This window comes from Notolepis coatsorum (assembly GCF_963971535.1).
Source record: "Notolepis coatsorum genome assembly, chromosome: 20".
NCBI classification, from domain to species: domain Eukaryota; kingdom Metazoa; phylum Chordata; class Actinopteri; order Aulopiformes; family Paralepididae; genus Notolepis; species Notolepis coatsorum.
In genome coordinates, this window is record NC_140184.1 from 40,494,648 (window position 1) to 40,566,736 (window position 72,089).

Sequence of the window (72,089 nt, forward strand, 5' to 3'; positions counted from 1 at the left end):
CGGGAGCGGAAGGAACTCCGGATATTCTTAGGCACGAAAGCAGGATTAGGTCGCAGAGTGGCACCGCAATCGGTCCGAAAAGACAGGCACTCTGGACGTACCGAGAGAGCACAGAGCTCACCCACGCGTTTAGCGGAAGTGACAGCCAGCAGGAACGCGGTCTTGAAAGACAGCCGTCCCAACGGCGCCTGCTCGAGCGGCTCAAACGGGGCCAAGGACAACCGACCGAGGACCAATTGAAGATCCCAAGTCGGAGCCAAGGAGCGTTGCACCGGCTTAACGCGTCGAGCGCCAAGCAGGAAACGCTTCACAAGAGGGTGGCTGAACAAGACATTCCCCTCAAATCCCTCATGATAGGAGGATATAGCTGCTGCATATACCCTCACTGTCGAAGCCGACAGACTATCAAGGAGAGACTGGAGATAACCCAGAACAGCATCCAGGGGGCAGGAGACTGGGTCCCAGCCCCCCCCCTTACACCATTCCTGGAACGCACGCCACCTGCCCGCGTAAACCGCGACAGTGGAGGGAGCATGCGCACACCGGATGGTATCAACCACTGCGGGATCCATCCTCTCCAGACTCACCCTCCCACCAGCCACACCACCAGGCGTTGACCCAACACCGGAGGCTGGACAAGCACTCCGTTGTGCTGCGAGAGGGCCGTCGCTGACCACGGAATGACCCAAGGAGGAGCGACCAGAAGCTGGATTAAGACCGGGAACCACACTGACGTGCCCCGGTCCGGCGCGACCAGGATCACCGTCCTGCGCTCCCTCCGTATCCGCTCCAACAGCTGACTCAACAGCTGTACAGGAGGGAAGGCGTACAGAAGACCGGGCGGCCACGGAAAGGTCGAGAAGGCATCCACCCCCAAGGGGGGATGATCCGCTCGACTGAGCGAGAACCACAAGGGGCACTTGTGAGAACGTCGGCACGCAAACAGATCTACCGAGGCCTCCCCGAACCGATCCCAGATCTGTCTGACTATGTCGGGGCGGAGTTCCCACTCGTCGTGACGAGGACCGCCCCGAGACATTATATCCGCCGCCACATTTTCCGTACCAGGAACGTGGAGCGCCCGCAGACTGCGCAGCCTGCGGGATGCCCATAGCAACAGTTCGCGCGCCACCCGGAGCAGGCGGGCGGAACGAGTCCCACCCTGCCTGTTGATATACGCCGCCGCCGTCACATTGTCCGTCCTGATCAAAACATGCTGGCCTACCACCAGGTGGCCGAGCCGTTTGAGGACCAGGAGGACCGCCTTCAACTCCAACACATTGATATGCAGGACAGCTGGGTCGGCATGACCCGTCCAGCTGCCCCCCACTGCGTGGGTCCGAAACGCCCCTCCCCAACCTGTGAGAGAGGCGTCGGTGAAAACCGTGACGTGGGAGCCTCTGCTGCCCATGGGGACCCCAGCGGAGAGGATACCCAGCCTCCCCCAGTGGGCGAGATCCCCCCATATCGACAAAGGAACCGTCAACCGTCTCCCTTTGCCCCACACCGGATCTATTCTCAAAGAGAGAAACCACCTCTGTATCCGCCTCATAAAGAGGAGGCCAAGAGGAACCACCGTGTGGGCCGCCGACATAAGGCCCAGCAGACGCATCACCTGCAGCGCCGTAACCGTCCCTCCCAGACGGAAACCCCCGAGCGTGTGACGGAGATCCCCCCGACGCTGCTCCGAGAGGGTCGCAAGCATGGGCTTCGACCTCAATGTCAAGCCCAAGTACTCCACCTGTTGACTGGGAAGAGGGGTACTCTTCTTCCAATTCACAGCAAAACCCAGGCTGGTGAGGAATTCCACCACCAGTCGAGTATGAGACCTGGCAACCTCCTCTGAACGGCTGAGGAGCAGAATGTCGTCGAGATAGAACAAAACTCGTATCCCCCGACGACGTAAAGGCCCCAGAGCAGCCGCCACGCACTTGGTGAATGTGCGGGGAGCCAGAGAATAACCGAACGGCATTCTGTGGTACTCGTACGCTACGCCCTGAAACAGGAACCGTAGGAACTTCCTGTGAGGAGGGAAAATGGGTATGTGAAAATACGCATCCTTCAGGTCTATGGAGGTGAACCAGTCCCCCCTCCTGACAGCAAGCAGAAGGAGTCGGACGGTCAACATCCTGAATGGTCTCACTACAATCAACCGATTGAACATGGACAGATTCAGTATAGGTCTGACCCCCCCTGTCTTCTTGGGCACCAGAAAATAACGGGAGTAGACGCCTGACATTGCGTCCGGGGCTCTCGGGACCACAACGACGGCCTGCTTCGCCAACAGAGACCGAATCTCGTCGGCCAGGGCTGTCACCGCGCCCGACCCTGACAACAGGGTCGGCACCAAACCTGAGAACGGAGGATGGGGCCGCGCAAACTGCAAAACCAGCCCCGCCTCTAACGTTCTCCTCATCCACCGATTCAAGGGACATTCCCGTCGCCATATGTGAATATAATCCCACAGCGCCCCCGCCGTCAACTGACGCTGGGCCGCAAGGAACAGCAGATAATTGGCCCGGTCCCCCCCGTCGTGCAAAGCACCCAAGGGGGGACCCCGACAGAAAGGGCCGGTTTGATACGGGAGGAGCGGTCATCAAACTTGTGGACACACACTCACCCCCTGAACACCCCTCCAGCACACGCTGAGGAGCCGTTCCGCAGCCAGACACGCAAGGCCTGAGGACCCCATGGGCTCCTACACGCCGAAGCCCTGCAGTGATATTACTACCACTCAAATCACGCCAGCCTCTCCTTTGCAGACCACTGCCGGTTTGACGGGAGTGGGAGGCAACAGCGCGATACCCCGCCTGGCGAGGGCGAAGCCGGGGTAACCCCTGCTGAGCATTCAACAGAAGAGGCACCGAGTCCCCCTGCTGACCACTGAAGCTAGTGGCAGCTGCAACACCAGGTTCCACCCACCCACAACCTGCGGTGTAGGAACCACGCGACGACGGAACATTCTCACGGACAGACCCAGGCTCAGCCATCAACTGGGTGTCAGCCCCTGTCTCCATGAGAAGTGAAGAATGGGGCCGCATACGCTTCAAAGAAGGTTCGCGGCCCGCAGCCAAAGGAGAACGCTCAAAGCCCCGCTTCTGGGGATACCAGAGAGAGGACCGAACGGGGAGCGGGCTGCTCGCGGCAAAATGACGACGGGGTGGTTTACCAACCCCGAAATCATCAAAAATGGCCGATCCCTCGGCCGCCAAGACTGTCGGCCTTGCGAAACCCTGTCGATTCTCCAACCAGGGCACCACTGGCGGGGGAAACATGGCCGCCTGTCGAGGATCTCGCCACAGTCGTTGACGAGACCGTGCTCCCACCCCTGGCTGCACAGCGTGAGGCGGTGTAGGACCCGAATCAAAAACCGCCTGCGCCTCCACAGAACGCCCAAAAAGACTATCTGTGGAAAAAGGAGTCGAGAGGAGAGAAAACCTATCCTCTTCCCCAAGAGGAGACTGCTCCAACCAAAGATGCCTAACAACCAAAGTCGATAGCATCCGAATCCTCCCCGCAGTTATAGCTTGCGACTGAGTCAAGATCTCTATAACACCACAAACATGAATCACGTTCATAGTGTCGGTTGGACTCAAAGACCTACAACCCGACGCCATCTTGGATAGGAAAGTAGCCAGCTGAGCCACAACACTGGCCGCCGCTAAATGCCATCCTGCAGCAGTATACCACTCATCCGTCCATACTGCCACCCTCCGAGCCGACATGCTATCAAGCAACGGCCGGGCGGAACGTCGTTCATCCCCGCCTGGGCACAACAAAGAAGCTACCTGGCTACTTAGCCAAGGTACCCCCGGGCTGCACCCCGTCGTCAGCCCCTTCACCCGTAAAAAAGGTAAATAGAGCTCAGCGAACCCCCCCACACCCACCACCGACTGACCTTCATCAATGAAGGTGGCAAGAGGAGGGAAAAGCGGAATCCCGCGGCGGGGATTATTAGACATTCCAGCGTCAACATCAGCGTTAGCAGAAGAAGCAGCAGTAGCATTAGCATCAGTAGCATTAGCGTCAACAGCATGTTCCAGGATCGCCAAGACATCGCCCACTACAGTGGAACGATCGCCAAGCCGCCCCGGCCCTGGTGCCGAAACATACTCCACAGCACGACCAACACCGACATCGACGCCTACTGACACAGACCTCACCTTTGTACAAGCCGACCCGATAGCCAAACCTTGTACGCTGCTCCTCGGTCCGTCGCCGTCAGCCGAGGAACCACCAGCACAGGTCTGCGTCGTCGAAACAAGCTCCGGAGAATCCAGGGAAACACAATCCTCCGGTAAGCCCTCAACATTATTAATCTTCCTTAATCTTTTCAATCCGCTAGCTCGCATGGTGCATAGCATCCAGTACGCTGGGACGAAAATAGAGGAAGGGTGTGTCATGACCAGAGTCATGATTATATGGGTGGTACCACCATAAGGGGCGGGGCCCCATACAGGTGGGGTGCATGTGTTTTTGTTCGTGGGAGATACATTAGGTATCACAGGCGATATAGAGTATCTCGTAAGGCTCAGAGCGGGAGCGATGCCATACGAAATATAACTGATATTAATTGTATCTGTTAAAAAAGCAGAAGAAAGCTGAGCTGGTGTTTATTTTATCTGTTAAAAGAACAGAAGGAAGCTGATAGAAGCTGGTGTTTATTTTATCTGTTAAAAGAACAGAAGAGAATGAGGCTGTGTTGTTCAGCCTGACTCTGCTGAATACAACAGAACAGCTGTTTATAGGCTATAGCCTGACTGCACTATATCATTTGAGTCCTGTATTACACTGTTTAATGCACACTTTATTCATTGTTTTATATTAAGTTATTTTGTGCATCACTCTGTTTTGACGTGTAAAGTTCAACATTTTTGTGTTAGTAATCATTACTATGTAATGTTAGTTAGTAAATTGGTATGCCCATCTGTTATTTTTTTGTTGGGCTTTTTATTTATTCTTTTAGTTTATGATCTTAGCATTTGGTTTTACAATGCAGTTTGCACATCATAAGTTACTTGAAGATTCTGGACAGTATTTCTATTGTGGCAATAAATAAACAATGCATTTTTTGCATAAACCAAGCATTTGTCGACTCATGTTGATAAGAGTATTAAAACTTGAAAAATATCAGTTTAAAAAACGATTAAATTGCGATTAATCGCGAGTTAACTATGGATATTTATCATGCGATTAATCGAGTTAAATATTTTAATCGTTTGACAGCACTAAAAAAGGTTTTTTTTATAATTTTTATTATTATTCTTTAATTAAAAAATATATATAAGAAAAAAAAATGTATACAAAAAATAAATGTATATATATATATATGTTAAGTCCGATGACGTCAAGGTTTCGTTTATCGCTAAACAAAACCGCACGAACGGCATGTGCGCTTTTGTGCACAATACATGTTTACCTATGATTTAACTATGGCCAGGGCCGGATTAACGACCGGGTCGTTTGAGATGCTTCCAGCCGCGGCCCGTGGGCCTCTAGTGACGATGCAGATGTTACACTCTTGCTCAGAAGACGGCGTTTCCCGGCCAGAGAGTTGATGAGGGCCACAGGGCAGTGACGGAGTTCATCATTAAAGGGATGTTGCCCTTCTAATTGGTGGATACCCCGTGGTTTAGGTAAAATATCACACACACCAGTAAATGAGTGATTATGTTTGTGATCTGATCATGATGAAATAGAGTAAGCTAAATTACTAATGATAGTTACTAATGCATATTTAATTTAGTTTATTTTATTTAGTTTTATTCAACCTCTTTATTTACAGTTACAGGCAGCCCTGGCCTATATTTTATTTCATAATTATATTATATTGTGCTTAACTTAATTCATATTTAATTAGATCTTACTCCACCTTATTGTATTATTTATCTGTCTGTTAATGTCTGTCCGCTAATGTTGCACCGAAAACGACCAAATTCGATAACGACCAATTCCTTGTTGTATGTGAAAACTACTTGGCAATAAAGACTATTCTGATTGTAGTTATTTATAGTATTTTGCCTTGCATAATTCTATTTAGGGAGATGACAAGATGACCTTCTCTCCAACACGTTGATACCAGCCTGGTATACTATTGAGAAGGAGAATGTGAAGGAGGAACTGAGGGCAGTTGACCATGTTGCCATGACAGCTGATGGTTGGAGCAGGGTTATTGCAGTTCAAAGTGCTTTACAGTAAGATGTAAATAATAATAAAGTAATAAAAATACATTATTTATTTATTAATTTGGAATTTCTTGAGGTAGGTAGATACAATTTTTAGAGACTAAAACACAGAAAAAGGGTACCGTTGGGTACCGGTATCGATTCACAGGTACCGTTACCGGTTCAAATGTGAAGGTACCCATCCCTATGTGACATAATATGTAACATTCCAGATATTTGCCATTAGGGGGCGCTATTTTGAAAATAAATTCAGAAATGTGTTCTTTGTAGTCTATTTAGTCAGTCTTATGCCCCTCATAATTTTCCTTGGAGGAGAAATGGGTGTGTGGGTGCTAATGGGTTAACTTCTCATATGGAATTGGTCTCACTCTCTACTGTAACTACGGTGACCAGGTGTCCCCCTTTTGGTTGTACTGTCCCACCATTTGACCAAACGTCCCACATATTGAGAGGATGTCCGTCTTTTTGAAGCAAAAAAAAAGAACATTGGTCTCGGTGAAGACCATGTTATTCTAATAAAAAATATTACATTATCTATCTGTCCCACTTTGTCCCACCAAAATCTTACTGTTGTCCTGCTTTTGGACTTTTTGCATCTGGTAACCCTAACTGTAACTCCATTTGCATTTCCCAGTTAATGTTGCCCAACTTTACCTTCATAGGAAACTCCCTTCTTGAGATGGGACTCCAAGTGGATCTTCAATTTAGACAACCTTGTCGGTTTGTATAAAGAAGCATCACAGAAAGGGCAGTGAAAGTCCTGGCAGCACGTGGTACATTTCTGCAGCTCCGGCAAAGATGCCCCATTTTGAATTGTGATATGCATCTAGAAAAATAAAGGGCCTTAATTGGTCAAATTGAACGTTCTGATTCCACAGTACTGTATATTTACATATCTTGTATGTCACAAATGTAACAGTATATATGTATGTCATAAATGTCATTAGTTTAGACGATTAGATTTGTACATCTATATACCCATTCTGCAATCTGTTAATTAAAGTTTTCAATCAATCCTATATTTATATTCATTTGTAGTTATTCAAGTGTTAGTTATACATAACGTTACTTACGTTCGATCAAGGATTCAGAGTGGTATCACTTTGGTGTAGACTGTCGTCGATACAAAGGGATAAAACAGCCTCGTGGTTCCCAGCTTTTATATGAAAATAAAGGGCCTTAATTGGTCAAATTGAACGTTCTGATTCCACAGTACTGTATATTTACATATCTTGTATGTCACAAATGTAACAGTATATATGTATGTCATAAATGTCATTAGTTTAGACGAAATGTCATTAGTTTAGACGATTAGATTTGTACATCTATATACCCATTCTGCAATCTGTTAATTAAAGTTTTCAATCAATCCTATATTTATATTCATTTGTAGTTATTCAAGTGTTAGTTATACATAACGTTACTTACGTTCGATCAAGGATTCAGAGTGGTATCACTTTGGTGTAGACTGTCGTCGATACAAAGGGATAAAACAGCCTCGTGGTTCCCAGCTTTTATATCATCCGTTTGCCCAAGATGGCGGGGGTCTCGTGATTGGCCACTGACCTACACTGGTACGCCCCCTCACTATGAGCGATTGATTGATTGATTGATTGAAAAGTTTATTAACAGATTGCAGAATGGGTACAGTACAGTACAGCTCAATACATACAATTGTTAAGAGACCTGAGAAAGACTTTAGTCTTGTTTCCATCAGGGTCCCCCATTTTCAATCCATCATATGACACACACGACATACAGATAGACAGTACTGCTACATCTATACATTTATGACATACCAGATTTGCAAATACAGTACTGTTTGTGATACAAAAAGTGTCCAGAAAAAGAGTGTATATACATTTTACGTAGAAACTGTACATTGGAGGAGGCGGGGGGGGGACACTGTACATTGGAGGTGGGGGGGGGGGGGTTGGGTAGGGGAACACACTGTACATTGGAATACTGACATACATTTGACATAGAAACTGTACATTGGAGGAGGTGGGGTTGGGTGGGGCTGTACATTGGAGGTGGGGGGGGGGCACTGTACATTGGAATACTGACAAAGCCATGCTTGGTCTTTATTGTACAACTGGGTTAGGACATTTGTAGGGGCCAGTTTCGAATTGCAGTCTCCCGTAGGTGTTCTTTGAGAGTGTTTTTGAAGGTGGGTAGTGATTCACATTCCTTTACAGCTTTAGGCAGGGCGTTCCACATTGATGTGGCATAATTGCGAAACGTGTTTAGTCCCTTGTTTGAGCCGAATCTGGGTTTTACATGATTTGTGGAGCTCCCTCTGGTGTTGTGATCGTGGTATTCACTGACCTTTGGGAAGTATTTTGACATGTACATGGGCACCCCGGTCGTATAGTGTATCTTGTAGACCAGGCCCATTGCAAGTTGCTGTACTCTGTCGTCTACTCTAAGCCATCCTAGGTTGTCAAAGTGGGCAGGGGTGAGGTGGGTTCTGGGGTTCAGGTCAAGAAGTAGTCTGACCAGTTTGTTTTGTGATGTTTGTAATTTTGTTTTAAGCGCCTTTGAGGTGCTTTGGTACCATGAGGTGCACGCATAGTCATAGTACCCTTGAATGAGTGCTCCTGCCAGAGTCTTCAGGGTATTCTTGTTTACCAGAGAGGAGATCCCAATCTAGTTCGTTGGTTGACTTTTTTTATTACATTGGATGCCATTTTGTCACAGGAAAGATTTGCCTCTCGTCTACTCTAAGCCATCCTAGGTTGGCAAAGTGTGCAGGGGTGAGGTGGGTTCTAGGAGTCAGGTCAAGCAGTAGTCTGACTAGTTTGTTTTGAGATGTTTGTAATTAGGTTTTTGGTGCCTTTTATGTCTCCAGCTGTGCAACATATCTGAAACTAGGGCTGGGCGACATGGAAATGATATCGCGATAACGATATCGAATATCACTCATCAGTACAGAATACTTTTATACAAAATGCTTCTTACTGTTACGCTCCAGAGACTGTGCTAGACAAGATACGTATCAAATAACATAGTATAGCATGTAAATTAGAACTAGAAAATGAGGTCACAGTGTTCAGTATAGACATATGTACAATGTTCGATGCAGAATCGACATAACTGAGTTACCATATAATATACAATATACTATACAATATTATACAGTTATTTGGCAGAGTGTGTCTGAAAGAGATCACAGATGGCCAGGTTTATCGTGCAGGGCCTCCACTTTCCCCCTCTCGCCGCCCAGGCACCAGGAGTGTGGGTTGAAGCCCAGACCACAGCTGTCCTTCTGGCCCTTCCTCCCGATCTCGTCCTCACACAGACCTCCACCTCCCAGTACCATCGGCCGCTCCACAGGGCACGGGAGGCCAGCACCTGGGGGGAGGCGCTGAATGGAGCCCCGTGCTCCAGGTAGGCTTGCTGGACCTCCCTGTAGACCGCTCTCCTGTTGCCCTCAGACAGCACCAGCTTGGGGTGGGCCGTGTCTGCGTCCAAAAAATAAATAAAAGAAATAATAAAAAGAAATACATAAACAGAGATCCAATTACATTAGTTTGTGGGAAAACAGATGCCTAGAGAGAATGCTTTTAGTTCCAACTAGAAATGACCAAACAGCAAGTATATAGTTATTTGATATAACATTAATCCATAAAGGAATATCTCAATAAAGGAATATCTCATCTTATATATAAATGATTCGCTGATATAGTTTTTTTTCTCTTTCCCGGATCACTGTCTGTAAATAAAAATAAAATCACCGATATCAGCCAATACTGATATGGTCACCGATATATCATGCATCCTTAATTCATACCTAATTCATCTCAGTACTCTGTGATTTATTCAGTTTGGCCCTTTAAAAAAAACAACACTGTCCTAATACATTTCTTTGTCCACTTTTTCTCCCCATTTTCTATTTTTCTCCCATCCCAATTTCGTGTTTCCAATTCTTCCCTCCCCTGTCTTGAACGTTGCTAGACTATGCTTCCCACTGGTCGGCTGTAGTGAGGATAGAAGCCTTGCATCACGTGTCCCCTCCGGTACACGAGGAGGCAGCCGGTCACATCTTTTCACCGCAGCAGCTCAAACTCTCAGTGGCGGGGAGTAACGCGTGGGAGGCTCACGCTGCCCCCGATACCTCCTGTTTCCGCCGCACCCAACCGACCAGTAGGAGTCGCTGTCCACAACGTCCGATCCCCACCCACCGGCTTTCCCACCCTCTAACACTGCCAATTGTGTTAGTATGACGGCCGGCCAAGCCGGTAGCAACGCAGAGAGCTGGGCTCGATACCAGCATCTCCTGCGTTAGTGGCGAACGCCTTGCCGACTGCGCCACTCAGCCGCCTCCTAATACATTTTTAATAGAGAGTTCACTCGCCAAGTGATACAAATGTGAGCGTTTTTAAATATAATACTGTTGTACCACGGTGCAGTATGCCCTCATCAGGCGTTCATTTGAAAACCAGGCCACTCACACAGCAGTTTGTAGGGTAGAGAGCCGCTTCTCAGTCCACTCCTTCAGGCAGGTCAGTCGGGCACGGTCCACGTCCTCGGGAGCCTCCGCCAGCTCCTTAACAGAGCTGCCCATGATGGCACCAACCATAGGAGGAGGGAATTTGAATAAATCAAATTTATTTGTAAGGCCCGACAACACACGTTAATGTCCCCATGGGCCGGGCCAACCTTTAGGTTGACTGCAATTACCATTTTAGTAACTGTGGTTCACAAAGCTAATATTGTGGCGAAAGAATGTCCGTTGATCACCAAAGATATGTGCAATACTGGAGGATTAGGGGCCTGTGTGGTTTCAAAAAGCAGCAGAATGCAAGAGCTTAGATGAAGTGAGTATTCGTAAAGGCCGTCTCCTGAAGCTAGACTAGAAGGCACTTAGAAGGCACCACTTTCAACCATTTAAATGTTTCATATTATAAATCGATTTCTATTTTAAATTAGTACAATTTAAAATGAGTTATGATTTTTAGAACCCTATTTGCTACTAACCAATAATGTTCAGTAAGAGTCCTTTCTCAGCGCAATCCATGCTGTTCCTCATACTAGCTCTGGCTAGTTGGCCACAATCCAATGCAGAATTGACAGAGGTTGCTGATATTTACGTCACAGAGTGCACACAAAGTAAATTTCAACAAGCCTCAGTCGGTTTGCACAGGCAGGAGCGTGACCACATCGACTTTGTATTGGTTCGTAGCCAACTATCTATCTGGAGCTAGCTAGCACGAGGACAAGCATGGTGTACTAAGAAAGGATTCTACCGATCAACATCATCCATTGGTTAGTAAGAAACGGGGCTAGCGTTCCAAAACTCACAACCATCCCTTTAAGCTCTTAAGCCCTAGCCATATTTTCAGAAAATGTGCCTAAAAGTTTTGTTCTAACCGTGAGATATAATCACAAATATATAAAATATTTATATTTTTCGCAAATAATATTTTCAGCAGCTGACGTGAGCTAGGTAGGACTACAATGCTTTCATGACGCGTTATTTCCTTGCATCTAAATCATCCGGTTTCCCCCGGGATGCGCAAAGATATTTATGAACTCATATTTCGCTAATAATACTTAAAATCATTGGTAAACAAACTAAACTAGTGCTGAAAATATACACTTTGACTGCTGCTGTTTTTTTTTTTTTTTTTTTTATCTTTCTTCCCCTCCTTTTTCCCGATTTTTCTCCCATCCCACCCTTCCTGGTTGTTGCGTACTTTACCCTACTGTTGGTCCGGGAGACCAGAGACTGTCACATGCTTTCCTCCGACGCATGTGCAGCCTGGGGCAGGCCAACCTGGCCGCGCAGGTTCTCACCGGGGAGAGTGTAGCGTGTGGGAGGCCACACTATCTCTCCTCAGTTCCAACCCTCGTAGGGTTGGACTGTAGGGGTCGCTGTCCACAACGCCCAGGACCCACCCTTCAGCTTTCCCACCCCCTGATACAGCCAATTGTATCAGTGTGAGAGGCCAGCCAAGCTGATAGCAACGCCGGGAGCTGGATTCGAACAGGCGAATCCTAGTGTCTCCCGGTGTTGGTGACGAACGTAATCTCCGTGCGCCACCTGCCCCCCCTTGACTGCTGTTTTTGATAGGGTTAGGGTCTTTACTCTTGGCTACATTTGAAAAAGAAAAAACGCAACATTATTAATATGGACTGTATTGATCTATTTATGGCATGAAATTAATCTTGTACCGGTACCGGACCACTGGAGCTTAAGGGGTTACGTTGAAACCAGGGGACATTAAGCTTAAGGGCCCGCGTCCACCTAGCGCATATTTAGGACCGCACGCGTCTGTTTTCAATGTATTACAATGGGGAGGGAGCGCATGCGGCCCCATGCGGCCGCCTCTAGGAAGTGCGCTGCCGTCGGCTTCTTTTTTCAGCGCCTTTATGCGGCCGCACAAGCCAGAGAGTTGAAACTGGCTGAACTTTTCTAGAGCGGTGCGCCGAGCGCATATTCAAACAACCAATCACAGCCAGTCATCTACCACTCTGCTTGTAACCTGACACCGGAGCTGCCTGCCTGTCTGGCTGTCTCCACACAGACCATTGAGATTCGCGACAAAACTAATAATAATAACTACACGAATACACTACTAAAAAGCTAATAAAAAGCAAAGGGCGAACTGTGGTGTCAGGCAATAACTATATATATAATTAATATACAATAAAGTTATTCAAATATGCTATAATATGTGCAAAACCGCGGCATGGCTGTAGATTTCTTTCTGTCATCTACAAGATGCGCGTCAAGCCAGCTCTGCCGGCGCACTCCCAGCATGTTTCACGGAGAAATATGCGCTAGGTGGACGCGGGCCCTAAGGCAGTATTATAATATGTATTAAAATAAATAAAGAACACTTACATTTGGGTAACCTTGCTGTATTCCTGTTATGAGAGAGGTTTGAAGAAAAACAACGTTATCAGATATGATGAGTCCATCTTATGTCCTGTTAACAAACAGTCAATGCTGTTTCTAGTCACTCTGATTCTTACCATGAGGAAGGCCTGCTCTTGGACCCGCTTGTGTCCCTTGGCGTCAGCGAGGCCCTCCAGAGTGTGGAGGCCATGCTGGATGGAGTTGAGGGAGTCCCGGAGCTGGCAGAGATGGTCCTCCAGACCTCCCACGGCCTTGGCTTCCTCCTGGGTCACACACTGTAGAGTAGTCTGCTCCTCCTGCTCCAGGGCCTCCCGCATGGCTGCGTACTGCTGCCGCACTCCTGCCTGCGCCTCCTTCAGCACCTCCTGGAGAGGGAGGGAGGGAGGGACGGACACACACCCCAAACCAACACAGCAAATTGTTTTAAAGGGGACATGTACTGCTATTCCTAGCACTATTTGGGCAACTTTACACAATTCCTGTTAGTCTATTGAAGACATCTGTAAGGTCTTTTTAAAAAAAAATGCATTGTTTTATATTTCTAATCAAGTTTCAAGTTTCTTTAATAGTTGTCATACAGAAGTACAGAATACTTTTATACAAAATGCTTCTTACTGTTACGCTCCAGAGACTGTGCAAGACAAGATAAGTATGAAATAAAATAACATAGTAAAATTAGAAGTAAAAGAAAATGAGGTCAGTGTTCAGTTTAGACATATGTACAATGTTCGATGCAGAATAGACGTAGTTACCATACAATATACAATACTGTGCAGTGTACTAATATACAATACTATATAGTGCAAGGCAGAAATGGGACGAGGTGCAATTTAGGTACAATTCACAGTAGGTGTACGAGTTGTAGTGCAAATCCTTTATCAATAAATATAAAGTGTAAAGTGTGTTTGTGTGATCTAAAGTGTGGAGAGTGGGTGCTGCAGTGTGTTGTTTGTTTGAGTGAGTGTGTGCGTGTGGGTGTGTGTGCTGTGTGCATTTGATGGTTGTTGCATAGTGTTTATTGTTCGTTTAGCAGCCTGATGGCCTGGGGATAGAAGCTTCTTCTGAGTCTTTCTGTGCTCGCCTTAAGACTCCGGTATCGCTTGCCTGACCGCAGCAGTTCAAAGAGGCAGTTGTTCGGGTGGCTCGAGTCCTTAATAATTCTCTTAGCCTTCCCCTTGCACCGCTTGTTGTAAATGTTCTGGAGGGTGGGAAGCCCCCTCCAATTGTGCGTTCGGCTGAACGTGTCAAGTACTCAAAACCATCATTTTCCAGCTTCAATATTTCAGGCTGTTATGGCCTGGCTCCGCCCATAAGCACTTTGAGTGACAGTGAGCCCACACAGCGACTGGTAGACAGAGAGAGATAGAGAGAGGGGGGGGGTGGGAGAGAGAGAGAGAGAGAGAGAGAGAGAGAGAGAGAGAGAGAGAGAGAGGGGGGGGGGTGGGAGAGAGAGAGAGAGAGAGAGAGAGAGAGAGAGAGAGAGAGAGAGAGCGAAACCCGACACCTCTGCACACACTCCGAAGGGAGAGAGAGGGGGTGGGAGAGAGAGAGAGAGAGCTTCTTAACCCGACACCTCTGCATGCACCGGAGGGAGAGAGAGACAGAGAGAGGAGGGAGGGAGGGAGGGAGGGGGGGGGGGGGGGGGGGGACCCGCCGCACGGCAGCTTGTGGGCCTCCCTTCCTCCCCGGCCTCTCCCGTGTGCCGCACAGCAGGTCGCCTCTCTTACCTGGATAGCCTGTTTCCTTTGGGTGAGGTCTGCCACTCTGTGAATCAGTGCTTGTTCAGTTCCTTGCAGCTGTTGTATCTCTTCTTTCAGGCTCGCCTGGAGACAACGTGCAGAGAACTGAATTAAAAACAAACCCAATCACACGTTTGCTTTATCTTTCTTCTCTGCTCCACTTATAGGGCTATATTCACACCTATGTCAACTTTGACCCACAGTAGGGATACACAATTAAAAATGTGCAAATCGCAGGAGGCGATTTGATCACATTTGATAGATAAAGGTGAAATGTGTCAAAAATACCATTCTAAATGACGACTATGTCTAGTATTGTGGTGCTGCAAACATGATCTGGCCACAGAACAAATCATGATCTACAGATGTAAAGATTTTTTTGTTTGGTACAGAAAAATCACATAATTAAAAAAAAAAAAATTAAACTTAAAATGAAAGGATTAATTTCACAATGTTAATTGTGAAAATTAACATTCCCACTAATATCTTGAATAATATTGCAGTTTCATTATCTGTAACAAAAAAAATACATATCATGCAGCCCTGCTTCTGAAGTTAGTTTACTAACGACAGACGAGAACTGTGTAATTACAACTCCGCTAAAGGCAGGTGCGGTCAGTGGTATTCTTTGTTTAAAAGAAGTGTTAAATAGCTCTACATTCCAACAGCCATCACAGCAATATTAAAGGTGCTGTAAGTGGTATTTTCTTATTTAAAATAAGTGCTCTACATGTTTAAATAATAGCTCTACCGTTACATTCTGACAGCCATCACTGATATAGTGTGTGGTCAGTAACATGGGTCTCCCAGTCCCTCCTGCTCTGCAGTAAACAGAACATCGAGTCAGGAGAGAACCGTAGATATTTGTACTTATTTCAAGAAAGCTTTCCAAGCCAAATTTGCTGGCAGATTATTTTACTTGTTTCAAGCACACATTTGTTTTTATTTCTTATTTTTGTCAGCCCATTTTTGCAGTGTGGAGTAAAGTTCTCTCTCCTGATTGGATGAAGTGGGAACGGGATACCAGAAAATTTATGTTCTGTTTACTGCAGAGCAGGAGGGACTGGGAGACCCATGTTACTGACCACACACTATATCAGTGATGGCTGTCAGAATGTAACGGTAGAGCTATTATTTAAACATGTAGAGCACTTATTTTAAATAAGAAAATACCACTTACAGCACCTTTAATATTGCTGTAATTTTCCACTATCAAACTCTCACCCTCAGTTCGCTCTCAGCCTGCCTGATGCTGATGCAGGTGTGGCCCCGGTGGGAGCCAACCACAGTGCACACGGTGCACACGCACAGGGCGCACTGGCGGCAGTAGATGCGGTTCATCTCCTGGTGCTCCTGGCACCGCCACAGGGACATGTCCTCCACAGGAGGCACCAGGGCGTGGTTCTGGAACACCGGGGAGTCCAGGTGGGGACGCAGGTGCTCCGGGCACATGGAGGCTCCACACACCAGGCAGGTCTTTACGGCGGCAAGCCGCCGCCCTGTGCTCGGGCAGTAATGGCAGGGCACGGGGCCTGTGCTGGCGACGCTCTCGGGCCTGGGTGAACTGGGTGCAAGTATGATTCGTTTAGGAGGACATACATATACACATACAGTGGCTACAGGACTTGCGTGGGAGACTTCTTCTGATGGAGATTCTGGTCTCTCCTCCCCCTCCGTCTCTGTTGGCTCCGCAGCAGATGAGCCACTAGGTTGGATGATGGAGGGGGCTGCTCTCTTCTTGCTGTCAGGCTGCAGCTCTGGTGCAGGTGTAGGCTGCATCTCTGGTGCAGGTGTACTGGCCTTCCTCTTCCCGAGGAGGCGACTGGATTGGCCTTCAAGCGACAACGGAATGTGAAAATCATGTCTTTAAAATCACAATTGATTGATTGATTGACATTTTTTGTAACATATTGGGACTAAACAAGGGACTAAACACGTTTCGCAATTATGCCACATCAATGTGGAACGCCCTACCCAAAGCTGTAAAGGAATGTGAATCACTACCCACCTTCAAAAACACTCAAAGAACACCTACGGGAGACTGCAATTCGAAACTGGCCCCCAAATGTCCTAACCCAGTTGTACAGTAAATTACCAAGTATGGCTTTGTCAGTATTCCAATGTACAGTGTCCCCCCCCCCCCCCCCGCCTCCTCCAATGTACAGTTTCTACGTAAAATGTATATACACTCTTTTTCTGGACACTTTTTGTATCACAAACAGTACTGTATTTGCAAATCTGGTATGTCATAAATGTATAGATGTAGCAGTACTGTCTATCTGTATGTCATGTTATGATGAATTGAAAATGGGGGACCCTGATGTAAACAAGACGAAAGTCTTTCTTTGGTTTTGAATTGATTGATTGAAAAGTTTATTAACAGATTGCAGAATGGGTACAGTACAGTACAGCTCAATACACAATTGTTAAGGGGATGCAGACCAGAGAAAGACTTTCGTCTTGTTTACAAATCTGCATATGGCTCGCTGATAACAAACTATCATTACACATGGGCAAAACAGAGTCCATTCTCTTCGGTTCAAATAACAAACTCAGCAAGACCGACGGCTTCTCAGTTACAGTGGGTGACAATATTGTCACAAGGAAAGACGAAATTACCTACCTGGGTTCCATCCTAGAGGCAAATCTTTCCTGTGACAAAATGGCATCCAATGTAATAAAAAAAGTCAACCAACGAACTAGATTGGGATCTCCTCTCTGGTAAACAAGAATACCCTGAAGACTCTGGCAGGAGCACTCATTCAAGGGTACTATGACTATGCGTGCACCTCATGGTACCAAAGCACCTCAAAGGCGCTTAAAACAAAATTACAAACATCACAAAACAAACTGGTCAGACTACTTCTTGACCTGAACCCCAGAACCCACCTCACCCCTGCCCACTTTGACAACCTAGGATGGCTTAGAGTAGACGACAGAGTACAGCAACTTGCAATGGGCCTGGTCTACAAGATACACTATACGACCGGGGTGCCCATGTACATGTCAAAATACTTCCCAAAGGTCAGTGAATACCACAACCACTACACCAGAGGAAGCTCAACAAATCATGTTAAACCCAGATTCGGCTCAAACAAGGGACTAAACACGTTTCGCAATTATGCCACAACAATGTGGAACGCCCTACCCAAAGCTGTAAAGGAAAGTGAATCCCTGCCCACATTCAAAACCGCTCTTAAAGAGCACCTACGGGAGGCTGCAATTCAAAACTGGCCACCGTAAATGCCCAAAACCCCCACCACCTCCTAATAGACAGTCTCCTCCCCACCGCATGTATATATTCCCTCCCCGCCGTATGTATATTTCCCTCCCACCCCCTCCTAATGTACAGTCCCCTCCCCATCATATGTATATACTCTGTCAGGATCTAGGGGTAACAGTACTGTATATTTGAATACCGCTTATGTCACAAATGTATCAGTACTAAATACCTATATGTCCCTATGCCATAAATGTCATGTATGTTGTGTATGTCATAAATGTCTATATGAATTGAAAATGGGGGGGACCCTGATGGAAACAGGACAAACGTCTTTCTCAGGTCTGCATCCCCTTAACAATTGTATGTATTGAGCCGTACTGTATTGTACCCATTCTGCAATCTGTTAAATAAAGTTTTCATTCATTCATTCATTCACATCAGGGTCCCCCATTTTCAATTCATCATATGACATACATGACATACAGATAGACAGAACTGCTACATCTATACATTTATGACATACCAGATCTACAAATACAGTACTGTTTGTGATACAAAAAGGGTCTAAAAAAGAGAGTATACATTTGAGGGGGAAGACACTGTACATTGGAGGAGGTTGGGTAGGTGGGATGGGGAAACTGTACATTTGAGGATGAATGAATGAAAACTTTATTTAACAGATTGCAGAATGGTACAATACAGTACGGCTCAATACATACAATTGTTAAGGGGATGCAGACCTGAGAAAGACGTTTGTCTTGTTTCCATCAGGGTCCCCCATTTTCAGATGCAGACCTGAGAAAGACGTTTGTCTTGTTTCCATCAGGGTCCCCCATTTTCAATTAATATAGACATTTATGACATACACAACATACATGACATTTATGGCATAGGGACATATAGGTATTTAGTACTGATACATTTGTGACATAACGGTATTCAAATATACAGTACTGTTACCCCTAGATCCTGACAGAGTGGGGGGGCATGTGGTAAACATGTTTATCTTTTAATTTAGTTTTGAATGACCAATTGAAGCTCTGACATACCTGCGGTGCAGCAAGGGGCGAGGGCGAGGGATCCAGATGCGGACGGCCGTGTTACTATTGTCTCAAAGACAAGACAAGACAAGACAAGAGTTTTAATTGTCACGGACTCACGGCATACAGGTATACAATGAAATGCGGCTGGTCTTGCCCGCGACGATGTGCAATACAGTGGTACAACATATAATAGAATCCAATAAAATACAGTGGTACAACATATTAATAGAATCCAATAAAACAGTGCAATAAACAGGTACGTAGCGTCTTGTACTCTGTGTGGCACTGCCACTCGGGACAATAATACGGTCCGGTCGTGGAGTCACTCCACAAGTCTCCAATACAGTGCTTGCAGAACCGATGGTCGCACTTCAATGTGATCGGGTCGCGATATGAAGACTTACACAAAGGACACGCCGCCGCAGGGGTGTTGAAAGATGCGCCCATTTTGTTTATAAAGTTTATCTGTTAGTGATCTTCTTCACTGTTTCTTCACTGTTTTGGTTGCACAAATCACGTGACCCACCCAAATCAGCCAATGGAAGCGAGGGGTATCTACGCGCAGGGGACCTCAGCCATTGGGTGGGACCCAAATTACGTCACCAAAATCAGCCAATGGAAGCGAGGGGTTGCTATGTGCGGCCTTGTATGTGCGGGGGCTTGTAAGCGCTGTTCTCCGGAGCTGCAGCTGGGAGCATCTCATGAGAGAGAGAGAGGGAGTGAGAATCGCTGAACAAGAGGGCGTGTTGACATGTGTGCCAGGTCAGCCTCCATGCATGTGTCATCAACCCTTGTGGTGTTGATGATGCGACTCCCACACCTGCAGCCTTGTGAATAAAAGTGACTAACGTCACCTTCCCTCAAATCACTCCAGCTTTTCAAACAACTGTACGTAGTTAGTTAAACAAACTTGATCGTAGTCATACAGTTGCAGGAAAGAATTACGGAGAGAGCGACAGTATAGTGTGCATCCCTGTATCACCTGTTGCTGGTGTCAAGATGAGAACTCTACTGCTCGGGGTTCTTCTTGGGTTTTTGACTCGTGGCCAGTCAGTACCTGTTAACGGTGAGTGACGAGTGTCTCTAAGTATCACCCTCTCTCAGCTGTACTGTATATCTCGGGTGTTTATAGAAGAAACCGCAGCATTGTGTATGTCAACTTCAACCTTTACATACTTGGGTTGGTATCTCGTATATCTGACATCTCGAGTCTGACATCTCGTATGTCGTATCGGTATCGGTGCATTCTTAAAAAGTTCAGTTCGTTCAACGTTTAGCTGTATAGGGTTTCGTCTAAATAGACCATTCAAGTAAATTGACCGCAAAATATAAATGGACGTTAACGATCCACCACTCTGAAATGAGTGTCCTGGCGCTATGTTGAAAAAGACATTCAACCCAGCAATACTTAGTTGAGCCATGAAACAATACAGCATCCATACATTAATGTAATATTTCATAATACCAATGACGAGCTATAGTCAATGAATGTATAGTTGCAGTTGCACATATAGTCAGATTTAGAGTTAATTTAAAATAATCCCCAGCGTGTCCTTCCCCTCACCTCATGAGTCGCTCACTTCCCATGCGATGCTCCTCGTGTTTCAGTTGTGTCTTGTGACCCCAACACTATCTCGGAGAATTCCACGGTAGTCATTAGATTTTTGGTACACGCGTTTCCTCGGCGCTCCAGACGACACACACAGGGGTCTTTGTGAAACCCACTGAGCTGCTCCAGGACTCGCATTAATGCGTGCAGCCTGAATAATGTGAAACCAAAGATCATTAAGGAGCTGCTAAAGTCCGGGCAGACTGTAACTTCATCCACTGACCGCCAATACTCAACATGACTGGGCAGAAATAGTGATTGGAGACGGATGCCTTGATTCTGAAATAACTCTTCGTTTTAATTCAGTTTTGTGCTGTCTTTTGTCCTATTTATCTGGACACTGAATCTGTAATTCAAGTTTGATTGATTGATAAGCCACTTTGTTCATAACAATATTAAATTGTTCCCAGTTTAACATTAAACCATTCGTTTTCCATGTATACCTAACTCAGCTGCCAGTTGACCTTGCAACCAAATGACTAATATAAATCAGACCAGCATGATATATCTTTTATGATCTTTCTCTTAAAGTCAAAGTGTCATAAATGTCTTGATTAATTGAAAATGGGGGACCCTGATGTAAACAAGACTAAAAGTATTTTTCTGGTCTGCATCCCCTTAACAATTGTTTGTATTGAGCCGTACTGTAATGAACCCATTCTGCAATCTGATACAGTTTTCAATCAATCATGTCAACTGTGCTGTGACTACTCCTCTCTTTGGGGGAAAGCATCTTGGGGAGTAAACGGGGGGTACAGTAGGCAGCGTTTGTTTGTAATCTCTTAACTTTAGGACACAACAAGCAGTTGTAAATCAGGCCAAAGACAGTTGAGTCCCAGAATATATCAATTAGCTCTTAGTATTAGGTCACTCAGAGATTCAGAGAAGTATAATATTACATGTCCAGGTTGGGAAATTGGGAAATCTCCTGCCACTGAATGGGGAATTGCTTGACATAACTTGATGCAAAACAAAGTTTCAAACTATGTTGCATTCTGGCAACAGTTTTGTGCAACCACCCCATTTTGTGACGGAGAAAAACAAAAGTACCTGGATGTGCCGGTCTGAAGCCAAACCTGTACTCATTGCCTTTCATTTTGATGAAGGATCACATAATTTGTGCCTTGACTGAATGAACCCTCGACCTAAAGCCTAGTTGAAAAGCCTAATGCATCAGAGATGTCAAAGATAAGTTATCTTGACATCTCTGATGCATTAGACTTTTCAACCCTGTGGGTGGCTCTGAGGCCCATTTGTCCAACTGGGCTCCCAAAATCGTATGTAAGGAAAACCACGATAATGACTCCTTTTAACCAAACAGGGAAATTAGACAGTCATTGATTACTGTTTTATAGGACGTGCCAAAAGCTGTGGTATGTTTTAAAGAACTGTGTGATGGAATCGCCTTAACTTATTTAACACAACAGTCCTCCCTTGTCCTGTCTTGTCACCACACCTCATTACAAGCCTCATCAGACCACAACAAGTTCAGGCAAGAATTTCATGAAGACTGCTTACGCATTCTGTTGTAAATCCATTATTGCAGGACATCAAAGCTCTGTAAATCTTATTTTCCCAAGGGCAGTGGTACAGTATAAAGTAACAAAGTGAAAGTACTTTGTTACAGTACTTGAGTCATTTTAGTATCTTTTACTCCACTTAACACATTGACTGCCACGCTGTTTTCCCATCTTTGTACTTAGTGTGCCAGCGCTGTAAAGTATAGGGATTTTCACTGTGCGTTGCAGTGTTTGCAGGGCTATATATTCTGTATTATAGCTATGGAGACAATACTATGGCTCATTTGACATTAACAATCCATCGTTCAACATGTGAAAAATAATAAATGTTTTCATGTATACGTTTGCGTGTTATACCGTGGTGAATATTACTTTGTGCCATATGCCTTCAGCTGATCTCCTGTGGATCCGGCCCGGACACACTAACTGTATCAATAGAAAATAGAGGATATTGATGAACTAGCATCGTGCCAATTGTCTTTCAATCTTTCAGTCTCGATCGATCTCAACATGTTTCTGCAGTAATCCTGCCAAGGTGTAGACATTGAATTTACGATGATACACCATGACTAGGGGTGCACCGAAAATTCGGCCACCGAAAGTTTTCGGCCGAAAATGGCCAAAAATGGCCTTTCGGCCGAAAGAGTTTTTTCACCGAAAATATATCACCGAAACGGAAGCAACCTAACGCGTGTTGTTGTGATGATGTCATCAAAACGCGGATTCATTACATGCGCGCTGTGAGCTCTTCAGTCCTGCGTGATACTCCTCTTGGGACTCGGGAGCAATGCATCTCCTCGGGAGTCGCGCTGTTTCTACAGTATGTAAACTCCGCGTGCAACGAGTCCAATAAATGCATCTTTAACATACTTTATCCTTATTTACTATATATATCACTGAGTGATCTAATATGCATATTATTCAGAGCGAGAGGGGGAGGGATTGTTTCTCTCACATTGACGCTGTCTACTGTGCCAAAGTCATCTGGGGACTAGAAAGGTGTGCTCAGTAGAGCACAGATGTCCGCCTCTCTCTCTCTCTTTCTCTCTCTCTCTGATTGATTGATTGATTGAAAACTTTTAACAGATTGCAGAATGGGTACAGTACAGCTCAATACACACAATTGTTAAGGGAAAGACTTTTGTCTTGTTTACATCAGGGTCCCCCATTTTCAATTCATCAGGACATATATGACATACATGACATACAGATAGACAGTACTGCTACATCTATACATTTATGACATACCAGATTTGCAAATACAGTACTGTTTGTGATACAAAAAGACCCATAATAGTGATTATTTATTATTTAAGTTAAGTTTAGCCATAATCATATATTTTTCCATAATCAGGTAGCTGAACAACATTGGTAAAAAAAAAATCTATTCTATGGATCATTTTCGGCCTTTCGGTTTTCGGCCAACTGTTTCCTATTTTCGGTATCGGTTTCGGCCAAGAATTTCCCATTCAGTGCATCCCTAACCATGACCATGTTATATTGCATTGATGTCTTCCTAGTAGCTGCTTTAATGTAGTGGAGTAAAATAACCTTTTTTTATTATTAACATTTAAACATTGGACACCTTGTTACTCGCTATAAAATATGTCTGTATAAATCAAAGCCTCTAGGTGGCGGTATACACATGAGAACAGTCAATCGCTCCAATACATGATGTAGAAGATAACTTGTGTGTGAAAACAACTGACACGTTTGTAAAGACAAGTTGAGGTATATCTCCCACAATATGACAGTAAATTACATGAGAATTTTAAATGTATGAAAAATTGCTTTCATTACCAACGGATGTGCACAATAATAATCATTAGGAAGGAGTCCTCAGTTTTATAGTCCTAAGTCCTAATGACTTTTTTCGCAGTCACCCCTACTTTTGATGGAAAACACTAGGGCTGACCTTCGAATATTTTTTAGGAATTCGAAGCTTCATGGCCGAGATTCGCATTTATAAAAGCAGCACAATGAACACAAATCTGTCAGTGCTGAGTCCGACCTCATCTTAAATAACAAACAGCATTGCTTGTTGTAGTTAACAAAGAGAGGCAGAGTTGATTTAGCAACAACAAAAAATAATTACATTTATAATTTTTTTTTAATTATATTCAAATTTTATTTTCATATTCGAATCCCATGCCCATCGAACGAAGCTTCAAAGTATTTAAGACAGCCCTAGAAAACACAAACCCCATTACTATATTGTAGATTGCTATTGTAGACTGTATAAAAACTGTTTGCAGGATGCTTACATAGTTTGAAATGTTTGTTTTATTAGTGCATCAAGTGATTGATTGATTGAAAACTTTATTAACAGATTGCAGATTGGGTACAGTACAGCTCAATACATACAATTGTTAAGGGGATGCAGACCAGAGAAAGACTTTCGTCTTGTTTACATCAGGGTCCCCCATCTTCAATTCATCATAACATATATGACATGCATGACATACAGATAGACAGTACTGCTACATCTATACATTTATGACGTACCAGATTTGCAAATACAGTACTGTTTGTGATACGAAAAGAGTCCAGGAAAAGAGTCCATACTTGGTCATTTACTGTACATTGGAGGGGGTTGTGTTAGGACATTTACAGGGGCCAGTTTCGAATTGCAGTCTCCCGTAGGTGTTTTTTGAGTGTTTTTGAAAGTGGGTAGTGATTCACATTCCTTTACAGCTTTGGGTAGGGCGTTCCACATTGATGTGGCATAATTGCGAAACGTGTTTAGTCCCTTGTTTGAGCCGAATCTGGGTTTAACATGATTTGTGGAGCTCCCTCTGGTGTTGTGATCGTGGTATTCACTGACGTTTGGGAAGTATTTTGACATGTACATGGGTACCTTGGTAGTGTATCTTGTAGACCAGGCCCAAGCAATTGCTTTCCAACACTGGCCAGTGGCCACCATTGACTGTTTGAGCTATTTTGAAAAGTTAGGTTTGGTCCATCTTCAGGCATGTAAGAGGAGAAGGAAGTGGGAGGGAGAAATACATCTAATAAAGTTTGGAGAGAAAAAACATATTCTGGCTGTTTTGTTACTTTGTACTTAATTTTATACTTAAGTAGCATAAGTATGCATCTGGTGTTAAAATGTACTGAAGTACATTTAATGTGAGCTACTTTAAGACTTTTACTCAAATTATCTTCTTATGGGTGACTTTAACCTTTACCGGAATCACTTTTAAATAAGATATCTTTACTTTTACTAAAGTATGGCTTTCAAGTATAGTACGTTATATACCAAGGATCATGGTACCATATGACGCTAGTTAGTGTTGTCAAAAATATCGAAGTATCGATACATATTGATACTGAATATTTAAAACGGCTTCGATACTCATTTCCCGAAGTACCGATACTTTCTGCAGTATCGGTACCAGCTGGCTTGCTCCCGCAAGTTGTTGACAGACAGACGCGCTGCCAGAGCCTTGCCCTTCTGCCTCCTCCTCCTCCTCGCTCAGAGCAACAGACACAAGCTGCTGCAGCCTCCTCCCCCTCACAGCCGGGCAGCGCAGCCCTGTCTTCAGTTTGTAAACAACGCTATTATTAGCTAACGTTAGCTGTCGTTCCTCCGTTAGCTTAATGCTAGCTAGCTGGCCACCTATTACTTCATGGAAACGGAGTAACGTCAAGCCGAGCCCACTACACCAGTACACGCATGAACTCGACACAACTACCCCGTTTCCAACGTTAGGTCGAGCGGAGCCGGAGCCCATCCTACACTAGTACACGCATGAACTCGACACAACTACCCCGTTTCCAACGTTAGGTCGAGCGGAGCCGAGCCCGGAGCCCATCCTACACCAGTACACGCATGAACTCGACACAACTACCCCGTTTCCAACGTTAGGTCGAGCGGAGCCGGAGCCCATCCTACACCAGTACACGCATGAACTCGACACAACGTTACCCCGCCTCCATGAAGTGTCCAATTAGCAGCAATGTTGTTGAAAATGTAACGTTAATAAATGCTCCGAGCATAGCTCCGGAGAAATCTCCCTCTCTCTCTCTCAAGTACCCTTGTTTTCGGGTCATAACTAGAACGGTGCGCTCAGTAGACCTAAAATCTCCAGCAGCCACTCTCTCTTTCTCTCTCTCTCTCTCTCTCTGATCTAAAGATAAACAAAGGGTTTTAAAAGTGTATTTATCTTCTCTTATAGTACCAGAGAGAAGCTGAGGAGAATCAACCAGCAACAAAAGCAAAATTTGTTAAAAAAAAATTAAAAAAGATTATTATAATAAAAAAGAATTATTATAATTTTGTTTTTGGTATTGAAAGTATCGATACTTTTCAAGGTATCGTGTCGAAATTCCAGTATTGTGACAACACTAACGCTAGTAGGTAAACACCTGTGGTGATCATGGATTTTCTTCCTTCCCTTTTACCATAGATGCGACAGAAATCCCTGCCAAAACCGAGGCGGATGTTCTTCGAGAGGCCATAACGGATGGGTTCATCGTGGACCTCCCATTTGATGAATCATCCAAACACAACTCGACCAATCCCACCAACGTGGTGGTTCGTCTATCAGACACACTGAATCCCACTTCTGACCCAGAGGAAGAGGGCACCACTCAACCTACTTCAGATGAAGCTGATATGATGGAGGCTAGTGCACCAGTGGAGGGCAGTGCCGATTACCCAACGTCAGAAGAGGACAATGGGATTGGACTTTATTCAAGCCTAACACCAAGTCCTTTGCCAGCTCAGAGCTCTAGTTACACTGTGTTGCTACAAACGGATAGCGAGGACTTCTTTTCAAGCACATTATCCTCACAAAGCATGTACCCTGGCTCTAGACCTTCACCAATGCCAGGTGTTGATGAGCAGGACCTTTTCATGGAAGAAACTACAAAAAGCCCAACCACAATGGACCTTCAGGGAGTGGAAAGGAATTCATTTGATGCACTCTTTAGTACAACCACTACTACTACTCATGGACACTATCTTAGTGATGAACACAAGACCAGTATTGGCCAAAGACATAGCTCAGTCTCACACAATACTGAAGTTCCTGTCCACAGATTTGACTCGAGCCTTACTACCCTGAGCCCCAGCTCAACCCCTCACTTTGTTTCAAGCCATAGCCCGGAATCAGAATCCGTATCAGAATCAGAAGATATGTTGGGCATTAGCCCTGAGACGAGCTTTAGCACTACCTCCAATTCTAGCCTGATCCTTAGCTCCAGCTCTATCTCTGGTTTAAACTCTGACATTAATACAAGAGAAGATGAACCAACAGCAGCCAGCACTGCCACAATGCCACCTACTTCCACAGCTGGTGTTGTCGCAAATGCATTTCGAGGAATTTTCATGGATATGGAAGGGTCAGGAAATGCATCAGACCAACGGAGTGTGGTACCCCCTACTACAGAAGAGGGGCAAATAGAGGGTATACTGTATATGTGTGCATTTTCTCATTATAATGTTATTATGATGGGGTTTGTTCCATTATGAACCCTTGTTCATAATGTTATGTTTTCAGAAGAGCTTGCTTTTCAAATTATATTCAAAATCGAATTAGGCTTCTGTAAATTGTATCCATTCATAGTTAATTAACACTTTCTATGCCACGAGGTGGTGCCAGAGTTAGCGCTTAAATGCCACCATCGGCGCCAATGTTAACATTAATATCGCCTAATCTATGTTTTAAATTATGGCTATGTGTCTAATCTGCCCGTCTCTTATCAAAGAATAATTTTCCAGTCAGTGCTGTCAAGGCAGATTGGTTTTTTTATCGCTTCATTTCCGTTTGAGAGCATTTTGAAAAGCACCCGTTTTGAGGTAAAAAACAGTCCATTCTGGGCCATTCTATGATAATCGTCTTTTACTGGAATATTCCAGAACGTTGATATTTGTCGGCCTATTTATGAATCGTTTTCAAATAAACGCTAGATGATCAATATTATACATACACGCACGCCCATTCGAGGCGCGCACGGATAATCGCCGTGTTCATTTCCTCTTGGATTTTTCAGTAAAACCGATAGAGTACATTTCACAAAACATCCCCATCCATTTTCATTGAGTCCATTCCAAAATCCCTTATGTCATCTGGGAGACGATAGGGGGTGTTTTTTTCCACATCTAATCGCCGGCGGCTCTCGGGTAGACTAGGGTAGGCTCGCGTGATGCAATATGATTTCAGATCGCAAAAAAAATAATCAGAGAAATCTCGTGTGGCTTTCAACGAGATATTAATAATTCCGAGAAAACTCGTGAGTGGCACGGTAAGTGTTAAAGGGGTATTCCACTGAAATGAACTTTTTATTTTTCTCTTTCTCCAATTTTCTGTTTTTCTCCCCGTCCCAATTTAGTCGCCGTGCCAATTCCCCCCCTCCCCTACCTGGCTGCTGTATGCATGTTCTCCTACGAGTCGGTACAAGGGCGTCCCGAAGCCGACCGCACGCTTCCTCCGATACGTGCGGCGAGTGGCGTCTTTTCACTTGGCAGCGAGGACTCTCATTGGTGAAGTGTAACTCGTGGGAGGGCACGCTATCTCCACCAAGTCCTGCCCCCGCTGAGCAAGCGCCGAGACCTGACCTGTAGGCGTCGCTGTCCACAACGCCAGATTCCCACCCACCAGCTTCCCACCCCCTAATACTGCCAATTGTATTAGTATGAATGACCAGCCAAGCTGGTAGCAACGCTGAGAGCTGGGCTCGAACCCAGCATCTCCTGCGTTGGTGACGAGCGCAATCTCCGCTACGCCACCTGACCGCCTGAAATGAACTTTAAGGTTATGATGTGGTCTTAATTTTCTTGTTATTCTGTTTTAAGTTTTTTACTTATGATCTCCCAAAGTAAGGAAAATTCAATCTTATGACACCATCGGCTTTCACTGCCTGAGATAATTGAAAGAACTTTAAGAAAGTTAGTGTTGACACACTTCTATATATATAAAAAAAAATGTCATGTAGGTTTGTGCACATGACTGGTCAGTGTAGAGGTCTAAGCACTCACCTACCATCACAATGACTCGGGGTTCAAATCCCCCCAGGGGTCAGTGGTACCTCCGGCTTGCAGTCGTCCCTACGAACACAATTGGTAGTGTTTTGTGGGAGGCAAGTAGGTGGGGTATGAGTCCTGGTCGTTGCAATAGCAACTTCTACTAGTCAGTCAGGGGGCCTGTTCAGCAGGGAGGAGATCTGGGGGAGATTGTGTGAACCTCTGTGCGTGTTACGGCGTTACGCTCTCCCAGTGAAAAGTCGGGTGAAAAGAAGCAGCTGGTGACTCCACTGTCTCCACATGTATCAGCGGAGGCATGTGCTAGTCTACACCCTCCCGAGAATAACAGTAGGGCAGACGGGTCAACAACCAGGGGAGAATTGCCATAACAACTACATTGGCGGGGGATGGGAGAGAGGCAAACAAATGTATGTATTTTTGCAATTGGAAATCGTTTTTGGTGGAATACCCCTTTAAAGGCATAGCCGTTTTGTACTTCCAGGTGATGTATAACAGACTTTTATGTTTTATAATTTGTGTGAAGGCTCAAATTGTCAGTTGAATATGTTTAACTCACTACTGTGTTGTTGTTTTTATCAGGACATGTGATTAAAGAAACAAATCGACCACCGTCAGCTGTAGAACAAAATACTCCATCCAAGAGAAAAGGCCACAGTACACCACGTGAGTTCAGAAATACTATACTAATACTAAGTTTCACCTCAAAGTTAAACCTATTTTTCAGATCGCCTGAATACACCCATGTATTTTTTTAAAGTTACACATATTGCAAGTTACATGAGCTTTGGAAGGGATTCAATGGTCAGATTTACACTGTGGCCATTTTGCTCATGTCCCACAAGGTTGGGTTCCTTTACACCCTGTTCCCATCCAAGGTGAGAACTGGGTGGAAAGGAACCCAATCTGAGCATGACATAAGAGGAAAATGTTTTTCGTCTGACAGCAGTGATATGTTCTTTTTATGGCTACATGTTGGCCACTCCCTCTAATCTAACTGCATTGAATGGTCCTACAAAATCAACCCTTTCAAGCATACAGTACCATCTCACATGAGATATATATTGTAATTTTTAAATCTCAACATAGTAATGATAATGTCAGAATGGTTACTGGTTATTGAAGCCTATGGAGTTCTAGAATTCCAAAAAAACTTTCCAAAAACGTACACCTTAAAGTGTTACGGTTGTCCTAGGAATGACAAGTTTTCAGTTTGTAATTGTACTCCTACAGTTTTGTAGTTATGTTGTTGTTCTCAAATAGTGATTGTTGATATTTTATTTACTCTATGCCTTCTCTACCTTCAGCGTGGGTGATGATCCTTGCGGTTGTTGTCGGTGTGGCAGCATTGGTCCTACTCTGTATTGCGATCGCTACTAGGGACAGGTGAGATTTCAACATAATATACGTCTCATATTTACTACTAACCTCCATTCACTCATACACTCTTAAAGAAGATGTGTTGAAATAATACAGGATGTGATGTCTGTCCCTAAGTAAACACATACAGATGTTAATGACAAACCTGGCTTAAAATCCTGTTGGTATTAACAATTTATAAATTATACATCTTGTGTTATTATTACACCTTTATGTGTACCAAGAATAATTAAAGTGTCTTCACTTAACTAATATAACTATATTTTCCATATTTGCCTGCTGCTTAGGTGGAACGGACCAAACCAAGTGCGTGAGAAGAAGAGGCGGCAAGAGGAGATGAAGGCCAACTGTAGCAACCAGCAGAGGGAGCTGGAGTCATTCCTTGACGGAGAGCATCCGAGGGAAACCGGTCATGCTGAGTACACAGTCATCCCTCTAGAGGAGCTTACTGAGAAAGAGCCGCTGCATTGAGACCACAAGGTACTCCCTGCGTTACCTTGACACACATTCATGAAACCACAAAGATTGTATCTGAATGTGATCAGAGGAATTGAGCTGCTGGTTTACATTTAGCTGACACTTTTATTCAAAGTGACTTACAAATTGTGTACAACAAGTCAGCCGGTACACCTCTGGCTAAGTGCTATTGTTTGGTTTGGGTGAACCCTCTCGGGACCCCTGAGTCCAATTGAAACACACAAATTGAACTGTGTATTTAGCTGACTTTTCAAAACTTGAAAATACCTTATTTTTAAACTATGGAAATCTATGTGTTTGTACATATTTATATTGTGATATTACCACATAGACTGTTGTTAATGTGACATACAATAACTGTTGAGTATGACAGCGTCTCACATTTCATTAATCTAAAATATGACCATTGGTCTCTTGTGGTGTTTTATTTTTAAATTTGCTCTGTTCTATTTGTATGTTGTTGCATTGTAAATAAATGAGATTTAAGTGTTTGTATTTTTTACTGGTCTTTAAGTGGATTTTATTCTATTCTATTATACATGCTAGACAGTATCATCCATTGTGATAAGAGTAACTTGTGTGTATATATATATAAGTACTTTACCACGCTCAACCCATTCATTTATTTTGCAAGTAGTTTCCTCAACCACTACATGATCATAAAGTATAGAAATAGTATGTTTGAAATGCACCTATACCAAGATCTGAGTTAAGGACAAAGACGGTTTATCAATAAACCTTTATTTGTTTCCATATTTTTTGCACGTTATTAAAACATTTGCACACTTTTTTTTGTCCATTTGACATGTTTTTTTATTTCATTATACAGTATGAGTCTCTCTCTCAATCACACTCACACTCGCACAGTTCACACTCACACAGTTCACACCAGGGGAAATACAGTATATAGAGCTACAGTGAATTTCAAGTGAATTGTCAGACACGAGGAAAATGTTAAATACATTATTTGAACCAATATTTGTCATAAACCAAAAAGAGATAGAAAATAAAAGTAATTGTCTCGCTAACTTTTATTTTACCAGGCTAATTGACTAAGAACACATTCATATTTACAGCAATGGCCTGGGGGGCGGGGGGGGATAAGGAATATTATCTGACATAATTCTAACTGAAAACTAAGTAATGATTTTTGTCAATTTAGGATATACTGATAATCATTCGATATCTCTTTTCCATTTGGGTGGGAAACAGCTGCAGTGCTGGCTAACCACCTGCCATCACCAATGTCACGTGCTGATGTCTGCAAGCTTGTCTTAATTTACATCTGAGATAACTAATCTGTCTTTAAATTCTCATAAGCCTCAAATATTAAAAAGAATTACCTTCAGTTATCTTAGACAAGTAAAAAAAATGCTATTTTTCCTCTTATGTTTTCTTTCGAGTTATTTGGAATTCACTGCACTGTACTGTATATGTTTAAGTATAAACAGTATCTAATTATCTTAAACAGACGTACAACAATTTGTATAAAGAAATGGAAGTCATTACCCAGAGGATGAGGAGGACAACCAACACTGCTCTAGGATTTTAACCTCTGGTATATGATGTTCTAGGTTTAAAGAAACCTTAACCAAAATAAATCTGGTCAAATTATATACACTTGGAGGTACTTGAGCTATATAGAATATATACACAAAGTGCAAGGAGGCACTTTAAAAATGACAATATAAGCTGGTGCAAAAAGAGACATACATGATCCAGTTTTCAACTAAAATGTTTGAAACAGAGTGGCTATATAAAACAGACAGCCAGCAGCACCTTATGTCTTCACCATGTTATGGCATCACATTCTCCCAAGTCACATGCCAATTACTGATTAATCCTATATTTAATGACACGTTTGATGTATTTATATCTAACATAAGTGTGTTAGAACTATATTGTGTCACTTTTTTGTCCTTGAGGAAGGCCCAGCCATCCTCATTGGATATTGATTAAAGCTGGCTGCTAGAGTGCTAGGCTAGTGTTACCTCCCTAGTCCTCAATACCCTAATGGTGCAGATGGTGTTGAGCAATGTCATTATCATTACAAAGACTGCAGTTTGCAGTTGACATCTTCAAGGCAATGTTGTCATTTAGCAAAGAAATAAACAGTTTGAAACAAAACAGAGCATGGATACAATGCACTGGCTTGCTGACAATCGGAGGGATAAACCCATTTTATCCCTTTCTTTGTGTTTTTTCCTCTATTGTGCTCCTTTTGTCATCTCTCTCACTCTCTTTCTCTCACACACATGTACAATAACAGACACACATGTGAGCACACGCACACACACAAGTATATCATTAACTTCATAAACAAACCCAGAGAGTCATGCATATATGAATAGACAAACATAAAAAACAGAGTACATGAGCATGTTTATGCGATTGCACATGGGAGGCAATCTGACTAGAGCTCTACTCGCCCCAGTATGGCTCTCTGCAACACACCATGCACCGTTTGCGTCGGCCACTGTTTGTAAATACGTTCTCACATTGGGAGGTAGAATTTGTAATGTCGTCAAACAGCAGCCTCGCTTTGATTACAGTTTTTGTTTTGGTCTGATGTCTGGGTTGGAGTTGAGTGGGGATATGGGAGGGGTTGCTACTGCTGGCCACACTTCAGGCTCGACTAAGAGGTCTGGGGGAATTCACAGTATTTAAGTTATTAAACTCCAAACCACATGTCAGACCAAAACAAAAAAGTCAAAGTGCAATACCAAGCAGGGCTTTTTCGCCTAGTGGTTGCTATTGGTTGGCATTACAGATTATACCTTTAAGGGCTAAATCCAGAGGTAAGCTTCGCTGCTTAGTGACTTGAACATGTGTACCGACGGTGGGGTGTAATCTTTAAAGTCAAAGGTACAGTAACAGTCAAAGGTAATTCCCTGAGGGAAGCAACAGTTGTGATTGGAGGATCAAGAAAAGAGGGTGGGTTTTGAGATACAACGATTTACTCCCTTCACCAACTCGCACTTACTTGGCTGCCACAAGGAGCACTATTTATTTTTTTGTTTCAAACTATGGAGTAGTAAATGGTTCTGTGTTTGTGAATATTTTACGAGAAGGCAGAAGGTTACAGAGATCATTGGAACTCAAGAAACGTGGACTGTGACAACCATTCAATAATAAATTATTTTGTCTTGGGACCTATTGTTGCCTGACATTGTTGTTCTTGGGATTTCTTCCATTTATGACTTGGTCCTTGTGTGGTTTATAATTGGCAAGGCCATAATCCCATGAGAAAACATACTCAAAGAAAAACATTTAGGATTTAAAATACAAAAAATTAGATGTTGTTGCAAAGTTATTCTTTTCTTCTGTACATCAGAGAGTATGTGTCACGGCACCAAGAACGATTCCAAATCTTGGAACTGAATGGTTTTGTCTTGATACAGAGTGCCAGAAATGCACCACCAATAACGACACTGAGTCTAAACAGGGCAGGTGTGTAGATGAGTCATCCGTGGTTTATGCCAGTAGGGTGTCATAGTTTGGGACGGCAGAGCTAACAGTCATCTCTGTTAACTTCCATTTTTTGGTTTGGATTTCTCTTGTTAGTTTTGTCATCAGAAGGGTTGGTGGATCTGGGGGTAAAAGGCGCAGCAGCTGGATGTACTTTACTCGCGTTTCCATGGTTCCTCCTCAACAAGAGAGAACCCTGTAGTCTTGCCATTTCTGCCCATGGTTACCTGTAAGCAATTACCAAGGAGATCTAACTGTGGGGCCAAGGCACAGTTCTATATCATACTAGCTTCCGCTCAGCGTCATCTGCACTAACCTCACTTCGTGCATATGCACTGAATAAAAACTCACAATGTACCTTTACATACCAACATTCGTCTGGCCACACCCCTATCCGCTACCTTCATAAGCAGGTGTGTGGCCCCACACTCGCCTCCTTCTTCACTTTCACCACAAGAAAGTGCCTGTATACCAATCACTTGACAAGGGTATTAAGCTGAAGAAAGTTGAGTTACATGTTTAAATTTTTTGCGTCTGCTCGCTCCTGTCGTAAGATGGTGGCTTGTAGACGCGAACGGCCTGGTTTTGGGGAGTTGCTGGAGCCGGATTTTTCTGCCTCGACCTGAAGATTAGGTCTTCACATAAAGGTAGAGGTTAGTTGTGTGCTCTGTTGCTTAAACAGTGATATTGAGCCGCAACACTGTTGTGTTGGTCTGCAGTAATGCTCGTGTGTGTAAAGGTACCGCGGTTTTCAGGCCGCTCTCTCTCTCTATCAAATCTTCTGTGTCTTGCAACATAAACACGGGTGTCGGGTTCACACATATAAAACTTTGGCCTTGTTATAAACCCTGTTCACAGACTTGTCTGTGGCTAGCGTGCATTGAGTTAGCTTTGCGCTGTTCATTAGCATACTGGTTACTTAAGGTATCATATGGCTATTTGTTGTTGTCGTATTCGAGGGTTGGGCTTGTGAGGGGGTACCGGATAAACCCCTCCTTCCCTCTTCTGATTGGTCGTTTTTTTTTTTTACCCTCTTTTTCATTCGGTCCGGGGGGGGGTTCCCTGACTCCGCACCTATCACGGGCAGTTGAGTCATGGGTTTCCCCCCGTCATAGAATACGTCACTGGGCACGTTTCTATTGGACGACGGCTTCCGTGAGTTTTTTCAGACCCATGTGTGGTTCTGTCATTGTCAAGTTGTCGGGGCAGAGCATAGGAACTTGGTGTTCTACTACGCTCGATATACGTGTAACTTGAGTCTGTTGGTCACATGGCTCAATGTTACCGTGACTTTTCAATTCATGGCTCATGTGGGAAGTCTCTCTGAGGATTCCCGTCTCCTCCCTGTGGTGAGGGTGGCGGGATGTAAAAATGAAAAAAATGTTTACCCTCAGCCGCGTCACGTGGGATTCATGTCAGTCTGTGTTTCTTTCTTTTTTAATAAAAAGAGGAAAGAACGTGAAGCACGACAGCTCCTTGTCGTTCTCCCAGGCGACTTGGAGGAACAATGTCTGGTGTCTTGTTAGACTATCCATTGATGTGTTTGGGTCTCGACGCGTACATAGTGCTGGCTCGGGGTGTTTCTGATAAGAATCACGCATGAGGCTGGTATGCCTTGGTTGCTCGTTATTAAAACGGCATTTTTATAGGGCAACTGGGATGGAGGTTTTCTCTTCCGAGCGCCTGTTGCTAGGTCTCGACGAATTCTCGTTCATATCTGGGGGATGTTAACGGAATAGATCAAAACATAGGTAGAGGGGTCTCACGCCCTTGGGGTGGGCCACTGAGCGCGGTACGAATGGGACCGTCTGGGTGGCGCCCTCTTTTCATGTTTTAGATCGACACGCGTACCTACCCCCTCTCTTGGAGTGGGGATGTCGGCGTGATTAGGGCACGGGACTGGTTCTGGTCACGCTGGTCCAGGTCAGTTAACCCGTTGTCCACCGGGGACGCAGATCTGCTGTTCTGGTACCCTGAGGGACTTGTGCTTTTTTCAGGGGGAAAAATGCCGGGTCGGCCCGGGTGTCACAGGGTTGGGCGTTATGGAGACCCTTTGTTGGGTACATGTTGTACCCTGCGCTATCATGAAGGGGTTGGTTCTCCATTCTTTTCGCCCCTCTCTTACGCATGGCGAAGAGGGGGCTGTTGGGGTGGTCTTATGGACCTCCTCTGGCATCCCTGTGTGCTTCCCGGTCCGCCGGGCCCGGTCCGAAGTTGTGTTTCGTCGACCCGTAGGCCTGGGATAACCCCGTTTTGAAAACTGAAACACTTGTACTGCGGTATAGCCAGTGTATACCCGCAGGTGTGTTTTGGAGTTTTTTCTTGAGGGGTTATAGGAACAACCACTGCATGTGGTACCAAGAGGGTGGTTGATTCCCTGGTGTGTTGGAGCGGAGTCAACTCCCGGGTTACCCGGTTGAGTGTGCCCCTGCACGTTCATGACGTCTGCCAATCGTGTCAGCCTTCTCTGCCTCGGCCCCTCTGGGTCAAGATTTTTTGGTGGAGGCTTTGTCATGGTGCGCAACAATGCCAGCATACGCCCCTTCCGCCGGGGTGCTGTTTTCAGTTGACCCCTTTGGCGCCTGTCTCGTCCGCAGTGCTCCAGGCTCGGGTCAAATGCCTGCTGCCTGGATTGAGGGATCGACCCCTTCTGGAGGTCGTCTCCCCGGTGCGCTGCCTGCTCCCGCTGTAGTGTAGCCTCTTGAGTGCTTCGAGTTACAGCCATGCTGACTGCCTGAGTGTGCCAGGGTCAGTGTGCCAGGCGGCGTGCTAGTGGGGGGAAGGGCCCGCTCTTGGATGGGCCCTGTCCGAATATGCTGGCGATGTGGGGGGCGGTGTCACTAGTGACCGCCTGGTGAGGTCTTGATGCTGTGGCGTCGTTGACCTCTCCGGGCCCCCTTTTTCCGGGGGATCCAGTCCCTTCAGTGGGTCTGGGTCTTCTTCGCGCTCCGCTGCTACGGCCTTGCCACAGGGTTGAGTTTGCTCTTGACCCCGTGATTTTGGGGCCGGTAACAAGGTTTGTTCCTTCCGTTCGTTCCCTGGTGGCATGCGGGTTGTGCGTGTGCGTAATCGTGGGGTCAAGCCACGGTCTGCTCACCCTGTGCGTTGAGTTGCTCGAGTTCCTCTTCGCACGGTCGGATCCGTCTCCCTCCCGTCCTCCAATAGGGAGGGTATCCTCCATTAGGGAGGGTCGGGGGGCTCGGTCCTCCCCGGTTCTGATGGTTGTGGGGGGCCTCAGTGGGGTACATTTGTCGAGCTTCAAGCTCCCGCTCAGCTCCCGTTGTGCAGATGACGCTGAGCGGAAGCTAGTATGATATAGAACGATAGGTTATGAATATAACCGTAGTTCTATGAATACTAGTGACGCTCAGCGTCTGGACGCCACTGCGGCCTTTGATCTTGCCTTGTGGTGAAAGATTGGGAAGGAGGCGAGTGTGGGGGGGCCACACACCTGCTTATGAAGGTAGCGGATAGGGGTGTGGCCAGACGAATGTTGGTATGTAAAGGTACATTGTGAGTTTTTATTCAGTGCATATGCACGAAGTGAGGTTAGTGCAGATGACGCTGAGCGTCACTAGTATTCATAGAACTACATTATATGCAAACCATCAAAGGTTGAGAGCAGAGAAACCAATGTGTTAATATCTCCAGGCCATCAACTTTGGGGTTGTACGGGTTTCTTTTTACAACATTTTGATCAAATAAAAAAAAAATGAATAAAGAAAAGGATCTTATACTTTCGGAAAATGATAGATTGAAATAGTGATATGATACTATTTTTTCAGTGACAGTATGATATTGAAACGTGGATGACCCATTATGTTTCTGAGTTGGCCATGTATTTTATGGATTCTCTGCCCAACCGAGTTTTCAACACTCAACAATGGTTTTGAGTGCTAATGCACATCAGAGTGCAACTTCAACATTGAACAAAAAGGCTGCACCATGCAGATAATAAAATGCAATAATTATCAAATAAAATGCTCTAAAAAATTTGAGCATTCTCTGTTTGGAGAGATAGCTACAATACAGATAGCAAGTAAGGGTTGTGAACAGGCATTTCATTACTATATTTGTCACTTTGGATGAAACATGATGAAATAGCAGTCTTTATGCAAAGCACTAAATACAAAAATACCATTTTCAAAAAGTCTACCAAAAGCCGAAAAACATTACTTGGTCTGGGCTGCCACAAATACATGTCCAATTAAGAAAATACACACTTCCTTAAATAATAATTTAAGACATATAAGAACACAATACAAATCAAAGCCTGATACAAGACAAAGCTCATGAAGAGTTGATGTTTAGGCAAGTCCATAAGGAATTCAAGTAAGGAAAAGTGCTTTCTTAAGGATGCTTTGAAAACCAAGAGTATTGATGAATGAAAAAATTATTAATAACATTAATGAAAAAATAATTTGAATGCTTTTGAAATATACATTGGTATCACAAAAACTGCTTTTTCATACAATAAACAGGTGAATAAATAAATATTGACATATTTATTTAGCATTTTCACCTTTCAACATTGTTTCCATCAAAAATAGGAAATTCTATATTCACATATAAACGTGTGCATGGCAATACACCGACTGACATGAAGAGAAATACACGCACAGACATACGGAAGACAACACACAGGGGAGGATTCTACATACAAGTCTCTATATCCGTTAAGGTGAAGTGTACCTTGCAGTCGTCTATAAGGTCTTGTGGTGAGTTGTGGTGAGCGTATACATTCTGGTTGCTGTTGTTTTCATAGTAGGACTGTGTCTTTGACATCTCAAATTCATCAACCCGGGCCTGTTGAGCATCAAAGGAGTCAAGCTCATCTTTGGAAAGGTGATACACGATGCCTGCTCCGTAGGAGTCCCCGACCACGTTAACAGATGTACGGAAGCGATCCCTGCAGTGGGAAGTGGGGAGACAGACAAACAAACAAACAAACAAACAAACAAACAAACAAACAAACAAACAAACAAACAAACAAACAAACAGCAAAAGGTCATCTTTGAGGAAAACAGAGGACAGGACTCAAAAAGCTGCTAATAAGCCAGTTTGGAAAACAATGCTATAGGATTTAGAATGATACTGATGTTTCACATTGCAATATTGCTGTGAAAGTGTTTTGATGACACAAGAATAAATAAATGACACCATTACAAACTACCAAAGTACAAACAGCCCCAATGATTTATCAATATAGTCAAATTCAGGAATTTGCGCTCTTGACTCAAGGCCTATAGTGGGCCAGGTGCAAGAGGCCAGCATAATAGTCCAATGTAATAAGAAAAAGCCTACAGACTGAAAAAATCTATTGAGGTTCTTTAGATACAAAAATAGATGATTTATTTACATGGTTAAAAAAAAAAGGTGGCAATGTGATTAAGGTGGACATTTTGATCCTCAGAACTCAGACCATCATCAGCTCCAAATGAAAACTACCATTCATGAGGCTGGACCCATTTAACCCCTTAAGCCTGACAGGCTGGTAGAGGACCGGATTTAATAACAGGTCATAAATAGATCAATACAGTCCGTATGTAGCGAAGAGTAAAGACCCTAACCCTATCAAAACAGCAGTCAAAGCACTACGTTTGTTTACCAATGATTTTAGAAACCAGATGAATTAGATGCGAGGCAATAACGTCTCATGAAAGCGTTGTAGTCCTACAACAGAGGAGACCCAGGGTTTTCCCCATCGACATTTCATAAAACTACACTACCCAGCTCACACCAGCCTCTGTGAAAGTGTAATATTCTTAGCGAAAAATTCTGACGTTATTTTTGTGATTATATCTCACGGGTCGAACAAACCTGAACGTTATTGCCATAAAATAGAACATAGTTTGTTTCTTTACCTTTCTGTGAACGTCTAGAAAATAACCGCGTCTCAATCTGATGAAAAATGGCGGAGCTATTTACATTATAAAAAAGTTACTATAATTACAGTAGATTTCATTCACAGTCTTTGCTGCCCTGTTACGGGTGCCTGATGGTACTAAATCCAGATTGAACTCTGCCATTGGAAAGAGGAGATTTGGCCCGACCCATAAATGTATGATTTGGCCATAATAAGGCCATTTATATTCTATATTTATTCATATTTCAAATTGAATGTGTCCGGATGGCAAAATTCAGTACTGTATCTACAAAATCCCATGTAGCCTAAATCATCTGCCCTTATTAATTTGCTTAGATATTTTGTACACTTGATCTCAAGAAGGTGCTGAATGGGCTCAGTGGCAATTTCGACCCCGGCAGGCAAACTTATACAGTTAACCACAGAGACTAGGGATAGCACTGAGGGCCATACACAGTGCGTGAAGAACACACACCTAGTGTATGGGATTGTGATGCAGGGGGCATGAGAATGCATTGGTGTGTGTGCTTGATTGTGTGTGTATTTGCAAGTGTGTGCGTGCGTGCGTGCGTGCGTGCGTGCGTGTGTGTGTGTGTGTGTGTGTGTGTGTGTCTTTCCATCTGGCTTCCTGACAGTCATAGCTCTCACTGTATACACTATACACCATGGCCATGTGCAGATCACTGAAACCATGTTGCACATCCTAAATGGTTGCCATGCTTACAAAGGGCTTTACATTTGTAGGCACGACAGAATTGTGGACTTGATCGAAAGATATCGGATCTACCTTTGGGTCCTCTACACATCACTGTACAAGCACTGTACTGTTAAGCCCAGCATGTTTGGCCTGTGTGATAATGATTCAGAGGTGTTCTGTAACATCTCAGCCAACACCCCTGACGCTGCGGTGGTTAATGAGAGTAGTAGAGAGGCGTTTATTCTAGAGGTTGGCTGTACCTGCGACCACAGCCTGGAGGAAGCCTTTTTAACCAAGTTGCTGAAATATCAACAGCTCAAGCTGAACATCTCACAACTAAGCTACAAGTGTCAACTTTTAGTTTAAATTTTTGGCAGCCTAGGTCATGTTCACAAGCTGGTGGTTAGGGGCCTTCAGATGGCCCACATCTCCAAGTGATGAAAGGCTAAACAGTTAGCAAGGTATTGCTCTATATCTGCTATTATTGGTTGCTTTTTGTACCCATAGAGTAGATATAGATGTACGGAAATGCTATTGTATCTGTTAACCCACATTTGAAACATCATCTGTGTCATATTGTATGTGTACGATGGGTGCTGCAGAGTCACAAACATAGTTGAATGACTCCCAATGAGCTAATTGCACTGTCAGTGTTTATGTCCTTAAGTACTTTGTATTTATGTGGACATAAATAAAGCATTTAAAATGTGTGTGTATCGTACACACATGTGTATGTGTGTCTGTGTGATGGGGGCATACTCACAGTAGCCAGTCAACAGCTACCAAGAGACTGATGTCCTGCGTGGGTAAGCCCACTGCTGTGAGGATCAGAAGCATGGTGACCAACCCAGCACTGGGGATGCTGGCTGCTCCAACACTGGCTAGGGTAGCCGTTGCACTGTAGGTGGAACAACACAGGTTTCAAACCTTAAAATAGCTCACTGGTCATAAGACTCGAGAAGTATCCCTGAATCAAGCATGTACTGCAACCATAATCAGTGAATATATAATCAAAATATAAACTAATTTTGATTTCAGATACACAGATTTCACTGCATTCACATATCAACAAACAAGGACACAGATTTAGTTGTTTTGTCACAAGATAAGGTCTTCATGCCAATATGGAGTCTTACCTTACAGTAATAATTTGGCCCCCATCAAGCTCAATGCCGTTCATCTGAGCTATGAAGATGGCAGCCACAGCTTCATAAAGTGCTGTGCCATCCATGTTGATGGTGGCACCCACAGGGAGCACAAAGCGTGTTACTCTCTTGTCGATGCCCAAGTTATCCTCCAAGCATCGGAAAGTGACGGGTAAGGTACCAGCACTAGAGGGAATATTATGAAACCACTGGTTTACAATACTGGAAGAATACAGGGCCATGTGTAAGGAAATCTGTTAAAATAATACATTCAGAGAAGTTGGAATATATACAGATTATATGAGAAATGTATGGCGGCTGAGTGACGCAGTGGGCAAGGCGCTCGCCACTAACGCAGTATATGCTGGTATCGAGCCCAGCTCTCGCCGTTGCTACCGGCTTGGCCGGCCGTCATACTAACACAATTGGCAGTGTTAGAGGGTGGGAAAGCCGGTGGGTGGGGATTGGACATTGTGGACAGCGACTCCTACAGGTCGGTTGGGTGACGCCGGTACGGCGGAAACAGGAAGTATCGGGGGCAGCGTGAGCCTCCCACACGTTACTCCTCGCCACTGAGAGTTCAAGCTGTTGCGGTGAAAAGATGCGACAGGCTGCCTCCTCGTGTACCGGAGGGGACACGTGATGCAAGGCTTCTATCCTCACTACAGCCGACCAGTGGGAGGCATAGTCTAGCAACGTTCAAGACATGGGAGTCAAGAATTGGAAACACGAAATTGGGATGGGAGAAAAAATGGGGAGAAAAAGTGGATAAAAAAAAAGATTATATGAGAAATGTGTCATACCTGGATGCTGTCCCAAGTGCTGTGACCCAAGCCTGGAAGATGCCCATGAAGAAGGTGAAAGGATTTTTTCGAACTATGACAAAATATATGAGTGGAAGAAAGATGCCACCATGTATGAGGAGCCCCACGATCACAGTAACCATGTACATCCCCAGCTGTCTGGCAACCACCTCCAGGTCATCAATAGAGATGATCTTCCCACAGATGAGGCAGGCAATACCCACTGGTGAGTACCTGTAAATTGATAATAGATATGGGTGAGGCAGGATAAGATACCCACTGGTGAGTACCTGTAAATATATAATAGATACAGGTGAGGCAGGTGATACCTGTAAATAGATAAGAGAATGCTTAGTATGGGACATGTTAAGATGTGCCAAGACCAGATTTAATTTAATTTACAAGTTGTTAAGTATTGTATGTAATAATGCAGTAAGATGATTTTGTGAAAAGGAGTGTGTGGTAAATTTTTCATTGGATAATATCATCAACAGCATTGTGGAAAATCTCGTGGGAGGTTAGGTTTGATTATGTGTTGGATGTTCTATGGTAGAAAATATGTCCAATAGTTGACATATTTAATTAGAGTTATGTGGAAGATTATGCTTACCACATTATTGCACCAACTAGCTTCATAATAATCTCATTCAGTACGTTGAAAAACTCCAACATCGGCTTGGCCTTTTCTCCCATTTTCCCCATAATGATTCCAAAAGAAATGAAGAATCCAATCAAACCTGCAAAACAAAGAGAATAAAATAAGCGAGGGGATGTTTTGTTTTCCTCACAGGCTACATTACTAAGAATTAAATAAGAACGTCATTTAGCGGTTGAGTCTAAATGGTTTTCACTTTGCCAGACCGGCAAATTACGTTCTTATTGAACGTACTTTGTATATAGTTGAGTCGAAATTTCAAAAGCAGTGAATGCAGCTCTAAGGATGCTGTAATCCTAGAGTAGCAGAGTAAAGTGTCACTCTACAAAGAAGCAAAAAGAAAAAAAGAGACACGTTTAAAAACAAAATAAACGAATATTTACACTATGTCAAAGATGTAACATTATTACCGCAAACGCAAAGAGAAGCAGAAACAAAACAAACAAGCAAACAAAAACATACAGTATGTGTACTTCCAATCTTTTTCACTAACCAAGGACATTCATTCCACTCTTGAATTGAAGTGACCTCTTGATCGTGAACTGGGGCGGTCCTTTTGTCCTGTTAGTGGGCACTGGTACTTTGGTGGCAACCGTCTGGACCTGGAAAGGGTTGATGAGTAAAAAATTAGAACCAGTGTTCATTATGGCCAGAATCTGTCATCTGTGGCTTATGAAAATAATATGCAACACTCTTACCTGTTGGAAGCAGGCCTGCACCAGGTTCTCTGGGATAAAATTTCGAATGAGATCAAACAAAGCATCCACACTGGAGACATCAGCATTCTTCTTGCCGGCTCCGAGGTTGGCCCTGAGCTTTGGGTTCCCTGGGTGTATGAGCAACACCAGGACGACTCCCAGGACTGCCGCAATCACCGTGGTGGACATGTAGTAGACCATGGCCCTGGTGCCCAAGCGACCACTCGACTTGGCATCCAAACCAGCAAGTCCTGTTGGTACAGTAGATGTTGTGGTAAAATCAAGATAACACATTCATGCAATTAACGCCACACATAATAGCAACAGAACTGAGTGATGAAGACTTGGTGGCCTATGTTGAAACACTGTACCTCCACTTCTGCCTTTGTTAACATAGTGATGTATATAATCGTCTTGCTATGTGACAGCTAAATATGATTTCACATGACTTTTGAGACTGGAATAAAAAAAGTATTTTTTAGTTATATTATCGTATAGCTTACGCTCTGCTCTGCACTCTAGTGAAACTATCCCTTTATCCAATCTAGCACTGAATAATTTTTCTCCACATGTACACACCCAATCGCCTGGCCACACCCACTCCTCTACATAAGCGGGGTTGTGGCCACACTAACAGCTCCTTCCCTATTTTCACCACCGAAAAGTGACTGTATACACCACTTTAGTTTGATGCCGAAATAGTTATTGGAAAGGAGTTACGTTATTGGAGAAAAGGAGCTGCATTGACATTATATCTTTGTTTTCTCTCTCACTATTTTTAGAGGAAATACAGCGATAATGTCTTCGCCACCGGAGTGTCTAGAAGATGATGATCATTCTGACCTCCACCGGCGCTTCGCATTAGGGGCTCGCGTCGCTGAGCAATCCCCGCCGGCATTGCCTCCGGCTCTGCAGCTGGACACTTTGCTTGGGAGGCGATCGGCCGTGTGAGGGCTGACGGCCTCTTTGGGCGGGTGATGTTTTTTTGAGACGCGGGCGCCAGGTGTGTCGGTTGTGGGGGGAACAACTACACAGCTTACGAAGGTCGGCTCCAGGCTAGGATCCTGCCCCTTAGCGGCGTGGAGGGGGTTCTAGTTTGATGTCCCATGATAACATTAGCTCCTCCTCAAGTGAAGTCGTAGCTTTGTTTTCCTGGGACTGTGATTCCGAATCTGCGGTTCAATTCCCCGGGTCTCTGGACAAACGGATACCCACTGTCGCCGTGCTGGCCCCGCTTTTCAAGATGAAAAACACCCGGTGCGAGGGAGGTGAGCTTGCTGTTCGTTATGAGAATATGCTCATATGCTCAGGTCGGCTATAGCCCGCGTTCAACGAGGGGCTTGGTGCCGACACCGCTGTGTCTGGTAAACACCGTTCTGAAGAGGGACGTGTGTTGCCTTTTTTTCCCTTTTTTCTTCGGATAAGAAGAGGAAAAGACAGCGGCTGTCTGAAGTGTTGGCCTGTATTGCTTTTCTCACGTTGAACAGTTTTCAGTAGTAGCCGCTTAGCTTGCTTTCTGCATGAGCTAGTGGCTAGCGATAGCCAGTTTGAGCTAACTGTTAGCCAGTTAGCTGTTTAGCGTTCCTTGGTGCAGGTAAGGTGTTCATTGGACATTACCCCACTCTTCCTTCCTTCCCCTCCCGAATGTTTTTGTTAATAACGATGTCTTTGTCTACAAAACATATGTTAATTCACTACATTTGGAGATACGACGTGTGCTGTGTGAGAATTGTCTTGGTCGCTTTGTATAGCTTGGGTTAGCGTTGGCCAAGGCTTGTGCCTTTCTCTCTACCTAGGAACAGCGTTGTTTTTTACGTGAGTAAAGATTTACTGGGTTTTTTGTTGTACGATGAGAAGTTGTGTGTCTTCATGTAACGTTTAGACTACGTGGCTGAGCCCACAACTGGCTAGGTTACCCTACAATGCTGTGCATAGTGGCATATGATCGAGGGCTGAGTCCCTCTCTTAGCTTGTTATTCTTTACTTGAGGGTAATGATGAAAATAACAAGTGGCAAGTTTTTTTCACACATAAGCAGAGCTGTGGGAAACCTGTTTCAAACAAGGTATTTGGCTGTGCTGGCGTGCATGATGTAAAGCTTTTACTCTACACATTTGGTGTCGTATCAGGGGTAAGGTGGTGAGGGGTGGGTGAAATTATTCCCCGGTTTCCCCCTCCCTCCCCTCAAATATGATTTTGTTTACAAAATGTCTGTTGATTCACTATATTTTTGGGGATACGGTGTAAATCCCTCAGCTTCTGCTGGGGTTGTGCTCTTGCTTAGAGAGAGGCAATTTCTCTGAAAATTGTTTGGTCGCTGTCATGTAGACTTAGCAAGGCCTGTGACCAGCACTTAATCGAGGACTGGATGTCTTCTCTCATCATAAAAAACGGCGTTCCTCTTACAGTAGTGAGAGTGAACCTTTTTGGCCTTTTTTATTGTGATGGAGGGTTGTGTGTATCGTATTCACATTTAGGTAAACATGGCTTTGAATCCACAACTGGGTTAGGTGTTGGCCTATAGAAGTTACATGTGTAGCTCTTGCACCAGGGCCCTTGGCCCCTCTCTTGGTCTGTGTTTTTCTTACTTTAGGGTAAAGGTGTAAAAATTCAGGTGGCAAGTTTGCACATGTGTTCCCTGGTTCCACTCCCTGTTAGGATGGGTGGGTCACGGGATTTCCCCCCGGCCATGGGATAGTTTAGTTTAGTTTCTTTAATAGTTGTCATACAGAAGTACAGAATACTTTTATACAAAATGCTTCTTACTGTTACGCTCCAGAGACTGTGCTAGACAAGATAAGTATGAAATAAATTAGTATAGCATGTAAAATAGAAGTTAAAAAAGGTCACAGTGTTCAGTATAGACATATGTACAATGTTCGATGCAGAATAGAAGTAACTGAGTTACCATACAATATACAATATACTATGCAATGTACTAATATACAATACTATATAGTGCAGAGCAGAAATGGGATGAGGTACAATTTAGGTACAATTTACAGTAAGGTGTACGAGTTGTAGTGCAAATCCTTTACCAATAAATATAAAATGTAAAGTGTGTTTAGGTGATCTAAAGTGTGGAGAGTGGGTGCTGCAGTGTGTTGTTTGTTTAAGTGAGTGTGTGCGTGTGGGTGTGTGTGCTGTGTGCATTTGATGGTTGTTGCATAGTGTTTATTGTTCGCTGAGCAGCCTGATGGCGTGGGGATAGAAGCTTCTTCTGAGTCTTTCTGTGCTCGCCTTAAGACTCCGGTATCGCTTGCCTGACCGCAGCAGTTCAAAGAGGCAGTTGTTCGGGTGGCTGGAGTCCTTGATGATTCTCTTAGCCTTACCCCTGCACCGCTTGTTGTAAATGTTCTGGAGGGTGGGAAGCCTCAGCCCCCCTCCAATTGTGCGTTCGGCTGAACGTGTCACTCTTTGTAGTCTGCTACGGTCTTGTGCAGTGCTATTCCCAAACCAGGAGGTGATGTTGCCAGTCAGGATGCTCTCTATTGTACATACGTCACTGGGTGCGTTTCCTATTGGCCAGGAGACATCCGTGAGGTTACAGGCTCTGTGCTGCAGACCGCTGTCTTTGTCAAAGTTGGATGATGCGTTGCATTCGAAAACTGTTCGTTTTGTGCTCTGCTCTCTATTACAGTGTGTAATGGGCCGTTGGTCACTTGGCCCAATTATTATTGCATGTATCTTTTTCAATTGTACTCACGTGGAGGTCTCTCTGGGGGAACTTCTGTCTTCCCCTCTTATGTGAGGAGCAGAATTGACGGGGTTGCCCTCAGTCGCGTCATATAAGGCCCTGTTTAAGGTGTCTGTGTCTTATTGACCGGCTTCCTGCTGCTCGTCCCAGACAGCATGGAGGGACCGTCGTCTGGTGTTTTGTTATTAGAATTCACCATTGATGTGTTTCGGGTTCTTGATGTGCATATAGCGCTGGCCCTGGGTGCTTCCAATGTGGAACCACGCTTTGGGCCGGCGCGCCTTGGTTGCCCAATTCATAGAAACAGCGTTTTTAATGCGGGCGACTAGGAAGGAGATTTTTTATCTCTACCGAGCGCCAGTGCAAGACTCGATGACTCACGTGCATCTCCGGGGGGAGATGGCGGAGTAGATCATTACATTGGCGGAGGGGTCTCACGCCCATGAGGGCTGCCAGGAGCAGCGCATTCACGCTCTGTCCATCTTGGTGGCGCCCTCTGTGATGTTTTAGATCGACACGCGTACCTACCCCCCTCTTAGGACTGGGGATGGCGGCGTGGCTAGGACACAGGACTGGTTCTGGTCACGCCGGACCAAGTCAGTTAACCCGTTGTCCGCCGGGGCGCAGATCTGCTGTTCTGGTACCCCGAAGGACTTTGTGCTTTTCCGGGGGGAAAATGCCGGGTCGGTCCGGGCTTCGCGGGGATTGATGTCGTGGATATGTGTGTCATGTGTATGCCACTATGGCTTGCCCATAACAGTGACGTGCTTGGTCCATACTGTGTTGTACCTTGCGCTGTGTTAGGGGGCCTGGTCCTTCTCCATTGTTTCACTCCTCCCTCCCCCTGCTGGGCAGGGATGGGAGGGGGCTGTCGAGGTGGTTGCTGTCAACCCCTCTAGGCATCCCTGTGTAGGTCCCGGTCCGCCAGGCCCAGGTCCGGACTCGTTCCCGTCGACCTGTTGGCCTGGGTTAACCCTTTGAAAACTGAAACACTTTGTTTCTAGGTTTTTCTTGGTGGGTTAAGGGAACAACCGCTTCCTGTTAAACTAAACATAGGGAGGTGGTTGGTTCTCCGGTGTGTTGGTAGCAGAGTCGACTCTCGGGTTGGGCCGGGCTTGACCTCGTCTGCCCGAGAGTGTGCCTTCGCATTTTTCATGACATCTGCCAATTGTGTCGGCCTCTCCTTTGAACCTCGACCCCGCTGGAGGGGTCGGGTTTGTTGAGGTCATGACATGGTGCACAGCATACCGAACACCCCTTCCGCCGGGTATTGTTCTTACAGTAGACCACCCTTTAGGCGCCTGTCTAGTCCGCAGTGCTCCAGGCACAGGTTGAGTTCTGGCCTGTTGCCTGGATTGAGGGATCAACCCCCTTGGGGGTTGTCTCCCCGGCGCGCCGTCTGGCCCCGCAGTATTGTGGGGGGGTAGCCTCTTGGGACTTACGGCCATGCCAACCTGGACATGCCCAATCTCGTCAGATCTCGGAAACTAAGCAGGTTCGGCCCTGGTAGTTCTTGGATGCGGGACCCCCTGGGAATACCAGGTGCAGTAAGCTAGAGTGCTTCAGGGTGGCGTGCCAAAGGGGGGAAGGGCCTACTCTTGATTTGGGCCCTGTCCGATACGCTGGCGATGTGGGGGGTGGTGTCATCAGTGACCGTCTGGTGGGGTCCCGATGCTACGGCATCGTTGACCTCACCGGGCCCCCTTTTTCGGGGGGTCCTGGCCCTCAGGCTGTTCCTGGGGCTGGGTCCTCCTCCGCGCTCCGCTGCTACGGCCTTGCCACGGGGTTGGGTTCTTGACCTTTGATTTTTTTTCTTCCCGTTCGTTCCCTAGTGGCATGTGGGATGTGCGCCTGAGTGGTCACGGGTCCTTCTGTGAAGGTAAGTCCCACGATCTGCTCACCCTGTGCGTTGAGGTGCTAAACCGGATCCGATTCCCTCCCGTCCCCCTCTAGGGGGGTCCGGGGGCTCGGGTCCTCCCCGGTTCTGATGGTTGTGGGGGCCTCAGCGGGTACATTTGTCGAGCTTCCGCTCTGCTCAGCTCCTGTGTTCCACTAGAGTGCAGAGCGTAAACTATACGATAATATAACATACGGTTATCCTATAACCATAGTTATATGAGTATAGCGAGCGCTCTGCACTGACTCACTGAGGACCCTGTTGTCTTCGCCTTCAGTGGTGAAAGACTTGGGAAGGAGCTGTTAGTGTGGCCACGACCCTGCTTATGTAGAGGAGCGGATGTGGGTGTGGCCAGGCGGATGGGTGTGTACATGTGGAGAAAAATTATTCAGTGCTAGATTGGATAAAGGGATAGTTTCACTAGAGTGCAGAGCGCTCACAATACTCATATAACTATGGTTATAGGATAACCGTATGTTATGATTGGCTAGGGAAATTATATACTGTATATAAAGTTTACTTTTCATCTACAAGTCAAAATGTTCATGTGAATTTAGATTAAATGAATTCTGGCTCATATCTTGAACACATTGCGAAATGCCAGAAAAGTCTCAGCAATGTTCCAATTATATCGATATTTCTTTCTGCCTCACTCACCTGTGACTAAACTGGAAACAACTAGAGGTAAGATGAGCATCTTGAGCATCCTCATAAGGATCTCTCCTGGGAAGGCGATGACCATAATAAGATCAGGAGGTAGAGGTGATATGTGTCGCAACAGCATTCCAGAAATGGAACCCAGAAGCACACCTAAAGCAGGGAAAGACACAAGACCATCTCACAATACAGTATACTTCACAACCAGGGCTTGACATTAACACCTGACCACCGGCCAAATGCTGGTAGAATTCGGCTGTGGCCGGTAACTCTGTCATTCTACCGGCCACAGTGGCCGGTGACTTTTTTTCTATGAAAAAAAAACATTGTAGTCTACAAAAGGCATCGGCAATAATTAAGTCAATCCAAGTGATACTACATAATACTACAACTCCCACAACAATTCGGAAAAGTGCATTACCGGCCAGATCCTGGTAGTGCTGCTGTCTCGAGAATGGAGTACTCCTTGTTTTCAGACCAGATGTAAATCTTTTTCATTCAGGCCTACTTTTTCTGTTAGCGTGAAGCTATGCCTTCATCAGATCGCATGGAATACCTTTTGCGACGCCGAATTCAGTATGCAGTAAAGGAATATAGCATCAGCCAATGGACATATCGATCTACCAGATGGCGATCAATAACTGGGAAATCCTTTTTGGGATCCAACCGGCCACAGGTAAGAACGATTTCATGCTGATCAGGCCTTGTTAGCATAGCCAACCAGCCGATGCATGAATGAAAACTTTATTTAACAGATTGCAGAATGGGTACAATACAGTACGGCTCAATACACACAATTGTTAAGGGGATGCAGACCAGAGAAAGACGTTTGTCTTGTTTACATCAGGGTCCCCCATTTTCAATTTATAGTGACATTTATGACATACACAACATACATGACATCATGACATCATGACACATCAGTGTATGATGCTACAATAACGAATGCCGTTATTGGTAATCAATAATCAGAAACAACGTCCCCCGCCCCCCCCCCCCCCCCCCTTTCATGCATTCATGGTGGAACATGATACCGATCATATGCATTTTGATTTTAAACCTATACATCATCATGCTATAAAATGGGAACGTATTGATGAAAAAATTATTTAGTGTGGTGATTTTTGGCTGGTGAAAATGCTGAGTGGCTAGTGACTTTGGAAAACCACTAGCCACAGTGGCTAGTGAGCCAAAAAGTTAATGTCAAGCCCTGTTCACAACGCACCCATGGGAACACAACAGAAAGATACATACAGTATGTCAAACGTGAACAACTAGGGTCTTCAAGGTGCCTGTAAGATCAATGAGAACTCACTTACTTGTCTTAGTACCTTATAAGTAAGATAGTGACATATACATAATTTGAGGATCACAGCGATAATTTATACAGGCACAATATTGTATGAATAAACGCATGAATTGAATTATATATATTTATTTAAAGCTGGAAAGTCCACTTGCGGATTCTGGAACCACTGCACACCTGAAACCATACTTGCAACAGTGCTGGAGGCAAACCTCAGTCAAAAAGAAACAAAACTCACGCAGTCCATCACAGATTTCACTTGAATAGTGAATGCTAAGCTTCGTCAGAGTCAAAGTTAAGCTTTCAGTCCAAGACCTTCATCTGAGTCAAAGTAAAGCTTTTGGTCCAAGACCATCATCAGAGTCAAAGTGATATTTGTGTGTGGAAGCTTTGTTCCTTTTTGAGACTAGAATGTAAATGGAATCTACCCTAACCTCTGTAAATGGCTAGATTTGCTCTCTATTTCAACATCCAGTACAACATTATGATGACATGATGCTGCACACTGTTTGTCTGTAGCAAAGGGTGCCTATTGACAGCTAAAATGGTCCTTGCATGACCTTGTGTGACCTCACCACCCAGTGTTCCTGGACTGCCATTGCCAGGGCTTCAAATTAACGCTACCCATCAGCCAAGTGCTGACTGGCTGTGGCCGGAAAATCTGTCAACTGCACAACCCACTTTGGCAGGTAACCAACTTGTGTTTTATTTTGTCCCTCTATTTTCAAACACAAATTTGGCAGGTGATATTCTGAATCCACTTGCCATGGTGAAAGAGTGAATTCATGCCCTGGACATAAAGCAATGTGACACTGTTTCCCTTTTATTTACACCAGCTGAAGTGTAATTCAAGGTCTCGACAACCTCTTAGGCCTAATAGCCTCATAAAGAACCTTGGTCCACACGTACTATGCTATTTCTGTCACAACATGCCTCCTAGAGTTTAGTGCTAGAGTTTTGTAAACAGTCACAAATTTTCCGATGTACACCACAACGTGATCTGGCGTGTTTGACTGCAAAGAAAATCGACATGTCGTCATAGACAATGTGATTAATTTGATCAAATAGCACATCCCTAGGATCTGTTTATCTCCAAGAGATCTGGAGAAGTCTGTAACCGATTATTATAATTAAAAATTATATAATTTTCTGTGGACGCTAGTGGCTTACATCTACACACAACCTGAGAACCAGTTGTCCTCAATATTCCAACTGAAATCTTAATGCAGGTCGAACAACACAGGTTTCAAACCTTAATCAACTGGAACATTTATTTTTAATTATGCAAGATTATAAAGATTATGCAAAAAAGAAAACCGTACAAATTACCAAGGATGGTGAGAGTCAGAACCATGTTCTTCATGACTTTATCACAGAACCCTCCGCACACCGGCCCAGGAGGCTCCACCATGGGCTCCAACTGGGTTTCATGCATCCTGACCTCCACTTGCTTCTGCATGTTGTTGTTGTTGATGCTGAAACATTATTGATAGACAGAAACACGCACGTTTGGATTGGTGAATTTCAACAACAATTTGAGATTTCGTTCCAAAAGCAATTTATCAGGCTGCAAAACAATTTGAATGCAAGAGACTAGTTTGAGACAGACAGTAAGTGATGGCACCAGATGAAGAGAGTTAATCTGGAACATAGTTGAGTTAGCAAAAAAATAAAGGGCTATTGCAAAATTACTGAAGAGGAAAAAGTCACAGTGTAGCAGACAGGTTATGACAGAGGAAAGATTTATGGCCAGTGGATGAGATTAGCAAATTTTTCAAAGGGGCATCTCAGTTAAGGCTACCCCACGACACTAGCCTTTTGATAGTATTACAGTATGGCACTGATTAAACATTTTAAATATACAATTATTATTCATCATTGCAAATGTACTAAGAGCAGCACTTTACATTTTGCATGCAACTATAACTATATCAACTGTAGCATTTAACTATAACTATAACTATATAAACTGTAGCATGTAACAATAACTATTATTTTTGCCAGACTGGGTCATTATTATAAACTATAGCATGTGTGTGCAGCATTTTCAATGTGTGTTCATAAAGCTGTCATCAAATGTAAAACATTAAAGTATTTAAACATGACTTTTCATAATTCGTTTGTCAACATAAAAAAAGTATATTCTGGATTGTAGTGCAAACACCATTGTGCGATTAGAATACCATACATGACTTTACTATTAGAAGACCATATATTACTTTACCAATAAAATACCATATATTTTACTATTAGAAGACAATATTACTTTACTATTAGAATACCATATATTACTTTGCTGTGGTACTTGACTATCTAAACATAATATTTTGACACAATGTACAGTAGGTTGATCCCTTATTGGTTTGAATGAAAGACTTGAACCAGTGAACTTTACAGTTTTTCTCAATTGCTTTGGTGCATTTCTCTGATCAGAATTAAAATGCTCATAACTGTTAGTTCAACCTCCACAACATTTTGTCATTTGTGCACATCATAGTAGCAGTTTCTCATTCCTTCCAACAAATTGCAAATGCTTTTGGACATGCATCAATTGCTTTCATACAATTCTCTGCTGTGGAGGAGTGTGTGAAGCATTAGTTGTAACCAATGATAAGCCACTTCTCCACAGTTACTCAGAGCTGAATCCCACGAACCCTTAATTGGCAAACATATGAACCGAGCAGGACATAGTGTGTACCATTTCGACAATACTGTGACACAGAAATGGAAGGTCAGCATCGTGGAAGAGGGGCGATGATGCAGGGAGGTAGGGGAAGGGGACAAAACAGGGGAAGAGGAAGAAGAGGCCAAGTACATTCCTGATGAAATTAGGGCTACAATTGTGGTCCATGTTGTCAATCACTGCCTCACAATGGCTGAGGCTGGTTGAAGGGTGCAGCCAAATAATGGGAGAACCACTGTAAATTAAATTATTCAAACATCGGGACAACAGGTGTGAATATTGGGCAATAATTCAGCACTAAACAATCTTCACTGCACTACTGCCATTGTGTCATATATGAAGCTTACAGTGGGACAATAACTTGTCACTTTTACTGTAACATTTTACATTTAGACTTACAGCTTTACTGCAGCACAGCTTTACTGTATTGTAGTGTAAAGTAGTGTTACAGTAAATAGTTGCCATATTTACAGTATGGTACTGTACTGCAGCATTTTACAAGTGGGGAGCACTGTTACAGTTTTTCTCAATTGCTTTGGTGCATTTCTCTGATCAGAATTAAAGTTCTCATAACTGTTAGTGCATTTCTCAAAATAATTAGTACAAACTGCAAAACCTAGTTTTTTCGTTGACAGTTCACTCTGTAAGTGTTTTCCAATGCAAAAAAGTCAGATCTTGGTGACACTTTCTGAAAATGCTCAAGACAGCACTATACACTATTTGCACAGCCATTTGAAATCTACAGTTACACATTGCTGTATTTAGTGAGGTAAATGAGTGCAAGACTGCATACTGTATGCTTTTTGCAATTTTTATTTGTTCACAGCATTGTGCAAAAGAAAAATACAAACTAATTTACAACAAACATAAGAAACACCCTTTGGCCTTTGGGTAGAGCTGTGCACAACTGTAAATAAGTAATATTGCAGTACATATTGGAACTGAATTGGAACATACAACATACACAGTACTGTAAATCATTCATTCACATCCAGAGGTTCCGGTCTGTCTGGCCACATATTTTCATCGACATCATAGCGAATATCATCCCTGGCAATGCAGCGAGGAAAGTATCTTCTTGAGTGGCGAATCCACCCTCTGCAGGACTGTGCTGTGATGTCATTGCATGCTGCATCCATGGCCTCTAGCAGGGCCATTTGGGTATGTGGATGCCGGTCGTATACCTTCCACCTCCAGGCAGAGAAAAACTCCTCTATTGGATTCAGGAATGGGGAGTAGGGAGGGAGATATTCCACCAGCATCCTTTCATGTGCTGCAAACCACTGTGTGACCAGAATTGCGTGGTGAAAACGCACATTATCCCATACAACAATGTTAACAGAATACGGCTATGGGGCGACAATAATGTGGTCAAGAGGCATGGCTTCCAGTCTTTGGCCTTAAACTGGCTTGATATATTTATTCACATAGTGGGAGCATTTTCATCATGAGTCTTCTCTCTTACTGAGAGACCGGGGGAGAGAGAGAAATGGGAGGAAACATCTACTTATATACACGTCACATGGTAGTGTACCTGAGTGGCTCCACCTAGAGCGCCCTCTAGTGGAAACAGATATATATATGCAGTTAGACAGTTAATAACAATCCTACACAGAACCTCTGACTTCAACAAACAACGTACTTGGTCAGATGGTCGCCATTTAGACCCCTCTCATTCTCAGGGATTATGTCCCTGTAAAGAGTGTCTAAAAAGTCAGCAGATGTTGTGTGTTGTATGGACCAAGGCGGGGCATATGGGTGAGGAGGATGCCATTTTCTGAGATGGCTGCACACATTGTAATATTCCCTCCTCGTTGGCCTGGGACATCAGTGGTTGCTCTCTGTCCAATGCAATTCCTTCCACGCCTTCTACCTTTTGCCAGATTGAAACCCGCCTCATCAACATATATGAATGTGTGCAGCGATTCCCTGGCATCCAGCTCCAGTACACGCTTTATCCCAGAGGAGAGAGAGAGAAAAATTATTAAAACTTTTCCTGTGTAACATAATGCATTTTGGACAACATATTGTACAGTATACTATATACTGTCATGTAAGTGTACTGCATGGCACTACACAAAGTAACCAGTTTACAGCACTGAACATTAGAGTATGCATAGAACACATAAATGTTTTACCTGTACATACTGGTGACGGGTCTCCTTCACTCTGTCGCTGTTCCGGTCAAATGGCACATTGTACAATTGTTTCATGCGTATCTCATTTCTCCTGAGCACTCTGTCAATTGTAGAGATTGAAACTGTGATGTTTGTCTTGTGTTATGAAATAACTTGACAGGACGACCAGATTTAGTCTAACATCGACTCCCTCATTTAATGTCTCTTCTCTAGCTTCATGCATATACAGAATGCCGTCTCTCGTCCCACATCCGGGTTACTCCCAGTACGGGTACCCGCATAGCTCAATACACTACATCTCCCTTCTTAAGTTCCACATTCTTCAGACATTTTTTTTTTTTTTTAACAAGTTGTCAACAACTGAATAATCACAGAACATAGTGAGAAATAGTTCTTGGAAAGAAAATAATAAACTAAGAACTGTGGGCCTATACGGCACATAAACAACCAAAGGTGCCTCCTGCATTTAAACAACACAAACTGTAGTTTTTGTAACCACAAAGTCATCCAGTGAACATTAAATGAATCAGTTACAGTGCAACATAAATGAGCAGAGTCCACTTTTTGTTTCCCTACTCTCTAAACCTCGTTGGAGTTTTGACCAGTCTCCCTGATCTAGTGCGAAAAGGTTGTGCGACAGAGTCAGTAGTGTCACTGCTTCCCTGTGGAGTGTGCGCTGGGGTCTGTGCGTGTGAACTGTCCTGATCAACTAACCTTGGGTTGTCACAGTTCATATCCCCATTCCCATCTTGCTCCTTAGCAGCAGATGGAAACTCTCTCTCAGCAGTCTCCCTGAGATGTCTCCTGTTCCTTCTGAACATCCTTCCTTCAGGTGTACGCACCACATAGGAACGTTGTTGTTCGTGCTCCCTCAGAACTACAGCTGGCCTCCAAGTGTCTCCAGACTGCATCCTCACATTCTCTCCAGCACGCAGCACAGGTAGGTGTTTAGCGTGGCGATCATAGTAGCTTTTTTGTTTAGCTTGCTTTTCTTTCAACTTGTTGTGAACATTAAGTACACCTTCAGGGGTGAGCAGTGAGGTGGACGCTGGCAGTTTTGACTTCAACCGACGCCCCATCAGCATCTGGGCAGGTGACAGGCCCACACCTTCCAGTGGTGTATTTCTGTATTCCAGAAGCGCTATGTAAGGGTCACCAGACTTTTTGAGCATCCTTTTAACAGTTTGCACAGCTTTTTCTGCCTGTCCATTTGACTGAGCATAGTGTGGACTTGAGGTGACATGACTGAACTCCCAGCTCTCTGCAAAGCTCTTGAATTCTGCACTGGCGTACTGAGGGGCATTGTCACTGACCAGAATATCTGGAATCCCGTGCCTGGCAAATATGGACTTCATGGCAGTTATAACACCCTTACTGGTGGTGTCGGTCAGCCTCATTATCTCTGTGTACTTTGAGAAGTAGTCGACACATAGCAGATATTCTGAGCCCTTGCTATGAAACATGTCGGTGCCAACCTTCTCCCATGGTCTATTTGGCAGTGGATGTGAGATCAGTGGCTCTTTTTGATTGCTGCTCCTGTGCTCATTGCAGACAGCACACTGTGCTACAACTAGTTCAATTTGTGCAGACATGCCTGGCCAATAAAGCACATCTCTGGCCCTTTCTTTACATTTGACCACTCCCAAGTGTGACTCGTGTATCTTGTCCAGCATCTGTGGTCTCAGTTGCTGTGGTACAATGAGTTTCTCTGATTTGAACAGTAGACCTGAGGCAAAACTGATCTCCTCTCTGAATGTCCAAAACGGCTGCACCTTATCTGACAGAGCAGACCTGTCCTTAGGCCATCCGTGCATTGTCATGTTCTTTAGTTCCTGCAGTAGTGGGTCTTGTGCAGTTGCATTCCTGAACATCTCCTGCTTTTCCTCTGATATGGGCAACTGTGGTGTGATCCAGTTCACATGCAGTTCCTCTTCCAGAAGATCCTCTTTCTGCTCACGTAGATAAGCACGGCTCAATGCATCTGCAATGTGAAGCTCCTTTCCTGGCTTGTATGATACTGCAATGTTGTACTTTTGAAGCCGCAGCAGCATTCTTTGCAGTCTCAGGGGAGCCTGATGCAGTGGCTTCTTGAAAATGCTTTCTAGAGGCTTGTGATCGCTTTCGACCTTGACCTCTCTGCCATATAGATATTGATGGAACTTCTCACATCCATACACTATGGCTAGCAGATCCTTCTCGATCTGCGCGTACCTGCATTGACAATCTGTGAGCGCCCTTGAGCCGTATGCCACAGGTCGTTCATCCTGCAGTATCACAGCCCCGATGCCCTCCGAGCTGGCATCCACAGACAGCGTCACAGCCTTGTTTACATCATAGTATTTCAGAGTGGGAGCTCCTGTGATCAGCTGCTTCAGCTTTTCAAAGCTCTGACGTTGAGGTTCCTCCCAGTGCCATTCTGTTTCTCCCTGCAACAGCGTTCTTAGAGGTGCAGAGATTTCAGACAGATTAGGAATGAATTTAGCTAGATATTGAATCATTCCCATGAACCTCATTAATGCTGGCTTGTCAGCAGGTGGAGGTATTTGTACAATGGCTCTTATCTTCTCATCATCAGGCTTTAGTCCATCTGCGCTGAGTGTATGGCCAATGTACTTGACCTCTGTCATCCTGAACTTGCACTTGCTTCTATTGAATCTCAGGCCGTTCTCATCTGCTTTTTGCAGCAGCTTCACCAGCCTCTGATCGTGTTGCTCTAAGGTGTCCCCCCACACCAGCAGATCATCAATGATGTTGACCACACCATCTAACCCCTCAATCATCTGGGCTACAGCTCTCTGGAACACCTCGCTCGCTGACGAGATGCCAAAGGGAAGCCTCTTGAAACGGTACCTCCCAATGGGTGTGTTAAACGTGCACAGTTTGGAGCTCTCTTCATCCAGTTTTATTTGATAAAATCCTTGGTTTGCATCTAACACAGAAAAATATTTTGCATTTGGCATGCGTGACACCACTTCCTCCACTGTGAGGAGTGGATAGTGTTCTCTTCGTATTGCTGTGTTCAGATCTTTAGGATCCATACAAATCCTTATCTTCTTGGGCGTGACTACTGTCACCATGCTGTTGACCCACTGTGTTGGCTCAGATTGCCTTATGATTACATCTGACTGCTCCATTTTGTGAAGCTGTTCAATCACTCTGTCCCTCAGAGCAACTGGTATCCTCCTAGGTGCGTGTATCACTGGATTTATGTCAGGGTCTATCTTGATGCTGTGTTCACCTGGTAAGCAGCCAAGTCCAGAGAAGAGATGCTCATAGTCTTTCTGCATTTTGTCTTCTTTCTCTCCTTTCTCCATGCTATATAGCCTTTTGACCATTTTCAGCTTTGTGCTGGTCTCTCTTCCTAGAATCGCTGGAGCATCTTTCTCTATAATTTCAAAGTCAATCCTGTGTGTTTTACCTTTATACAGACATGTGACTGACGTTTTGCCCAAGGGCTCCATCTTGTGGCCTGAATAAGTCACTAACTTGCACTTGGATGCATGCAACTTGTCGTGAACATGTAACGTGTGAAACGTTTTGGCTGACATGACGTTACAGTCAGCTCCTGTGTCAATTCGAAATGTGACTCTTTTCTTGTTTATTAGCAGCTCTTCAGACCATCTGTCTTGGTCCCTTTTTTCCTTTTCAATTTCTTTAATGCTTCTCATTTCTACTGTTCCAACAAACATTTCCTCTGTCTCACTGTCACTGTCCTCATGATTCTGTTCCACAACATGCATTTTCTTATTTCTGAGTTGACTGTTTGCACGACACGTTTTTGCAAAGTGATTTTTCTTATCACATTTCCTGCATGTCTGTCCATAGGCTGGGCACTTCCCTTGTTCATGTTTGTATCCACATCGGTCACAGTCCACTTTCATTTCACTACTCATTGGGCTTTCTTTTGTGAAGTTTCCTCCTTTTCTGTATGGCCTTGCTGTGCTAACTTTGTGCACTTCAACTTCCTCATGTAATGCTTTCATCTGGGTGAATGTTATTTCACTGGCACGGCACACATCAAGAGCTTTTTCTAACGTGAGATCCGCCTCTCTGAGCAATCTGGCTCTTACTTGATCGTCACGTATCCCACAGACAATTCTGTCACGTATCAATGAGTTGTATAGGTTGCCAAATTCACAGTCTCTTGCTTTATTTTTCAGGTCTGTGACATATGCATCTATAGTTTCTGACGGACCTTGTACACGGGTGAAAAACATATGCCTTATGTATGGCATATTCTTCCGAGGCTCACAGTATTCTTTGAACTTCCGTTTCAATATGGCAATCTGGTTCCTCTGCCCGTCCGCGAACACAAACGTGTTACTCACTTTTATGGCTTCGTCTCCCGCCACATGTAGGAATGTCGCGCACTGCACTGTTTCTGACTTCTCTGCTACTCCCGTAGCGACACAGAAAAGCTCATAACGCTGCAGCCACGTTCGCCAATTCTCCGCGAGATTCCCCTCCAGACTCAAATTCTGCGGTGGCTTAAAGTGTGCCATTCTTGCCGAGTTTCCTGAGTTTCTTCTGACACCATGTGATGTTTGTCTTGTGTTATGAAATAACTTGACAGGACGACCAGATTTAGTCTAACATCGACTCCCTCATTTAATGTCTCTTCTCTAGCTTCATGCATATACAGAATGCCGTCTCTCGTCCCACATCCGGGTTACTCCCAGTACGGGTACCCGCATAGCTCAATACACTACAGAAACGGATTCAATATTGCCAAAGGTATTGTCATCCTCTATAACAGCGCTTTGTATCTCTCTCAACCTTATGGCATTGTTTGCAATCACCATTGCACAAATGGCTTCCTCTTGTTGTGGAGTAAAAAGCGTCCCTCTTCCACCGTTGCGAGGTTGTCTTGCAATCCTATGTGGTGAAGAGTAAAATTACAGTAATGTACAGTAAACATGATATATACTACTTTACACGTAACCCATATTACTGTAGTGTACAATAACAGTGCTTCCCACTTGTAAAATGCTGCAGTACAGTGTCATAATGAAAATCTTTACTGTAACACTACAATACAGTAAATATGTGCTGCAGTAAAGCTGTAAGCTGTCTAAATGTAAAATGTCAAAAGTTATTGTCCCACTGTAAGCTTCATGTATGACACAATGGTAGTAGTGCAGTGCAGATTGTTTAGTGCTGAATTACTGTCCAATATACACACCTGTTCTCCCGACGAAATGTTTGAATAATTGAATTGACAGTGGTTCTCCCAACATTTGGCTGCACCCTTCGACCAGCCTCAGCCATTGTGAGGCCGTGATTGACAACATGGTCCACAAGTGTAGCCCTAATTTCATCAGGAATCTGCCTGTGTACTTGGCCTCTTCTTCCTCTTCCTCTGTTTTGTCCCCTTCCCCTTCCTCCCCGCATCCTCGCCCCTCTTCCACGATGCTGACCTTCCATTTCTGTGTCACAGTTTTGTGGAGATGGTACACACTATGTCCAGCTCTGTTCATATATGCTTGTCAACTGAGGGTTCATGTGATTCAGCTCTGAGTGACTGTGGCTTATCATTGGTTACAACTAATGCTTCACACACTCTTCCTCTTCAGTGAAAGCTGAGGTTCACCCAAGATAAATTGTTCAATTTAGGGAGACATTTTCAGGGAAAAAATGATAAAGAAATGTAAAATGATAAAGAAATGTATAAAATTAGCTTGACAGATTTTGACAACTAGTTCAACATATTTGTATGTAATGACTCAATCAATGAAATGAGGACTATTAGTTTTATAGGGAATGACTATTCAGCAGTCATAAGTATAGTTAATTTTGACTGACATGACCTAAGCAAATGATAATGTTATAAAACAGCAGATAATTGTATGAAAGCAATTGATGCATGTCCAAAAGCATTTGCAATTTGTTCGGAGGAATGAGAAACTGCTACTATGATGTGCACAAATGACAAAATGTTGTGGAGGTTGAACTAACAGTTATGAGAACTTTAATTCTGATCAGAGAAATGCACCAAATCAAGGATTAGGATTGCAAGACAACCTCGCAGAGGTGGAAGAGGGCCCCTTTTTACTCCACAACAAGAGTAAGCCATTTGTGCTGTGAAAATAGTGTATAGTGCTGTCTTGTGCATTTTCAGGTAGTGTCACCAAGATCTGACTTGTTTGCATTGGAAACCACTTACAGAGTGAACTATCATAATGAAAACATGACAAAGCCATTTGACTATCTTGTTCATAAACAGGACTTCAGGACTTTTCATGTTGATGACACTGACACTTTCATTGACATGAATACTTGCTTTTGAAGAATGAACTATCCATTTTGAGCAAGTGACACACTTTTGCAGGTTAGGTTTGTACTAATTGTTTTGAGAAATGCACTAACTGTTAATAGTGATGTGAGAAATGCACCAAAGCGACTGAGACAAACTGTAACACAATGTATCTTCAGTGATAGACAGACAGAGACAGACATACAGAGAAACAAATAGACAGACAAACATACAGAGAGACAAACAGACAGACATACAGAGAGACAGACAGACAGACAGGCAGACAGACAGACAGACAGACAGACAGACAGACAGACAGACAGACAGACAGACAGACAGACAGACAGACAGACAGACAGACAGACAGACAGACAGACAGACAGACAGACAGACAGACAGACAGACAGACAGACAGACAGATAGATAGATAGATAGATAGATAGATAGATAGATAGATAGATAGATAGATAGATAGATGATAGATAGATAGATAGATAGATAGATAGATAGATAGATAGATAGATAGATAGATAGATAGATAGATAGATAGATAGATAGATAGATAGATAGATAGATAGATAGATAGATAGATAGATAGATAGATAGATAGATTATATGATTTAACATCTTTGTATAGCCTTGTTACTTTATTTTCCTCTGTCTGCACTGCAGACCTTACTTTAGCCTTGATACTTAAGAGAATCTACTTGCAGACCTTACTTTCTCTTTATTCCCTCAGTGCAGTCTCATCACATCACTGAAGCAACAAGTATCTTGGCTTTGTTGTGGTCTGGCTTAAAGGCTTGTTGGCTTAAAGATCACCCATCCTCTGTACACCTTTTAAATCCCCTGCTCTGTAGAGGGCAAGCGTTACGTAAGTGAGGATGTGCCTGGACGTCCCGTGGCCTGAGCACTCTGTGGCCAATGACTTTGTCCTGGATGAAGTGTCTGAGCCCGCCAGGGTGAGATGACCACTTGGTATGCCATTCAGTGACCTTGGAATTATATAAAAGCACTAAATTGGATATTCATATAATGTAGCTCTACAAACAAACATGTGGGTATATTTTTGAAAATGTTTATTTAAAATATAATTCTTATATTATGTGATAAGTGTTTATATTAGTTTTGCTATTCTGAACATAAATAGAAGCTGGTGATTTTTTAAACAGTAAACACTGAGTCATCTTTAGTTTCAACTATACACTTCTCTGCAACAGCATGGATTGAACAAAAATATAGGATATACAAGATATACAAATACATCTTCTTGTTTATAATCTTTGGTATATATTTTTATTTTATTTTGTGAAATAATTAATATTTGAAGTCTAAAGCCCTCCTCCAATCATCAATCAAATTCAATGGGCTGAAAGGAGGAAATAATAATGAATAATAATAATTTAGTGTCAAAGGTCAACAGTCTGTCCATACTACACTATGGTGGGGGTCACCAACTGTCATCCCTCTGTTTTTTAGGGGCCACAAACCAAAAAAGTTGAGAGCTACTGGTTTAGGTAGCCATCTATATAAGAGGTTTGACCAGGTAGGCAGCAGTTAGGAATAGATAAACTGCCAAGTCAATCAGGCCCGTCTGACACATTGTGCTCTTGCTCTAATGGGACATAAGCCTTTTAAAGAGGATAAAATTAGCACGTCAAGCACACAAGTGATTGAGTTACATAACAGCAAACTCCAAAGGGGCTTCCCAGGGAATGTCAAGGTGTCACCCCCACCCAGCAAAACTCTTATACAGTCATAGATTACAGGGTCGATTGACTTCTTTCTGACGCTACAAGCCCCTCAGCCATGTGCCACTGTTCTGAGTTTAGATTTTAAATGCGGTATCAAGTTTTACACAACTGAACAATTCCAGAACACCTAAAACATACCATGCAAGTCAATTGGTAGATTTCAATAGCTAGTCATAGAAATATCTGTAGTTAGACTCCAAACAAGGGGAACGTTTCACGAGTTCAAGTTGCATTTCCTCCATCAATAACTTTAAAATACGTCACCTGTGCTTAAGTAATCAAATTTTAAAGGGGCAGTTCACCCCCCCCCCCAAAGAAATACATATAATCCCCCTCTCTCAGTCCAAATAATTGTGTGTTTTGGATGAACCTCTGGTTAATGTGTCAGTAACAAGGTACCGTATCACTAATGATTTTGAACATGCAATCCAGCAATCTGGAACATAGCAGGTTAAAATAATTACTAAAATCTGAAATCTAAAAAGCAGGAACTCCTGCACTACTGTGTTGCCATACTGTCTTTATATAACACCACGGTGAACAACACACAAAATACTTTTACATTACGTTAATGGAGCATTCAAATGTTGCTTACCCGTTCTGTACGGTGCTTGGCATTGAAAATGTTTTTGTGAAGAGTAACTAAACACTCATCGGCCTCAGTGAAAGAATCAACAAAATCATGGCTTATCCATAAATCCCGTCAGAATCCAAAAAAGGGTCTTTTGTCCCCTTGAGAAAGGGGTTCTATAAATCTAGAAAATCTGCAGAATAACTGAAGTGGGACCAAGCAACGCTTCCTTCGCATCCAATGATGAAAACCACCAAGAGGAATACTTTGAGTGATATCCACAGTCCCAGAGGCTACTGCAGCTCATGCTCTTCTGTGTAAAGGTAAGCTGACAAACCTGCAGGTCTACCCTCCCATAGGAGAAGGGGCGGAGTCAACCCAAACCAACTAAGCTTAGTTGTAAGCAGCAAGTGGAAATCCTTGTTGTACTTTTTTCTGCTTCTCTCTCTCTCTCTCAATTCAATTCAATTCAATTCAATTCAAATGGGCTTTATTGACATGGGAAACATACGTTTACATTGCCAAAGCAATGTACGAAGAATGGCGCTGCACCGACCGGCTGCCTTTCTGTTCGCTCCGTCGAGACTGTGCTTACTTTTGTTAATATTTATAGTTTTAAGAGTTTTGTCTGTACCAACAGTAGGTGCATTTAATGTGTATGACCGTCAGTCACTTATAGACATCGGATTACGGGAAACTTACCGATTGGATTACTCACTGGACCAGCTTTCCGAACCGCAACAATGGCCTGAGGAGATTCTCCGGAAAATAGGACCAGATCCTTTGTTCCTTGATCCCAGGAACAGAGGAACCAGACGGCGTGGGAAGAGAGCTGGGATCCGTAACAGGCTGAGATCCAGACGCCACCGAACACCATTGCCCAGTATATTGCTAGCCAATGTACAATCAATTGACAATAAACTGGATGACATCCGAGCAAGGATTCAATACCAAAGAGACGTTAGGGACTGCAACGTTCTCTGCTTCACCGAAACGTGGCTCACGCCGGAGGTTCCAGACCACGCAATCCAACCAGCCGAACACTTCTTTATCCACCGCAAAGATCGTACAGCAGAGTCCGGTAAACAACGTGGAGGAGGTATTGCCTTCATGTTTAACAACAATTGGAGCGATCCAACTAACGTGAAGGAATTATCCAACCACTGCTGCCCAGACTTGGAATATATAACCATCAAGTGTCGTCCTTTCTTCCTCCCGAGGGAGTTAACGGCGATCGTCCTGATCGGAGTGTATATTCCACCGCAAGCCAGTAACAACGTCGCGCTCTCCAGACTCCACGACGAGGTAAATAGAATACAAGCGGCGAACGTTAACGCCGCCATTTTGGTTCTGGGTGATTTCAATAGCGCCAATCTGAGAAAGGTATTACCTGACTTCTATCAGCATGTGACTTGCAACACCAGAGGCGGTAACATCCTAGATCACTGTTACACGCAATTTAAAGGTGGCTACAAGGCTCATTCTGATAGTGGCTTTGGTAAATCAGATCACGCGTCAATCTTTCTTTCACCAATGTACAAACAGAGAATCAAAAGTACTCCTGTAGTCTCGCGAGAGGTGCAGAAATGGGATTTGACGTCAGAGGAGACGCTCCGGTCTGCGTTTGACTGCACAGACTGGAATGTGTTCCGCGACACAGATAACATTAATGTCTACACGGAAACAGTGCTGGACTATGTTTGTACTATGGTGGAAGAAACAATCCCCACTACCAAAATGAGAGTTTACCCAAATCAAAAACCCTGGGTAGACAAATCCGTCCGTGAAGCTCTGAGAGAGCGCACCAAAGCATACAACGACGGCCTAGTGGCAGGCAACATGAATGACCACAAGGTGGCGCGATACAACGTAAGGAGGACAGTGTCAGAGGCCAAACGGCGCTACAGGGATAAAATTGAACTCCAGTTTGAACAAGCTGACTCTAGAGCTATGTGGCAGGGGCTCAAAACGATGACAGACTACAAAGGCGCCTCCCTCAAACTGAACAGTGACATCTCCTTAGCAAATGACCTCAATACCTTCTATGCGAGGTTTGATGCTGGTAATAACAACACCAGCTCACAAGCCACGGCAATGGGGGGGGGGGGGGGGGTCGGCTGCTGATGGAGGCGCAGTGTTCAGGGTAACAGAGCATGAGGTGAGGCGGACCTTTAAAAAAGTGAATATCAGGAAGGCAGCAGGTCCGGACGGCATCCCCGGCCGCGTCCTAAAAGTCTGTGCCGACCAACTGGCCCCAGTATTCACTGACATCTTCAACCTGTCCTTAGAACAGGCTGTCATCCCCACCTGCCTGAAGAAGTCCACTATTATCCCTGTACCCAAAAAATCCAAGCCTGCTTGCCTCAACGACTACCGCCCTGTAGCTCTCACCTCCATAGCCATGAAGTGCTTTGAGAAGCTAGTAAAGGGCTACATCTGCTCCTCCCTCCCCATCAACATGGACCCCCTGCAATTTGCATACCGCCCCAACAGGTCCACGGAGGACGCCATAGCCCATGTGCTGCACACAGCAGCATCACACCTGGACAAGAGGCAGGGGAACTATGTGAGAATGCTATTCATCGACTACAGCTCGGCATTCAATACCATAGTCCCCTCCATACTCATAGCCAAGCTCAGGGACCTGGGCTTGAACTATGACCTCTGCCAGTGGGTCTTGGACTTCCTGACTGGCAGACCCCAGGTGGTGAGAGCAGGCAACTGCACCTCCTCATCCATCACCCTCAACATAGGGGCCCCCCAGGGCTGTGTTCTGAGTCCCCTCCTCTACTCCCTGTACACACACGACTGTGTGGCTCAGCGGAGTAGCAATACAATCATCAAATTTGCTGACGACACAGTGGTGGTGGGCCTGATCTCTGCCAACGACGAGAGGGCCTACCTGGAAGAGGTCAAGGTCCTGGCGGGATGGTGCCAGGAAAACAGCCTCTCCCTGAACGTCAGCAAAACAAAGGAGATGATTGTGGACTTCAGGAGGTCAGGGGTCAAGGACTACAGCCCCCTCAGCATCGACGGGGCACCGGTTGAGAGAGTCAACAGCTTTAAGTACCTCGGAGCCTACATATCCGAGGACTTGACATGGACCACACACATTGACAGTGTTGTGAAGAAGGCACGACAACGCCTCTACTTCCTCAGGCGCCTAAGGAAGTTCCAAGTCAGTCAGAAGATCCTTAAGAACTTCTACTCATGTACAATAGAGAGCATCTTGACCGGCAACATCACCTCCTGGTTTGGGAATAGCACTGCACAAGACCGAAGCAGACTACAAAGAGTGACACGTTCAGCCGAACGCACAATTGGAGGGGGGCTCCCCACCCTCCAGAACATTTACAACAAGCGTTGCAAGGGCAAGGCTAAGAGAATCATTAAAGACTCCAGTCACCCGAACAACTGCCTCTTTGAACTGCTGCGGTCAGGCAAGCGATACCGGAGTCTCAAGGCGAGCACAGAAAGACTCAGAAGAAGCTTCTATCCCCAGGCCATCAGGCTGCTAAACGAACAATGAATGAACACTACACAACAACAACCACCAAACGCACATAGCACACACATCCACACGCACACACTCACTTTAAACAAACACACTGTAGCACCCACTCCACACACTTTATAGCACACACCCACTTTAAACAAACACACTGTAGCACCCACTCCCCACACTTTATATTTATTGATGAAGGATTGCACTACAACTCGTACACCTTACTGTAAATTGTACCTAAATTGTACCTCATCCCATTTCTGCTTTGCACTATATAGTACTGTACTTTAGTACACTGCATAGTATTGTATATTATATGGTAACTCAGAACATTGTACATATGTCTATACCGAACACTGTGACCTCATTTTCTTCTTCTAAACTACATGCTATACTATGTTATTTGATACTATCTTGTCTAGCACAGTCTCTGGAGCGTAACAGTAAGAAGCATTTTGTATGAAAGTATTCTGTACTTCTGTATGACAACTATTAAAGAAACTTGAAACTTGAAAGCCAAACAAAACAAAACAATCAAACAGAGAAAACAAAATAAATCAGTACATTACAGACGGAATTTCTAGTACAGTCTTTATGGTGGTTGCATTCCGCTGGATGTCCTTTTCTTGTCACAGCAGCTCACAAATCTTGCTGCTGTGTTTGCACATTCTTGTATTTCTCCCAGTAGGTATGGGAGTTTTGAGTTATTGTCCATGTTTTCAAAGTCTCTTTGGGTGTTTGCAATTTGTGGGAAGTATATGTCTCTGATGTCTTGGTATAGTGGGCAAGTTGTTAAGAAGTGGAGCTCGGTTTCCACCTCATCTTGTGTGCAGTGGGTGCATAGTCTGTTTTCTCTTGGGAGCCAGGTCTGCCTATGGCGGCCTTTCTCAATGGCTAGGCTGTGCTCGCTGAGTCTGTACCTAGTCAAGGATCTTCTTAGTTTTGGGTCAGTCACGGTGCTCAGGTATTCTGCCATTGTGTACTCTCTGTTTAGGGCCAAATAGCATTTCAATTTGCTCTGGTTTTGGGTTGTTTCTTTCCAATGTGTCAGATAGTTTTCTTTTTGTTTTCTTATAATTTGATTTAGTCCAGTGTGGTTACTGTCTGGTGGTTCTGCTTGTGTTTGTGAGCAGAGTCCCAGAACCATCTGGCTGAGTGGGCATCTATCGAGGGTCTCTCTGTGGGTGAGGGCTATGTTGTGGAGTGTGTCTGGGTCGTTTTCTTTTAGGTGGTTGTGGAATTTGAATGCTCTTTTTTGAATTTTTATGATTAGTGGGTATCTTCCTAGTTCTGCTCTGCATGCATTATTTGGCGTTTTCCGTTGGGTGCGGAGAATGGATTTGCAAAATTCTGCATGCAGAGTCTCAATTGGGTGTTTGTCCCATTTGGTGAAGTCTTGGTTTGCAAGTGGGCCCCAGACTTCACAACCATATAGGGAAATCGGTTCTATGATGGAGTCTAATATTTTGAGCCAGATTTTGACTGGAATGTCTAATATGATGTTCCTTTTTATGGCATAAAAAGCCCTTCTTGCTTTGTCTCTCAGGTCGTTCACAGCTTGATTGAAGTTCCCTGTAGCACTGATGTTTAGGCCGAGATATGTGTAGTTTTTTGTGTGTTCTAGGGAAATTGTGTCTAGGAGGAATTTGTGTTTTTGTTGTTGTAGGCTGGGCCTTTTTTGGAATATCATAATTTTAGTTTTGTTTAGGTTTACTGTCAGTGCCCATGTCTGGGAGAATTTGTGCAGAAGGTCAAGGTGCTGCTGTAGCCCTTCTTTTGTTGGGGACAGCAGCACCAGGTCATCTGCAAACAGTAGGCATTTGACTTCTGTGTTTGCTAGGGGGATGCCAGGTGCTGCAGTTTGTTCCAATGTTTTTGCCAGTTCATTTATGTATATGTTGAAGAGGGTTGGACTCAAACTGCACCCCTGTCTAACCCCACGGCATTGAGGGAAGAAGTCTGTGTGTTTTCCCTCAATCCTCACAGCACATGTGTTGTTGGTGTACATTGACTTTATGAGGTCGTAGGTTTTCCCTCCAATGCCACTATCTAACAGTTTGTACAGCAGACCCTCGTGCCAAATTGAGTCGAATGCTTTTTGGAAGTCAACGAAACAGGAGTATACTTTGCTTTTATTTTTATTTATTTGGTTGTCGATTAGGGTGCTGAGGGTGAGAATGTGGTCTGTTGTACGGTGATTTGGTAGGAAGCCAATCTGTGATTTGCTCAAGGTATTGTTGTTTGTGAGGAAATGTGTGAGTCTGTGGTTAATGATCATACAGAGGATTTTTCCAAGGTTGCTGTTGACACAGATCCCACGGTAATTGTTTGGGTCATATTTGTCTCCCTTTTTGTGGAGCGGTGTTATGAGTCCTTGGTTCCAGATATTGGGGAAGATCCCGGAGCTAAGGACAATGTTAAGGAGTTTTAGTATAGCCAATTGGAATTTTGAGTCTGTGAATATGATCATTTCATTTAGGATACCAGCCGCTCCACAGGCCTTCTTGGTTTTAAGTGATTTTATTTTGTCCTGTAGTTCTTGTAGTGTAATTGGGGAGTCTAGCGGGTTCTGGTAGTCTTTTATGGTTGACTCCAGGCTTTGTAGTTTATCTTGTATGTGTTTTTGTTGTTCATTTTTTTGTATTGGGCTAAAGAGATTGGAGAAGTGGTTTACCCATACATCTCCATTTTGGATGGGTAGCTCCTCGTGGTGTACTTTGTTTATTTTGTTCCAGTTTTCCCAGAAGTTGTTTGTTTTTATAGATTCCTCTATATCTTGTAGCTGGTTTCTAACATGTTGGTCTCTTTTTTTTCTGATTGTGTTTTTGTAATGTTTCAGTGTTTCACTGTATTGGAGACGTGTGTTCCTGGTTGTCTGGGTCTCTGTGTTTTTGGTTTGATAGGTTCCTTAATTTCTTCCTGAGATTTTTACAATCGTTATCATACCATTTGTCATGCATATTTTTATTTTTATTTTTCCTCGCTTTCCTATTTGAGGCCTTTAGGTTGGATAAGGAAGCTGTAAGGTCAAATATGTTATTGATGTTTTCTACCGCCCCGTTTACACTTTTGCTGTTGTGTTGGAAGTTTTTTTCTAGGAATTGATCTAATTTGGATTGGACTTTTTGTAGCTTGATAGCGGATTGGAATGCTTCCATACTACTTTCTTTCCATTTGTAGTGTTTTTTAATAGTGTGTAGTTTGTTTGGTTTTGGTATTTCCTGGTTGGGTGTTGATCTATTCAGGTAGATAGTGGTTTTGCTGTGGTCTGACA

The 72,089-nt window shown here is 44.2% G+C and overlaps 1 protein-coding gene and 1 long non-coding RNA gene across 2 annotated transcripts; one reads left to right on the forward strand and one right to left on the reverse strand.

The window, feature by feature from the left end:
- The first annotated feature begins 19,989 nt into the window (after window positions 1-19,989).
- LOC311247392 lies at window positions 19,990-31,514 on the forward strand. Its single transcript, XR_014620842.1, has 5 exons — window positions 19,990-20,121; window positions 26,591-27,592; window positions 29,749-29,832; window positions 30,474-30,552; window positions 30,834-31,514. It is a non-coding gene; the product is annotated as an uncharacterized lncRNA (long non-coding RNA).
- Window positions 31,515-34,646: 3,132 nt separating this feature from the next.
- On the reverse strand, window positions 34,647-53,370 carry slc1a2a (solute carrier family 1 member 2a; the record flags this gene model as incomplete). The annotated part of the gene is made up of 10 exons (XM_084337771.1): window positions 34,647-34,718; window positions 39,184-39,400; window positions 41,818-41,952; window positions 42,191-42,385; window positions 43,003-43,236; window positions 43,613-43,739; window positions 44,151-44,259; window positions 44,356-44,606; window positions 50,606-50,758; window positions 53,241-53,370. 10 exons carry the CDS (start codon window positions 53,368-53,370, stop codon window positions 34,647-34,649), a joined length of 1,623 nt encoding a protein of 540 aa, XP_084193897.1.
- Between the last annotated feature and the right edge of the window lie 18,719 nt (window positions 53,371-72,089).